Genomic DNA, 72,089 nt, shown 5'->3' with positions numbered 1-72,089 from the left:
CTCATAGAGCGAACTGTACTTTGTATAACAGGCAAGACTATAGTATAGAATGTACATGGATACATGATTGTTACAATAAATAAGACAAGGCATTTAATAAAATGTCCTCATGTCTTGCTTATTTGGGATATCAAAAATAATCAGCGCTATGATTGATAGTTATAATGACAAAAAAAGACAGTACTTAAATAAGTAGGGCTTACATTTGAACGAATGTAAAAGCAATGGTATTTTGGACTAAATTAGCAAAACATTCAGAGTTAATTTTATACCTATGGATATCTATGTCTACCAGTGGACCGTGAAGACAGGATCCTTCCAACATTTCCATATTGTATGGATAAAACATTATTATCTAATGCAAGGAGACATACATTTTCAGGGACCTTAAATAGAAGGCAAATTTGATGGAATGTTATTTCACTCTGTCGATGAAGGCAGACTAGCCAAATGTCATTCGGAGGTGGGCACTCTGCATTATTGAGGGTTGTCTATATGTAACAGTGGCACTTTTACCTCTTGTGTAATACACCCTTACTCTCTAGATTGTAAAATAACCTGTTGTTTCTAATTATTATGTTATGTACTACTTACCACGTCCTGTTTACCTATTGTACAGCTTTGCGGAACATGATGGTGCTATGTAAAACAATAAATATTCCTCATCCTGCAGTAAGTACAAGTAAGGATGAACAAATTGAGAGTAACATTTTATAATGCCAAACCTTAATAATCTTAATAACCCTCAATAATTTGCATGCTGGCATCGGAGCCCTTTTAAGATTATATATAGCAAAAGTAATAGTACAGAAACGTGCATTTTGAGGTTAAATTAATTTTATTTTTTTGTAAAAAGCAGCACACTCTTAATGCAATCCAGCTAATGTATTTTATTTACTGATATGCACATAAAACAAGATAGAGTTTAACCATAATAATATTATCCTTTGTCACAGTACAAAACCAACCTACTGTGCAAGTAAATGCATGTTCATTTACAGAATAATTATGAAACATTGTAAACTATTCTGCAATAATCATTTCATCTGCTTTCCCCTGTAATCTATTTTAGTATTTCAATTCCCAAAAATCTGGTAAAATCCCTTTAGTCAAAATACAATACTCTTTAGTCATTTTTTTATTAAAATGTCAACTTGTACAATACTTTTATTCTCTCTACACAGGCTTAAAACTTATTTTAGCGATGACATTATACTTTAATAATATTGCAAATCCCATGAACAGTGGCTCACATCTGATGTTTAGCCTGGGTGCATAATACTCGAGAATCCACATTGATTCTCTGCATGGCCCAGCTCTACATTCTTAGATTTATGAATATTATGTTCTGCTTGCCCCAAAGCAAAAGTATACTCACCAAGATATTTGCTGAGATCAGGAGTCTTGATTCTTCCTTCAAAAAAAAGCATTAATAAGGTGGCACTGTAAGATGCGTGGCATTCAAACATATGAAGGAATTAGGAACTGTAAAATAAAAATCATTACTAAAAGCACTTCCTAGACACCCACTGCACATCAAATATAACAATGATAACACAATAATAAATCACCATGCAAAATAGTATAATTTCATATAATAGTATCGTAGTAATAGTATAATATAGTATATAATAGGAGTCTATACATTTAGAAATGTCACAGTCAAATGTGACAGTTAAAGGTAAATGTGTATGTTAAAACTATGATACCAAATTGTCTGGAATCATATGCTTTAATTTCTGAAATTATTGTGTCTTGACATTTTTACCCCCCCCCAATGGCAATGGTACTACACCCACTTCTTCCAGAAGTGGATATGATGTCGGTATGGGGCTGGGCCTCTGAATCAATATGTCTAATTATGGCTCAGCAATGTCCTTAATGTGTTTGGGACCATGTGCAATCTATATTAATCCCAACATTTACATGCAAAGCTATTTTTTGTAACAATTGAAATAATAGCAAACTGCATCAATATTTTATTTATGTATTTGTATAGAATGATTGGCCAATGCTGGCTCAGTGTACAATACAACTGGTACCTACATTTCTCCAGAACTGGTTTTTATGTTCCTTACAGCTTTGTAAATATTTTTTGGGTTTGACAATCATCCACCTTAATAAACTGCATATTGATCATCATAGAGAATTTCGCCAAAAAGGGCTACATGACAGCTAAATCAGTACCCCCTCCTTGTTCACAGTTGAAAGATTATGATAAACATGGAATGTCTCCTTCATATGTTAATTTATACCAATGACTCAATGTTAGGAGTTTTTTTTCTTTACACTTTAATGTCAATTGAATTCCTTTATGTGCTGGATCCCTTGCTGTGGAGCTGATTGGTTACCGTATACCAGCCACAATCAACAATGTATTTTCTTTTCCCTTAATAATTGCAATAAAGAAGTCTCCTTCATTATTAGCAAGAGTTCCCGTGGAGAAATGACAACATGCAGATGCCAAACCACAATCCAGCACTGATATGATACTAAGGACATTTGAAACTTACCTCAACAATTGCATTTCTGTTTTTCAACCTAAGTTGAAAGAAATACTTTGGCATTGTAATGTGATTCCTGACAGGGGCAAGGTAAATTCATCATGCTAAATTGAAATGTTTCTGGCAGGTGCCTGCTCTGTAACAATCAAACTGTGTGTATTGTAACATTCAAAAACCAGCGTGCGGCTTCTGCAGATAAAATATGTGTAATGCTTTATTTATTATACATTATAAGTGTTCATGAAATACATGCATGTAGTCTGTGGTTTGATTCCTATTAAAATTAAATAAATGAACCTGGCAACATAATCTGAATTTAAAAAGAAAATCTTAGTGGTTTTTTTTGCCAGTTAATAAATAAAATGTTGAAACATTGTGTACTCTCAGCATCTCATGTCACTACATTTGTGCATTAAACATTAAATGGTAACAATGCTGTGTAATTATAGTAATATAGACATGAGCATTAGATGAATCTGCCTGAAGGATGGAACATACATGTTAGAGTTAATAAGTCACGTGGAATAAAAATCGATGGACATCACTGCCGTCATTGGATTTCAAATTAGTATAACCAATAATGCCTACAAGCTGACTACATGACAAATGGTGAGAATGAGACTACTGGAAGCAGCTGGAATTATGGCCTACTCTCTGCCTAAAGACAAACATTCTATTTTTGCGTTGTAGGATTAATTTAATTAGTAGGCTATACAATTAAATGTTTATATTGATATATCTTTTGGTATAAAAATCGGTACAACCTAATCTACTCTGTACTTGTATGAACAAATGAAGTTCATGTTGGTTTATTATTGTGAGGAAGAATATCATTCTAATTTTGCATTGTACATTGGGTGGACTAGGATTAATTATACTTGTAGGCTATACAATTAATTTTTTTATTTTGATAAATTTTATTTTGGTAGAAAAATTGGTTCAACCTAAATTACCCTGTACTTGTATGAACACATGAAGTTCATGTTGGTTTATCATTATATGAGGAAATGTATTTCTTCTTTACAAGAGTCTTCTACAGATCCTCTGCTGATATTTAGCTGTCTCCCCACTACTACTGTAACGTATATGTTTCTGTAGTCTGACAAACTTGCGTCCTACATGTGTCTCCAATCTCAGTTATCCATAGAGGGAAAGTCTTAAACACTGACTAGTAACACTACATTACAATTCTTATTAAGAAAGTAAATCTAGAATGAAAGAAGGCAGTAACGTACAACAGTACATGATTAATAGGTCATGTGATATACAAAATTCTTGGTAGTAGTGGTAAGAAAGCTAAATATATACCTAGGATATTTAGGATGTTGCATGTCATGTTTATAATCCAATTCTTGTTAGGGAGAAGTTTTCACAGATAATGGCTAAAGTATAGTGATGTTTCCAACCAAACATGGGAAATATAGGAAGGGCAGCTAACATCCCCATGGATGCTCTCACTTCTGATAATACTTTATGGTGGCTCATACACATGTTCAATTTTGAGTATTACATTTCTTTATGTCTTCAGAAACCTGGTTTATTGTTATTTTTGTATCATTGGAATTTGAGACCTTAAGTAAACCTTTTATACTATTGCAGATAACATCTTTCCACATGTAATAAAAGTATTTGCTGCTATAGTTACCGAGAAAATGAATGTTAATGTTATGTTTTTTCCTTAGAAGAATCATAATAATGCTTTTAAATGATCTCATACCAAGATTTCAAACATATGAATAAAATATGTGCTGTTTTGTGCATTTGTACAAATCAACAAAAACAAGGGCAATCCCAGATGAAACTAACAAAAACAAATTGCTAAAGTTCCAAAAGCTCTTTGGATTCATCCATTCTTGGCCACGTGTTGCCACCATTACAAGCCATTCTGGCACTATTACAAGCCGTTTTGTCGCTCGTTGTTGACTGATCAATGAATGATTAACTCATCAAAAGGGGGTGGTCTCATTAATGGCTATGACTGTGATTGATGGGTCCAACAACCTCTGGGAGTTTTTCCTTTTTTCAGTCTGGCCAATCAGCATTTACAAGAGGAAGGGACAAGCATTAGATAAATAGGTGTGCTGACACCATTTTAGCATGTCGGTAGCAGTAGTTACAGAGTGATCAGAGCTGGAGTTTAAGACAGTTACAGTTTGCTTAGCAGGGGCTGAGATTAATGCCCATTGCTCACCTACCATACAGCAAATAATATTAATAAATATTTTATTTTAGTGCAGAATATGTACTGTTGTAAGGTGGATTGGAGAAGCTGTAGTGTATTACATGGATCACATTATTTATAGCAATAAGGAATATGTATTGATGAAGCTGGCTAGAATGATATGGCCAACTAACTGCCTAATAGAAATGCATTTTTTTGTTGTAATACCATATAACATGCCACCATAGTGACTTTGGTGCTTTTTGCTGGTAAAGCCCTATTCACAAGGTATTTTGAGTTCCCAGAAGTGAATACATTGGTTAAATTGTATGCTGTACTATATATTTAAGGATTTTTTTTTAATGATTGCACTGTATGTTTTTTTTTGGGGGGGGGGGTAGGGATTTTCCAGTAGGTTTCTTTCTGATACAAAATGTATGCTCCAGTAATGCAGAGTTTATCATGATAATGGATACTTGTTAGCAGTTAATAGATGTGAAACTCAGGTATAAAGAAAAATAAGAGGAGATAAAAAACAGAAAGAGATATGGGGAATGAAGGAAATAAAAAAAAAAAGAGAACAAATACATAGAGAAACAAAAACAAATGATAGAAATGAAAAAGGGAGAATGAAAACAGAGAAAGAATATTAAATGAGAGAACAAAAAAAGAAAAGAGAAAAATGTGAAAGATTGAGAGAAATAAATAAAAGGAAAGAGAGAAAATGAAAAGACTGAAAATAAAAAACATAAGAAAAAGAGAAAGAAAAAATGAAGCGATAGACAAGAAGGAAAAGGTAAGAAGAAATAAATAAAAAGAGAAGAACAGAAAACATATAGTTGTTAAATAAAGAACAAAGTGTAATGGTTTTACCCAATCACCGTTCAAGTTTTAAAATGTGCTGGTAAGTATAGTGATTTAAGTCATCTGATCAAGATTTATGAGAATAAATGACATTGCAATTGTGCATTACTCATTGTTTAAGCATAAAGGCACATTTACACTATTAGTAGAATGCATGTGATTACATATACAGATGTGTCTGATATGTGGAAACCTCATACAGGAATTGAAAAAGCAGTTTGGCACAATATTTAATATTTTGTCGGCTGAGGAATAGTATTTACACCATATAGAAAGAAACCATGGAAGCCTTGGGTGTTGGCTGTAATTGGAATGTTCAGATTTAGGATAAAATGAGCAAACAGAGTAGCTTGCGTATCATGTATCTTTTCCATAGATTATAGAAAGCTGAAAGAATGGGGGATTTTCATATATTTTCCATATTGTTAAAAGAGCTAAATATAGCTGAAGTAGACTTTCTAATCAGCTCTCACAAGGTTAAATCCCTCCCCTGGGAGAAATTGTTCAGCTAATTGGAACGATACAAGTAGGCTAGAGGCTCCTAAAACTTTAGTGTTGTAGTATGTGAAAGTATTTTCTGTTAAACAGCCAATATAAGAAACTAGCTAACTCTATATATATACTGAGAAAACTGGGCCACCAGAAAAAAAGTAACAATATATCTTGTTCATTGAGACAAAACTTTAGGTTCCTTTTAATCTAAACAAATAAAATGGTATGTATTTCCTGAAATCAGCTGTAGTTCATTGGTAAATAGTTCAGAGCTGATAACATCTTGTGATAATACAGTGCTGTGAAAAAGTACTTGCTCTCTTTCCGAATTCTTCTATTTTTGCTTATTCGCCACATATAAAGTTTCAGATCATCCAACTAATTTTAATATAAGACAAAGCCAACCTTAAACACAAAATGCAGCTTTTAAATGATCTTTTCATTTCTTGAAGGTAAAGAGTAAATCAAAATCTATATCACCTACATGAAAGACTAATTGCCCCTTAACCAAAGAACTGGTTGTGCCACCATTGTCAGCAACAACTGCAATGAAAAGGCTTGTGATAACTGGAAATTAGTCTTTTACATCGCTGTAAAAGGAATATTGACCCACTCTTCAGCTACATTGGAGGGTTTTCAAGCATGAACTGCCTTTTTAAGGTCATGCCACAGCATCTTAATCAGATTCAAGTCAGGACTTTGATCAGGGCATTCTAAAACCTTCATTTTATTTATTTTGAGCCATTTAGAGGTGAACCTGCCAGTGTGCTTTGGATCACTTTCCTGGTCCTTTACGCAACTGTGCTTGAACTTTAAGTCATGAACTGAGACCGGACATTCTCTTTCAGGATTGATGGAGAATTAATGGCTCCATCAATTATGGAATTTTGCCCAGATCCTAAACCAGCAAAGCAGCCACAGGCCATCACACTACCACCACTGTGTTTGACTTTTGATATGATGTTCTATATTGTGGAATGCTGTGTTAGCATTTGACTCAAATAATATTTTTACTTTTGAATATAATTCCAAAAATCTCGAGCGTCATCAAGATGTCAGCAGGGGTTTTCGCCTTGCATATCTCCCATGGAGGCCATGGAATCACGAACACTGACCTTAACTGAGGCAAGTTAGGGCTGCAGTTCTTTACATGTTACTATGGGTTCTTGTGTGACTTCCTGAATGAGTCATGGTGTCCATGTGTTCACCACTGTTCCAAGATTTCTCTATTTGTAGATAATGGCTCTCACCTTGGTTCACTGGTGTGCCAGAGCCTTAGAATGGCTTTGTAACCCTTTCCATATGGAGAGATGTCAATGACTTTGTTTCTCATGTGTTTCTAGATTGTGTCACCATGTGCTCCTTTTTGAGACCTTATAGCCTACTTCACTTTGAAAAGGCTATTTAATTGAATATGGTTTGCAAAAATCATCACTGGCTGTGTCTAGTGAAATGAAACCCAATTATCAATTAAATATGATTAATTGGTCTTTTAGGGGGCAATTGCTTTTTCACAAAGGCCCAGGTAGTGTTAAATAGCTTTTTTTCCCTTCTATACATAAAAAAAAACATATTTAAAAACTGCATTTTGTGTTTACTTTGTAAAATATTAAAAGTAGTTTGATACACTGAAAGATTTAAGCATGATAAATACTTTTTCACAGCACTGCATTTTATGGCACTGTTATTTTTCTGTTCTTTCAACAATTCTGTTAACACTTAGAGGAAAATCTACTTTTAGCATGACAAAAACTAATCCAACACCGTTAGGTGTCAATTCTAGTTTTGTCAAACCCTTTGAATATATGTATGCTGAATACATTGTTGGCGCTATACAAATAAATTATTTTTTAAAAGCATAAATATCAGAATGGCTTAATTGCAAGCATCCAGGATAGTCATGACGGTATGTATCATTTCAATTTAAAAGTTATCCATATGACTATTGAAAGGCTCAAATACGTATGTTATTTATAAAAATGAAAAATGTAAATGTATACATTTCAATGAAGAATTATCATTAACCGTACATACTATTAGTCATACATGAATATTAAGTATCTTCTGCACATCAAGTGAATATTTTGGTATGTCTTTTAGTTTTACAACCATGTAAATGTTGGTTCCTCATACATACTTTTCAGCATTGTTTTGAACCTTTTACTCCTGTCTTGCAACATCAGGCAGCAGTTAATTAAGGAATGTCTTCCTAGTAAAAGAAAACAAAGTACGATACACATGACAATCAAATGTATAGTAAAATGTGTACAAGAGACTTGTTTTGAAAGGAAATTTCATACTCCCAATGTCATTCCCAATTAAGTTCTCCAGGTAATGACCCCATTTGCATAGCGAGCTGTACCCACATGTGGGAATTTTAATGGGCACACCACCTTAGTACATTAATTGAGAGTGACACTACTTGAACTAGTTTTGTGCTTAGCCCACTGAAAATTCTACTCATATTATTTTTAATGTCAAGCCACTAGTCAAATTTCAAGATGATGGATTTGTTCTTTTTTAAGCTCAGAGTCTGAATAAAGGAGTCCTGTTATACACTGCACATCTTCACTTACCAAATGTGTAGTTCTGCTTGCAGCCTCTATTTCTTTATAACAGTAAGAAAGTCATTCTCTCTAAACTTGTTGTGTCTGGTCGTAACTTGCACATAAAGTATAGCCAATTATCTGCTTTGATGGTAAATATAAGTCTTATTCTTCTTCTATGATACGGTCTGTTTATCAGGCACTAACACAGTATAAGAGTACACATTTATTCATCAATTATAACATTTACATTGGTAATACTTCTAAATATATTCTACAAGTAGATGTTTAATATTTTAATAAAATAAATAACAAATGCTCTGAAAAATACCCCTCGTCTTATAATTGGGGTCGTCTTATAATCAGACCTCAAATAGGTCTGACTATGAGACGACTAAGATCCAGATCCCCCGCAGCTGCAGGGGACCTGGATCCTCCTGTCTCCCCCCCCCTGCCCCACTTACCGGTGCTTCTGAGTCCCCGGTGTGTAGCCGGAGCAGTGTGTAGACTTACGCTGCAGCCGGAAGGAGGTGTGGCTAGCAGCAGGGGTTGTCTGAGTCCATCGCGCAAACCTTCCCCGACTGTCAGAGAGAATTCCCCGCACCGGTGCCGGTCACAAATCACGTAGACATCTACACGCTGCCCTGGCTGCATACCAGGGGAGTCAGAAGCACCGGTAAGTTGGGGGGGGGAGTGTTAAATGGGGGGCATAAGGCATTTCTGGAGGCAAAGTGTTCTATGAAATGCCTTTTAACCCCCCTTAATGCCACTCTGCCTCCAGAAATGCCTTTTTAACTCTCTATATGCCACTCTGCCTCCTGAAATGCCTTAAACCTCCCTATATGCCACTCTGCCCCATAATATGCCTTTTAACCCCCTTAATGCCAGAGTGACATAGTAACATAGTAACATAGTTCATAAGGTTGAAAAAAGACCAAAGTCCATCAAGTTCAACCTATATACATATTGTGTCCCTACTGTGTTGACATATAGGGGTATAAGGCATTTCTGGAGGCAGAGTGGCGTATAGAGAGTTAAAAAGGCATTTCTGGAGGCAGATGTGCATAACTGGGGGGGCAGGTAGGAAAATAGAAGGAAATAAAACCAAAATATTTTTCTCAATCATAGCTTTTATTAAAACAAATAGTTTACATGAATTAACATTTACTGGTAAAACTCTTTTCCTATAGGGTCGTCTTATATTCAGGCTTTTTCTTTTTTTCCTAAATTAATATTCAGATTTGTGGGGTCGTCTTATAATCGAGCAAATACGGTAATGGTAGCTAATGAGGAAAATGTATATAGCTATACTGGTGCAAGAGAACATTGGGTCTTTAGTAGAGAGCAATACTTTTCATTGGATCAAGACAGAAGAAAAGTACGACTTTATGTTGGCCCAATAAGGACATGATTGAAACTATAAAACTAAATATTCTGTAGTTGTAGGAGTATTCTGCATTTATAATGCAGAAGCAATTCTTGACTATTTCCAATCAAGGCCAGTTACCAGTTTAGAAACTTCTCTATGCATTATGAATAACCGACTATAATGCTGTTGTCAGGTAGGAGACGGACAAAGACTTGCCATTGTTCTGTAAAATAAGACAGCTTAAGCCAGGCTAAGTCATTGCCTCTGAATCATTCAGTCTCAGGCCCACTTTGAATACAGAATATACTCCTTATAAAATCTTGGAATTACTTACATATACAAATCTGTATAATAATAATACAAATAAAATAATAACAATAATAATAATAGAATTTAATCACCCAGAGGTGGCAGAAAAAAATTATTAAAATTAACTGATTAATATGTGCAACAAACTGTATATCCTCATCTGTTATTATATCCATGTCCATACAGTGCTACGGAATCTGCTGGCACTATATAAATAAATGTAATGTAAATATAATGTAATTATGTCCATAGCAATGATTCATGTCAGCTGGAAAGAGCCAGGAGGGTGTAACAGGAAGACCCACAGAACTACTGTCTGTTCGTGAGAACCATGCACGCAGCAACATACATGTCTACACAAGTACAAAAAAGCACATTTTCAAAATATAAAATCAAGTTCTTTATTTTCAAATACAGTTTAGAATAAGTCCAGTTAACAGAAAATGTAGGAGAAAAAAAAATCCTCAATGTAAGACCTCACTGAATAGTGTCTGGTATTATATAACTGATTGAAACAACAAAAAATAAAAACAATAAGCACTGCTCAGTCAGCAGACCCACTTTAAAATAATACAAAAAAACCCTTTGCTTACTAGAGAGACTTGCAATGCAAATAGCAATAAAGGGTTAATAAACATTTTTCACATTGTCAAACACTAGATCTGCACAAATCTCTAAAATAAGGCGCTTATATGTTTTATTTCAAGCACCTTACTCAGAGGACAAAAAATATATAAATATGTATTTTTCTAACATAAATTTGTATTCTCTGCTACAGAGATAAATATTATACACTTGCTAATAATTCTAGTGCAGAATAAGTAGCATGATATAGTTTATTTGCTAGTAATAGATCACACAGTCCATATTATTTATTACTAGATAACTGTGATAGCTCCCGTCAGAAAGAATGCTGGAGTATACAGTAAATATTGTTAAATAGCATAGCTTAAAAATGCCTTTTTGGGACAAATCACAAGGTATACTATGCTTCCGAACATTTTCATTGTTATCCTTTGGAATGCAAGCTAACTTTTCTAAAGGTCTCGACTGTACCACAATGCGGAAAGTCTGTATGCACTGCTATGGATCTTAAATAAAATCTAGATTATTCCAGCAGAGATATAATTCACAACTTCGTGTGTACTGTTTCATTATTTTCAAAAGGGTGTTTGCTGTAGACAGTATTAAGTACTTTACACAATAAAGTAATACGTATACTGCTTTGAAGTGACTCTATTTTCAAAGAAATTCTTAAATGTAATATTCTCCTTAATAGATACAAAATTAAAGAAAAGAATACAGAAAAAAATGAATATGCGTCTGGCCCCAGTAATGGGTCTGAGATCATGAGGGCATATTTGTTCACAACTGTGGCGACAATAAACAAGTAGTCCACATAATGCAGAACTGCGTTATGAAATCAACACATATCTTTCAAAACCATGATTATATTTCACTAGAACATACAACTGGAAACATAAGGGAATATAAGTTCACACCACAACCTGTAGGGTAAAGGTTTGATATGTTCCTGGAAAGTACAGTACCTTATTTTTCATTCAAGTCTACTGATGCAGATACAATTAAGTAGGATATGTTGAATGAAGAATATGACATATCCCTCACAAATATAGTGCATGTGAAAAGAGATATGAGATAAAACCATAACTGAATCCAATACTGAAAACTATTACATTTCCCATTCATTTTATTGTATGTTCTTTTTTGATCAAGATCATGTGTTTTTTATATGTGCAGCTTCTCTGTAAAGCTATTATCACAAATATCTTTTGTGGCACCCGTTTAAAAGGTGACGGCTGCAGAAAGATGGCAGCTCCCACATACAGTAAATCAGAACTACGATTTCATGCTATTACTTATGTGAAAGGTAAAACAAATGTAGAAAATATATTGTACAAAGGTGTAAGAATTAGGATCTGGAATAATCTGGAATGTGACATTTTACCTTCAAGGTGTAATTCTATTCTAAATCTTTACAAAATAATGATATTGGCATGACTTAACAACAAGAATAAGTAAAGTGAATTTACTCACAAACTTTTGGCTGAGACATTGGTTAGTCACAAATAAAATTCAGACAATCCCATAAAAAGAGACGATCCCTCAACTATTCCTGTCTGTTTTCTTTTTTCCTTATAATATTTTGATTGATGTCCAGTAAAAACAGATAGCAGTGCAAATACAATACAATATATATATATATATATATATATATATATATATATATATATATATTTATAAACAAGTCTTTCCTGTTTCTAAGAAGCACTCCAGTTGGTGGTGGTACAAGCCGCCATGAGGTTTTTATGATGGAAAACAAATTCCACAGCATTCCATGCAAATTTCCAAACAGTCTGAAGATTCACAACAGGCGTCCATAATCCCACAATCCATATCACAAGGGCAGTTACAGTCATCGCCCATTTCCTCTCCACAGCAACAGCAGCAAGCTTCGGAACTACAGATGCCACACGATGCTTGTCCCAGTACAATGTTACAAAGTGTAAGAAACTCACAGAATAAGCAGGCGAGGATACAGTGAACACAGCAATCTTCAGTAATGTTTACAGCATCAAGGTTGGTGTAGAAATCACACATAAAATGGGAAGGAAAAAAAAGTGAAGTTAGATAAATGGAGCTACAAAAAAAACATGCATTTCATCAAATCGTCTATTATAAAGTGATACAATTATATATAATAATTCAAAACAATTTACCGTTAGTACAAAAAAAAGACACAACAATTAATAGCACAAAATATAGTTTGGAAATGTGTTTAGGAAACTGTTTATTATGCATTATTATAAGGCGTATTAATAAACTCAAAATGTGTTTTAGTTACATTACATGCAAAACCAAAAGGTTATGACATAGTAAACAAGCTACAAACCAAAGTTTTGCTCAGCAAACGGTTAATTGTTCTATAGCCAGTGCTGAAGAGTTTATATAATTTATAATAAATTATTATTATAATATTTATTTATATACACACACACTATACCAGTTGTATGTGGGGCAGAGTTATTTTATATTGATAGGTCTATCACAACGGCCTTACATTTTTGTCTATAGACTGTGGGAATTGGAGAAGGAAATAGACATGTTGAGTTTCAGTGATACAGCAGCTGGCTATTTTTTCCTTTCTTGCGTTTTTGAAAGGAAATTGAGGCAGCAGGGAAAATTTCCTGTATGACTATGTCAACAACTGAAACATTTAAAAAAAAAAATCTGAATAGTCACTAATATACATAGATTATCTTTACATGAATACATATTTTAATTATTTAATATTTAAATAAATTCTATGTAATTATTTTGAGCAATATATATATATATATATATATATACACATATATATATATATATATATATATATATTGCACTTGGTTCCTTTGTAAATATGATCACCAAACCTTAGAATTTAAAGGGGGGTTACTCCTATTTTTATTAAAGAGGAAGTCCCCTTTTTGCAGATAAAATAATGTACTATATGCAATTATGTTGATTTTGCACCGACAAAAACTTGGTTTATCTCAATTTACTTTATCTACAGAGCTGGAGGCTGCCATTGAAAGTCATGTGATATTTTGGATATCCTTGCTTACTCACGACACTGAGCTGATTCTTTATGGCAATGCTAATGAAGACTGTTCCTCATAGACTTTCATTAGTCAGAACATACAGCTGTGTGAAGCATTCTATTTTTTACTAAAGAAATAAGTGTGTGTGTCTAGTGTCTGAGATAGCAGAACTAGAACTCATACAAATGGTTATTATGCAGCTGTCTGAAATATTATGCAAAATCTAGAGAGATTTTTTAAAAAAGAAAACAGCACAATAGTTTGGAAAATGTATTTTTAATCCAGTACTAGTAATATAAAAAGTGGATTGGAAATTCCCTTTTAATTTAGTTTACTCTTGTGCATCACCTACTTTATTTCAGAGTCAGTTCTTCAAAGCATTTAAAAATACTTAAAATACTGGGCCAGTGTTGTTACAAGAAAATACTATGCACAAGCTAACTAGTAAACTAACCACAACCGGTTAAGTAGCCTTAGATGTCTATTAACAAGTAAAGCAATATATAGTGTACAGTATGGAAATGGCACGACATCTTGATGTAATTAACATCTGGCTAACACAAAAAACAGACACAGGCTGTACTAGAATATGGGCCATACCTTTAGCATTTGTGTTCTGCCAAATATCTCTGCAGACCGATCAGATTACTATTTATATATGGTATTTTAAATTTTAGCTAAACTTAAAGAAATATTTACACTGTTAAAAAAACCCACAAAATTCTGTCTGTGTGCATACAATTTCAAATAGGAAAACTATGCCATCCACACATACTTAACTATGTGTTCAAATATTAAATTAGAAATTTCTTTATTTGATATACAAAATCCATGTCTGTTAAATCTCAAGTGCATTACACACCTATGTATAATATGCATTCTATATTTAGGGCTAAAGTTGCAGAAAACTTTATATACAGCATAGCTCTTAAGTATTTGGACAGTGACAAGCTTTTTTTTTTATTTTGGCTTTGTACCCCAGAACCATGGATTTGAAACAACACAACCAGTAAGAGGATAAAGAGGATAATGTTGCTCCATTTACCACTTACTTTTGGATTTGTCACAATGTTTTAATAAATATGGGTGGTTTAGTTTCAGTTAAAATTACTGATCTGCAATCCCACAGTATGCATATACTTTGTATTTATTATGATACATTATAGCTCTATTTCTTGGTAACTGTTTCTTTGATTGAATTGGATTGACATAGTTCAATTATGATTTGGACTAAAGTGATACTCATGAGTCCCACGTTCTTTGTGTGAATTTAATCAAACATACCAATAATATGTAAAGTCCAAGTGATGAAGAGAAGAAAATGGTTTAAAGTGAAATAATTAATACAACATTAGTAATAAAAAGACAGAAAGCCATTTTATACTTTGTGTTCTAAAGTTACAAGAACTATGAATAACAATGTACATCATAACACATAGTGTGATGGGATATATATGCAAATATATGAAATAATTAACACTTGATACGGAAAGCTCTTTAAATGTGAGTGTTTTATTTTAATGCTTGTTCTTAATAGCAATGTTGTGTGTTAAACTCATTTATGGAACAGAAGGTAAGAGTCAAAGACAATGGGGACATTTCATAAAACAAGATTTCATTGCACACAGATACACCTTGATGTCTACACTCGTGCTAAGGTTTTTCTAAAATGTAGCTCGCAAATCCGACTGTAAATACGGTTGCCATTGAATATCTAAATTACTTGACATTTTGGTTAAGAATGTACCCCATATTTACCCAATGCTGGTGCAGTTGACTGTGGTATTGCACAGTTGCCTCCAGTGCAAAGCAGCACAATCAATTTCATGAGTTCTTATGAGGAATCACAATACTCCTATATTTTGAATAGCTTATTTTTTTGTAGAAGAATAAAAATCATCACCAGCAGTATAAAAATATGTGCTTTTGGAACGATAGAGAAATTAGAGTTTATTAGTGTAGGTTGCTCTGTTCATCGTAACAAGAACACTGACAAGCACTCCATTCAAAGTACCCTTGACCTTCCAAAGACATGATTTGTTAACGTCATACTGTGCCACAGCTACTATGCCTCATATATTTAACACAAGCTGCAGTAAAGGGATAATGTCCCTTTATTATGCATTTAAGTAGTTATTTTGTGCAAATTATGAACCCTTAAAAAAATTACATTTTAATTTGAAACCCTAAAGCTGTTTTGGCTATGACCTTGAAAATGGTTACATCTGCTGTTTATGAACATTTAAAAATCAAATATTTCTTTCTTCACATTCAGTGGTATTTTCCTTTTTTCGTAGGGAAATGTATACTAGCAGCTAAAATACTGTCATGCTCACTTGAAAAGTGTGTTGTGGCTTTCTTTTAATGGATGGTGGGTTTGTCAAGTTATAAAGATGTAATATGACTGGGACTTAGTACTGTTAGGTTAAGCTTAACTTTGAAGCATGACAAATATTTGCAGCAAAATATAATTGTCAAAGTATATAATGAATAGACAAATGCCATCTTAATTTGTAATATGCCATTCAAAAGACTTTGATTTTCAAGTCTTTCAAAACTGTTGGCGCATGCTCTACGCCAGACCTGGGCAAAGCACGGCCCGCGGGCCACATCCGGCCCGCTGAATAGCTCGGACCGGCCCGCAAAGAGTGTCCTGGTGACTCACCAATGAGTCCGGTGTCCCCCCCCGCCCCGGTCACTTACCTTAAACTCCTGTGTTGGAAGCGTTTGTCTCGGGTGCCGGCGCTTTACGCTGGGCGCCGGCATATGACGTCAGACGCCGGCGATCAGCAGTGAAGCGCCGGCACCCGAGACAAACGCCTCACGCTTCCAACACAGGAGTTTAAGGTAAGTGACCGGGGCGGGGGGGGAGATCCTGAGAAGGGGGGGTTAGGGAGTTAGAGGGGAGATACTGAGAAGGGGGGGTTAGGGAGTTAGAGGGGAGATACTGAGAAGGGGGGTTAGGGAGGGAGGTCTTACTGTGTGTGTGTGTCTTACTGTGTTTGTGTGTGTGTCTTACTGTGTGTGTGTGTATCTTACTGTGTCTGTGTGTGTCTCACTGTGTCTGTGTGTGTCTTACTGTGTCTGTGTGTGCCTCACTGTGTCTGTGTGTGTCTTACTGTGTCTGTGTGTGTCTTACTGTGTCTGTGTGTGTCTCACTGTGTCTGTGTGTGTCTTACTGTGTCTGTGTGTGTCTTACTGTGTCTGTGTGTGTCTCACTGTGTCTGTGTGTGTCTTACTGTGTCTGTGTGTGTCTTACTGTGTCTGTGTGTGTCTCACTGTGTCTGTGTGTATCTTACTGTGTCTGTGTGTGTCTCACTGTGTCTGTGTGTGTCTCACTGTGTCTGTGTGTGTCTTACTGTGTCTGTGTGTGTCTTACTGTGTCTGTGTGTGTCTCACTGTGTCTGTGTGTGTCTTACTGTGTCTGTGTGTGTCTTACTGTGTCTGTGTGTGTCTTACTGTGTCTGTGTGTGTCTTACTGTGTTCATAGCTTATTCAGTTATTGTAATAAATATTTTAGCCCATTTTTTAGCTCAAAATATTTTTTCCTTTTTTTTCTCCTCTAAAATCTAGGTGCGTCTTATCAGCAGGTGCGTCTTATAGAGCGAAAAATACGGTATGCACTCCGAAGCCTTGTTCATTTTGTTCACTTCTGTGCTGTGCTAATAGTTATTCAGGCCTTACTTATTCAAGCACCTCTACCAATGACGTAGGCTTGAATAACTTTATTAAACAGCACATAAGTTAACAAAATGGACAAGGCTTCGGAGTTTGTAGTTTGTAGAGGTCTGGCCCTCTAAAACCATTCCAATTTCTCATGTGGCCCCATGGGAAAATTAATTGCCCACCCCTGCTCTACGCACTTAGCCCATTACGACAAATCAAATGTATGTGCACACATTAAGCTGCATACTGGATAGATTAATATCAATTTTCCTTACTTATTGAGTTAGGCATCGTAGACAAGAAACATGCTACAGTGTTTATGTTTTTGATTAGTTTAGTGAAGGGAGTAGAAATTAATATTTAATTTCCAGTTAGAGATTTCTCCTTCATGGAAGTCTCACAGAGAGTGTAACCGTAAATAAACTCACTTACTGAACATTGACCTTGGTCATCCTTTTTTTAGCTAGCTATATTCACAGAGTTCAGAACACTCAAAGCAGATCTCCAGGCACTCGGCTGTCTCACAGCAAGAATCAAAAAGGGCAAAGTCACAATCAAAGTGGTAGTTGAGGTCCTCAGCAGGAGTTTCCTCAAGGCCCACACAGATACTGGAACAGCAGCCACAGCAGGTGTTACATGCCTCATGCAGACAAGTGGAGCAAGCCTGGTGTGGGCCAAGGATGAACCCAGTGCACTGACAGAAGAGACAGGCCAGAATCAAAGAAGCACAGCAGTCTAATACAAACAAGAAAGAAGGTATACTAAAATGGTGATACGGAGGAGGTGAGGGAAAAAAAAAAGGAAATAAAAATAATAAAATGTCATATTGAAAACAGGATACATATGTTTTATTAAAAAAAAATCAGCAAAGGAAAACAAAAAAAATAATATCATGCAATATAAATATACAGTATATATATGTATAAATATGCATATATATGTATGTTAGCAATCATTTACAGAAGATGAAAATACTGTATCATATATTAAAAGGTTTTCTTATCTGAAAAAAAAATAAAATAAATGGTGACCCACTTTGAAGCAAAGAAAATGTATACATGCATAGATTAGTAATGGTGTGTAAAATATCCAATCATTAATTTTATCTATAGAAAAAAATGTTTTTTTCTAGATAAAAAATGACCTAAAGCATAGTATCATTGTAGTGATGGCTCTGTCAGGCTCCAACGCATGTGGTGGAGTGTTTACATATTTCACATGGTGATCACTAACTACACAAGTTATAAAAAGCTGCATCTCGAGATACATGCAGAGTTATCATGTGATCTTAGTATTACATCAATTTGGTTCAAGGATCTTCATTAGACAGATCATGTCCTTGTATATGGCATATGTGTACAAAAGTCCTGCTGGATCCCACAATATGAGTTGAGTGGCAGAAAGGTGCTGTAAAGTATAGCACAAAACCGAAACAGAATCTTAATATATAATTCACTAAAGTAGTGGCACAGCACTGACTCACTGTGTAGCCATATCCGCTACAAAAAAACCAAGGTCAACAGAGCACCTGCAGGCACTGGTACATGCCTCACCTCCCTACCCAGACCAGGCTCCACATCTATATGGGTGTAGGTTCCTGAGTAGGTGGGCAATGTTCGGCTATGCGTTCAGGAGTGGGACCCCGGGGGACTCCTTGACTTCAGGGAAGGTAAGGGGTAGCTTTGTAGCTGGTGCTGGCAATAGATGGCCACAGATTCCCCTGTATCCACAGAGGAGCACCTCTACATTGTGGGTGGCATTGTTGTCCCCAACCCAGAAGTCATAACATAGTAATTTAAGTTGAAAACAGACAGAAGTCTATTAACATCAACCTTTATGTTAATCCATAAGAATGGAAAAACAAAAAAAACACACACACACTGAAGTGATTTTCAATTTGCTTCTCAGAATAAGGAAAAAAAATTCTCCTTCACGCTAAAATGGATTTTGCACTAATTCAACAAGCTATAACTAATACCATTACATAGAGCCAGAACACTTTACAATAAACCTGAATTTTGGTAACTAAGTAACATAGAAAGAAACTACTGAATAGTTCATAAAATGCCCATTTACTGTATTTGCAGATTATAAAAAGTTTTTTCAGAAAAAAAATCATCTAAAAATGGATCACATCTTATAATCAAGGTAGTCTACCTCAGATCTGTCATTTACACTCTGATTCACACTTTCATTCACATCCTCTCTCAATGTCTCTCTCTTCTTCCTTTTTTATTGATTATTTTATATATAAATATACAAAACTGTACAAAAGGACATATGCATATAGGAGATCGTTGACACAGGGTGCTCTCTTATCACATAAGGTGAGCTAGATTATGGTTTGAGTTAAGGGGCTCCACTAAAACAATTTTTAATTGGCAGGGGCTGAGTCTAAGCAATCACAGGGGAGTTATTTATAGATACTTCTAGTTCTTATAGACGTAATTCCCAGTCGCTCGAAGCTTTATCAACAAAGACATGAAATTTCCCCGTAAGGAGGCCACTCTCCATCTGCAGCTGATATTCAATTTGAGTTTTGAGCTCTATCCAGGTGACAATCTTTTGGCTTTTCCAATGTTTAGCTATTTTCGGTGCAATTAAAACACGTGGAAGTAAATATGTCTTTATTTTATTTAATTTAGTCCAATTTAAATGAAGCAAATACATGTCTCTATCTTTCCTAATACCAACTATTTCCAGTTGCTCTAAGATATTGTTAACCCTGTGCAGCTCCACCAAATGTGGTCATACGTGCCCTTATCTGACATCTCCAACATACACTCTTAAAGTGAGGATATATTTTACTTAATTTATCAGGGACCATAGTACCATCTATGTAGTAATTTGTGTTGAAGTTCCATAATGTTCTGACAATTCATATTTTTACTATTATCCTCTTCCAGACCTCTGGGTTTATCTCTTTACCTAGATCTTTCGCCCACTTTGTCTGTACGTTTAGCTTGGTATTAAGAATATCTTTAATGTCCAAGAGGTGACTTTGACAAATCTGCCTTATATTGGCATCTTCTTCAAAACTCTTATTTATTTCCTCAGTATATATATACTTAGATAGGTAAATACTTCCCGGTAGGGATATCAAATTCTTTTAAATGAATCTTTTATCAATTGTTTATATTTTTTAAGTTCTTGTCTAGCCAAGTTTTTATTGAAAGTTCCTTGGTGTCTCTCTACTTTCTCAGCTGACCTCTTCAATGTCCCTGTCTCCTTCCCACAGCTTGAAATATGTTGACATGATCAATAAAGTTCTACTATGTTATGTAAATTAATTTTAGTTGAGTTGTGTTTTATTATTTACTCAGAATAATTTTATTGTTGCTACAGCGAGAACCAGTAGAATGCAGAAAAGATCAGTGCATACTTTTTTTTGGTCTCAAGAGCTAAGCATTTGCTGAGAAACTAACAATTAGCAGGTTTTGAGTATTTTTTTCCCAATTCTATGTTTTCTAATAAAAAAAAGTGTTATACTCAGTAAGACATGTGAAACAGCATCTTTAAATGCTACATAAAACACGCCATTTAATTAAATATTTATATTAACATATCATTTGCATTTTATACATACATTTAAGCCTGCAAGTTATAAATCCACTTTAACTACCGGTAATTTGTTTTCCAAGAGATGCATGTAAATATTTATCATATAAATGTGTTTAGTAATCAGTTGTCAAACATTTTTGTTCTTGCAAGCCATAGCAAAAGCTTTAAACCACCCAACCAATCAAATGTAGACATCTAAATAAGGAAAGTTTTGCTAATGTGAAATTGATCAAAAACTTGCAAAATTATAAAGTTGATTCTAGTTTTTGGTCAAATCAGTAGACACCAAGGATACTTTGGCATATGTTATTTCCCAGTCTCACTCATGCCTACCACTAATGGTTAAAAAAGTTTGCTCCAATTGTTCCATGGAAATATTTGAGTTTGGAGCAAGAGTTCCTGAACAAAGGCTTAGCAATTGTTAAGCCTCATATAAAAAAGTAATTTTCCTTTTTAAAGTTAGTGTGGCTTCAGAGTACGTTCATGTGTAACAAGATTGAAAAGGCTGCAGGTTTTTGGACATCATAAAGTTTCATTATTGGGTAAGGGAGATTTTGGAGTGATATGTTTTTCATGGGTAATATAATCTTCATTCCTGGCTCCTACAGTTAAATTCTTTCTATGCCGAGCAATTTAATTTTGCTTTCTTATATACACCTTTTGTTTTAACCACTTAAGAAGGGGGAAAGCCAGGCGTGAGTGCATATTTTCATTATATCCTCTTACGTAACAAGCCTCATCCTCTCTCTATCATCTATTCAATTAAATCCATAAACAGGTCAGTTGAGTTTGGATATAATAAAATTTTGTCAAGTTTTATTTAACTGTCTTGTCCTTATAATTACTTTCATGCTGTGGTCCTTGGTAATTTATGAGTTGCTAATATTATGATATTATTGTTTGCCTGTTATGGGTCATCAAACAAGTACTCAGTCTAGAGTTCCTGATAAAATAGACTCCATTTGCAGAGACAATTGTGTTGTGCTTTGCAATCTCTGAAATAAAGCTTTTATCTAATTCTTTCAATACGAAATAGTGAGTCCAGGCCAGTAAGAGGTAGAAAAAAGGGGTGCAAAATGTCTAAAGGGCTTGCTACTACTTCAGTCAAATATCTACTTTACATTGTTTCTTAGGTGTTCTGAAAGTACACCTATTGTTCCTCTAATAACGTCTGGATTGTTTTTAACTTACCAAAACATTACGGTCTCGATTCTCTCTCCGTTACCACATCTTTCCTTTTCAATAAATGCCTGGACAATTTCTCTTCCTGATTTACACTTTTTAGCCAATGAACAACTGACTGCCTCTTGGTCAGTTAACTGGATGCTCTTGTCCTACTGTCCAACACTAGTGGTATATATTGCGCTACTACACAGTTGGCAAACAAAATGGAAGCCTATGGCTTATCTATACTCCTGCACCATCAAAGACAAGGCAAACAAAATGAAAGCCTATGGCTTATCTATACTCCTGCACCATCAAAGACAACCATTTTTACCATAGACATATGGTTATTCTACCATAGAATAAAACAGCAAGTAATAATAATTGAGTCAAATTACATCATCTTTATGATTAACATCCCAGTAAACAAGTTTGTTTTTACTATATAATCAAGACACGTTAAAACTTTTACCTTTTATTAAGATGTTTTAAAAAAATATAATAATAATAATATCAGGGACCCTACATTATACATAGTGGTTTTCTTCACCTGACTGCAATTACAAACCATTGTAGATCGTGTTTTAATAAAAGTGAAAAATAAATAGCTTCATTATGTAATTAGCACATATTTATGTACATAACTTTGTTTAAGATAAGAACATTATATTGCACTAAAACATCTTACCTTCTGGTGAGGAAGATGGTTTTTGAGAATAAGCTGAACTCATTTTGCTTTTTTTGCTTCCATCACTGCTCACAGAGAAGCTGGACTGGATTTTCCTGTGCATTTTTTGAGAAACAGGAGCGGATAACTTTCTATGATCTGAAGCAACATGTTTGACCCCATTGCGGATTCCATTGATATTACTAAGACCTACATGACCATTCTGTAGCTTTCCAGTGTCTTCTTCACTCTGTTGCAGTGCTGAAGTGTTTGGCTGAGGCAAACGCTGAGGCTGGGCTAATAGATAAAGGAAAGAGATGAAGAGATTAAACAGAATTCTATAAAACCACAGCCAGAGGCACTAGAAAGGAGACAAAACAGAAAAAAAGATATTGCATATCTATCTATAATAACATTGTTTCTGAGACAACCATTCTTTATTCCTGTAAGCAGCCAATAAGTGACAGGAAACAACTCCCACTGAAATAAATGAGAGTGATTTCTGACTGTAAGCAGAATATAAGCCAAATAACTGGGGCAGCCTCATGCATTTAGAACGGGCACCATGCAGAAATTTAAAGGGACTACTCATTAAAGTGCATATGATGGCTGGAGTTTTCCATTATGCACAAAAATGGCAACCAACATCTTATTTCAATGCCAGGATGAGGGCAATGAGAAATGCTTCAGCACATCTTGTTGCAAACCGTAATGACTACTAAACTGAAGAATATTTTAGTTTCAGTACAGAATACTGCTTTTCAAAATATAATAATTTTATTACACAAATGCGTTTCATTTATAGGTAAACTAAGTCTTGTAAATTACCAACATAAATACAATATAAAAATTATTTTTCTGTATGGTTAAATGAGATTTTATAAAATATGTGTGCCAAGGTGATGGTCGTATTAAAATAACAGAATTCATCAAATTGCATGTTTCAAAATCCTTTACACTCTTCAATACTAGAAACATCAGGTCATGCATAGAAAAGTCAAGCCTGGCAGAATATTTTTTTTACATGATCACATGGGCATACATTATGTTTCTTCAAATGCACAGCTATATAGAATGGGGAGAAGGACTTGCTACTTGTCATGGTTTTATAACACCTGCCATGGGATTACCACAATTTTAACCTCTCTTCAACCAAAAGACAGGTTCGGACTGGGGATTACAATTGACCCTTGCAATTTAAGATGGCCTCACACTACACTCTTACACTGTTTCAGTGTAGCAGAGTGTTTCAAGTCGGTGGCCCCACATTAGACAATGGAAGCTGCCAGACTGTAATTAGTACGTGGGATGCTTTTGATACACAAATTAGGGTATATAAAATGAAATAAGTTTAGATTGAGCATGACCCTATTTAGATGTACTTAGGATTCACAATGTCCATAATACACAGATTGATATGATGACCAATTCTTACAGTTAACACTTTAATGAAAAAGGTGACACACCTTGTGTCTTTGTGTGTATGTCTTAGACATATCCATATTGGCAGAATGTATTTTATCTCACTTGCTGTGCTCTGAACAGTGGTGGATTTTTGTCCCACCATAAGCATACAGACTCACTGACTATAGAGTAGTTTCTATTCGGCACTAATGACATATAATAAGATGTATGTGGAATGTTCAGCTCTAAGCTGCGCTTAAATGCATTGTCTAAAACAATGTGTCTTAGACATTTCCATATTGCCCTAAGTCTATTTTATTTTGCTATTTAATAACACTGGTGCCTCAAGACCTTCTACCAGTGCCATATTTTAGCACATTCTAAGAAATGCCAATAGCATAGAAGGATCTTTTAGAGACAAAGAGTACACCAATGAACCAGCTGTCAAAATGTGGAAATACAAAATATGTGCTGTGGTGCTAGGGGGCTACTATTTAAGGGTTTCTGCTTAGGGGGGTGCTTTATAGGGTTCATTTCAGTTTTTCAACACTATACCCTTAATTACTATGATATCTGAGAAAAAGGGCTCATGTTTTTCTCTTCAAATGATACATTTTTTTCTGAGCATACTCTGCTAGATGTTGGCTAGAACTGAAAAAATATGTTTGATGTGATGCAATGACAATATCTTTCTAAGGGGACTGTGTTCTATAAACATTTTCACCTGTAAAACTGGACTCCTGAACATAATTTACCTTCTCTCTTCACATACTAGCACTTCTAGAGACTGAAGAAAATTGACTGTTGCAGCTTATCATTTTGTGTTTATTATGTTTTCAGTGCCCTCAAAGGAAACAAATCACTCTACTGTGAAAGGAAGAAAACCAAGATCTATATCTTAACATTACAAATGACCCTGTATGGAGTGGCTTTTTCGAAAAGGGTATAGGTTTAACTGTGACTGTATTTTGCATATGGTAAACAATAACAATTATAAGTAATAGTAATAATTACATTATTATTGCACTAAAAACTAGAAAAAAATTTAGAAGTAGAAAATAATGTTCATGGACAACATAATATTTTGCCACCTTGTTCTAATATTGTTTGATCAAATCATGCAAAAGAAAAGCCTTTCAAACACAATCACATGTGCTATCAAGTTTTCACTCAGATGGTCTTTGGCAAAACGTTTGCACTCCAACGCTCACATTCACAGCTACTGTAGGTACAAACCACAACGTGTATATATTCAAGACATTTAATAAAGGGTTCATTTTCTACTAGATATAGATGCAATGCCACCAGCATGGGCTCAAGGTAAAGCATTGCTTAGTCAATATGGAATAGTGTGAGCCCATGTCAGCTCAATCTCCTCTCTTATGGCCCAACCTAGAGCAGTGTCCTCCATAGCTTCTTTATATTCTGGCGCTCCATCTCTTAACCCCTTAATGACAAAGCCCGTATATGTATGGGCTCAAAATGCATTGTTTTCAATGGGTTTAGGGACCGCCCATTGTCCTTAAGGGGTTAAAGATGTCTGGAGCCAAGTGCATTTTGCATGCTGAGCCAGTTAGGCACAGTCCCTCATGGTGTAGTATGGCCAGTGCAGAAATTAGAAATCTCCCTTGTAACCAACCTCTGAGCAGACATACACAAGGGAGCCATAAGCCTAGGCCAGAATATGCTGTTTTTATGTCACTTATATCACTAATTAGCTTGTTCACCTCTATGTGTAAGTTTTTACTAACAAGAATTTTGGTTTTACAAGGATACCTGTGGGTAATTCCATATATTAAGTATGTTACAACGGTCAGTAAAATAATTTAAATTCACACATAATAACAAACTGGTACAAAAGGAGAAGAGGGCCCTGCTCTTGCAAGCTTACAATTTAATCAGATAAAGAACCTGGCCAGTGACATTTTAATTAGACTCAGCCTTGTAATCTATCTAGGGTTGTCACCCTTAGGTAAAAATTATGTACACTTCCAATTAGCATGGGAATTATAATATGTATATAAGTACCACATAACTTTTATCAGATCCCTTTTTATATGCATAATTGTATGTTATGTAATACATGTCTGTATGAAACTGTATTGCAAATACGTGATCATAAGTCCAACTGCGTATGGTTTGCGTGGCTGACAGTGGTGTGTGTGTGTGTGACGCAGAGTGTGATTTGTCTTGCTTAGAGCGGCTGTAGGTGGAGTGTGTGGTAGTGTTATCTATGTGGTTAAGAGAGATGTCTGTGGTTGAGAGCAGTGTGTGTATGGTAGAATGTGATCTCTGTTTATAAAAGTGCTATGTGTGATGAAGTGTGACCTAAGTAGCTGAATAAGCTTAATAAGCGTGTGTAAATTCACCTACCTTAACACACCAAGTACACAAACAAATACACATCGAACACAAAGTACATACGCATTTTTGTATGTAGCTGCTGGGGAAGCCTGGCTCTATTGTGTAATCAACTGCTCTTACCACACAGATCAGGGAGCTACACGTTCCAGACAGCTCAACCACCTACTAGAGCCTAGTGGGTATCAGGACAGGTGGCATCCCCAACTGCACATCTCTTAATGAGCTTGGACGTACACATACACTTGTAATTTCTTTAACTGTATCCAATAGCCACATATTAACATGAATTAATTACAGCTATTAATCTAAAGAATTTTGTTTCCTAACATATGACATTTTCAGAGCATTAATGAGCGAGCTTTGTGAGGAGAACAATGATTGTTAGCTTGAAGTGCAAAAGGTACAGTGCAATGTAGAACTTATGATTTTGTTTTGAATTATTTATATTTTGCCTGTATATTCAAGATTTTTTTTTACAACCTCTGCATTTTAGGCTACGTAATCATATACATTAGATGTAAAAAGGAATTTTTGACAAACCTTTTCTTTTCTGATTTCTTTTCTGGTAACTTTTAACATTTGCTATATCATTCTTAAGAGACTATTCCCTTGAACAAAAGATTCCATTTTACTATCTTTCATACAAACTAAAATTGTATTTTTTGCTATTCAGCAACAAATCAAATACATGTCAAAATCTTAAATAACAGTCATGAGAACACAGTACATCTGGCACCAAGACTAGCTACACAAATGGTTACCAATAATTCACCACTTTCTGCTTTACACAAGAAAAGATTCTCATTTGATTCACATTGAAACATTGAACTTGACTGAAGTTAAGAACTATTCGGCCCATTAAGTCTGTCCATTCTTTCCTGCTTTAAAAAAAATCAAACCTTAGTTAGTCCTGTTCTTCGCTTAGATTCCGCATAACCATTCCATGTAGGTTTAAATTCCATTTTTGTGTTAATCTCAACCTATTCTGCTAGGAGGCTGTTCCACTTGCTTACCGTACTCTCAGTAAAGTAAAACTTCCTTACATGTGGGGATTGTGCTCTAATTATGATTGTTTTCCAAAGGCAATTTACTAATTAGCTAATACATGTTGTTGTGAGCTATAGAACAGTAGAATAACGTAAGAGAAAGCATATCTCATGTTGTAATATTAGCAGCTAGGATAGTTCAACTCTTCAACTATACATGGGATACAACAATGTGATGATAAAGTAAAACCATGTGGTTGTTTTAGCTTGGAGAAAAATATAAAACTGCACTATCAATAGTTTTCTTATTGGGACGATCTTGACGCAATAATCAGTTAAGAAATATCTTTTATTTATGGGTGAAAAGACTTTTTGGTTGGACCACACTATGCTAGACTACAATCAGCTGCAAATGGTCTGTTCTAAATGAGACACAAATTACATATTTATTATTATGTTATGCATATATTATTTCTGAAAAACATGCCCTAATGAACAATGAGTGGTGGCGTTTAATTTGTGAAAACAGATTTCCAGGTAGTCCGTTAAAAAGATGGTTGGTTTGCCAGACGACAGATGCACAGCTTGCATTTACATACCGCCACATGCCCTCCACAGGCATTCTCAACATTAATTAGACAAATTATGCTCACACCTACAACATCCCAACTGCAAACAGAGATCATACCAGCAGCAGTTGACAAAGTACAACATCTGGGAAATAGGATAAATAAGTCAGGTTATATCAGACAGCTATTATTTTTGTGGCTGATAATGGAATTTATATTGCTGCTTATGAGCTCTGGTGCTACACATGAAACGCGGCAGATGTACACTACAACACGCAAACTATTTAATTGCACAAATATGTTAAATGTCTTAACTAATAAATTGGATCTATTAATTATCAAGAATGATTATTAAGAATGATTACATAACTATCATTGCCATTGTTTCATCCCATTTTAGCAAATCCTTCTACTGTTAGATTAGTGTAAGGGAGTTAATCATGAAACGGAAGTGTTTCAAATGAACATGTGGAAAAAAACTCTACAAGGTGGTCATTTTGCCACCAGAGAAAACAGTCGTCCTTCTTGTACTCCAGGGTTGTTTATTCCTTGACAAATAAATGATACTTGATTCAGAGATTCAGTGCCAAGTGTTATCCACATACCTTGGTGTTGACATATAAGGGTCAGACCTCTGAAACACTGCTCTGTTTTCCAGTCAGGGTTATGGGGTAGAATTTGGCACAGCCTTCCAACAGGTCTGCCCCGCTTTTACCACAAAAGCAAATTTTAAGAGCGAAAAAAAAAAATCTGATTCACTCAATTTCTGGTATCCAAAAAATAAACTAATAATAATGTTATTACTAAAGCTGTTTTTCCCCTATAAATATAGAAAAAAAACACCACCGCTACCACAAAATGAAATGTTTCTGAAGCATCGACAGTACAGTTTTGTCTGTTTTCAACAACTTCAAGCATCACACTTGTGATACAGAATCTTGATGCCATCTTGCATGTACTTCAATGTATTTTACTGGATGCACACAAGATCAGGTTTTTCTTAGTTGCTGGAGTTAAGAAATAAGACTTTAGTCTTATTTAACTATTCCTCGTCTGCCTCTATTGAAACCATGGATGCTACAAAAATATCAGGTTAGGAGAGCCGCTTCTAAAACTACTTCTTGAAAAAGGTTTTACAAGGAACTTAATAAATTACTTGTCGAAATTTACTGAGCCCTGTGAACAACTCAGAAATATGACTAGGGCAACAATTAGGCCCCAAATGATAAAACTAACATTTGAAGTTTGTAAAAGGTAGTTCAGCTCTAAGCTATGCAGTCTCTACTGTCCTTTCATACTCTTCGTGAACGTGCCCCAATTGTCATGGTAATAAGGATATATAGCCAATATATCTATTTTTTATCTTTTTTTATTCTATTGCAATCAAGTAATCTCTGACACTGAATTTAAATATTCAAATTATATATATATACATATATACACGGATCATATATATCTTACGTATACCGATATTTACATATATGGACGATGTATGACAATTGCTGTAATTCTTAATGGTTTGTACAATATTTTTGTTGAACCCCTTGAATCAAAGTTCAAAGTCTGCATTTGAGACACATCTTGGTTGCTTCATTTTTGAAATCCATTGCGGTGAAGTACAGAGCCGAAATTAGGAATATTGTGTCACTTGTATCACTCAAATATTTATAAACTTGACGGTATACATACAGTATACTGTGTACATAATGGACAGTTTGCCTTAAACTAGGCATCTATAAATACTTTAGCTTGTTCTGAAAAATACATATACAGATTTTCCTAAAATGTCAACTGTTTAAAAGCTTCTCTCCTAAACATTACTAAAACAAAACTATTAAAATTGACCTTGACACCTATGGGGAAAAATTATCCAGACCCCCTAACACTGAAAGGGTTATACAATACTAACGGGAGTTTAATATTATCTATGAAAAAGCCAATCATACCTATATATATGAGATTAGTGAAGTGTGAGTGGAGAAAGGCTGCAATTATTTCAATATGAATGTAAAAGGGCAATTTTTACCAAAGTTTTTGACAGATAAATATAATCAGGCTTTGCAAGTGTTAATAAAGACAAATTAACCTTGAAAAAGCATATGAAGGAAAATATAACCTTGCCTACTGATAATAAAGCAACATTCACAAATTACTAGCAATTATGTTAAAAATATGGCTTTACAGATACTGCACATCTTTATTTAGAAGTACAAACTTTAACTGTCTTTCCTATAACCTTTCTTATTTTTTGGTAAGCAAATGCTTAATGCAAATTAATACAACTTAACTGAATGCCTCAAAACATGAGCTGTAGTCTCTTTTTTAATATTTAAAAACAAAAGGCTTAGGGAAATTCCTGACATATTACCCATTTTTCAACTTATCCTTTTGAACTAATACAAAGTTGGCCATTGTATGAGCCTTTAAACTACTTCAATAGGTTGCGCTGCATAGCTTTCTAAAACATTAACATTCAAATTACAAGATGTGCTTCTCAGCCGGCTTGTGAAGTGGCTTTTGTCAGCAATTATTTTTGAATATATTCAATGTAGTAAATAGCATATACTGCATCTTCCATGACACAGAAAGCATACATTAATGTAATAACTAGGCACAGTTCTTTAAGTCAGTTTTCCCACTTACTAAATTTTTTATGCTTTTTTGATCTTAATATGAAAACAAAGCAAGCACTAACATCATCACCCAGAAATACTTTAGAAATCGTTTCAGGTACAACAAAACAGAAATTTGAAAGGACTTACAATTTGTTCCAGATGAAAAAAACAGTGTTTTTTTAATAAGAATACATGAATGTGATTTCCAACAAAGATGCAACTAAACAGTTTCAGCAGAACAAATTCCAAAAAGATGTCAGTAGTTATTCTACCCACACACGACACACAGAAATGTGATTATTTCTTGAAATCAGTTAAATCTTTTTTTAGTTTAAACCCTTAAGCAACATTATCTTAACGGACAGAGATGCATCCTAGGGACCCATGGGCACAAAGACAAATGGTTTTCTAGCCTAGTGTGCTTACAAATAATCTATACTACACAAATAATGAATGAAGAAGATAGTGGGTTTATAGTTTATAGTAGTTTAGGTTGAGAAAAGTCTTGCGTCCATCAATCTCAACCCTTAAAGTGAAGTGAAGCGAAAAATTTCATTATTCCTGACCCCAAAACAGGGGAATAGAAAATCAAGTAAATGGACTATGCGCCAAACAGGGGTATACCCCAGGTCCCTGTAGCCAGTCAATATGAAGGACAGATAGGAAAAGCCATTGATCTGTTCTTCTACCAGGAGGTATCAATCACATAGCTCCTGAACATCTCACTGGATGAGTGCTGGGCAGGGCCGTCTTTAATGTGGAGCAAAAGGGGCGATTGTGACTGGGCCCACCACAGCTTACCTCTGTGTTGCACACACACTGTGGGCACACATCTCATGCAGAGTCATGCTAGGGTCAGAAGAAGGGAAGAAATGCTCTGACTCTGACAGTCTCTCCCTAATCTGCAGAGTCAGTGTGGCAAGTAATTTTGTTTTTTTGTGGGTTATTTTGGTGTTGGAGTGGAGGGTGTGATTGCATGCTAGGGAGCGTGGTAAGGGGGGGGCATGCAAAGAGTCCTAACAAAATTAACAGTAACCCTGGTGCTGAGGTGACATACATCACAATCTCAAATATTGCAAATAATAAATAAAAGGGCTTGTAGAATAGCTTATGTCAGTAGAGGAACAGATCCACTCTACCCTGTTCATCCCTATGCATCTAGTATGAAGTCCCTTCTGCTTAGACAGACTGCAAAACAGTATAGGGCACCCATTTTTTACTCTTCAACCCTATCACTTACCCTCCCCTCCTCCTAATCCCATCTGTCCCCTTAATCCCCTCCTTCTACCCTCTCAGACCAATTCATCCATCTGGTGGTTATAGATGTTTCTGTGTTTATGCCTGGTTCATTTTTAGAAATATTTTTGCAGATGTATTTTTTAATGTTTTTTTGTTTTAAAAATTATTTTTATCGGCTCTGTCTATATGCTGTAAACAAATAGTTTTTGGGCACAGCATATTACCTACCGTATGTTTTACCTGTTTGCTGAATTCGCTTCTTTGTATTATAGTACAGGAGGTTACACTAAGTGCCTTAAATATAACCTGCTGGTGGCATGCATATGTATCTAGAAATGGTGGCTAATGTTTGGATGCAGCTGCAGAAAAACAAATGTGCTGCGTGTTTCAAAGTGAAATGCTTCAGCAAGGATCAGTAAAGAAAAACAGTTTGCTACTGATCCATAAAAAAAAAAAAAAAACATCTGCCCCTTTAACCCCTTCGAGACAAAGGCTGATTTTACTTTTTGTACCCTTTGTGACAATGGCCTTTTTAACATTTCTGCGCTGCTTGTGTTTAGCTGTAATTTTCTTCTTTCCCGTTTACTGAACCCACACACATTAGATATTGTTTTTTTCAGGACAAGAAGGGCTTTCTTTAGATGACATTGTTTTGATTGTATCATATTATTTACTATTAAAAAAATTATAAAATATGGTGAAAAATTTAGAAAAAAATAAAAACTTTTAGTTGAAAAATCTTTTACTCATCTATAAAAGGTAATGAAAAAACCTGCTAAATAGATTCTACTATTTGTCCTGAGTTTAGAAATACCCAATGTTTTTATGTTTTTTTGCTTTTTTCTACCCATTATGGGGCAATAAGTACAGGTAGCGTTTTGCTATTTCAAAGCCATTTTTTCCAAATCTGGTAATTCTTCCCCCCATGTGCCATTTCGGGTATCTTTGAACCCGGCCAATGCAATTTACCCCATCAAGTCATATATTTTTGAAAACTAGACAGCCCAGGGTATTCCAAATGCTAGTATTTTAACTCTTTCCATGCACCATATCTACCACCAGTCTTTGTCAAACTTTATGGTAGTCATTTTTTTGCATTTGTTTTGTCATACACATTTTACTTCAGGTATGAATTAAAATGTTCTAGTTTATGTCACTATCACAAAACACCCCAATATGTGTTCAGCAACATCTCCTGATCGCAGCGATACCCCACATGAATGATTTTGCCTGGCTGTTTGGGGGCAAAAGGGCCACATTTGGGGCATGCGCATTTTTCAATGTTGAACTTTGGCATTTGGGGATCCACTGCCCATGCCCTATTTGGTACATCTTTGAGCCGGGCCATTTCAGTGTGCCCAATAAACCCATATATTTTTGAAAACTAGACACCCCAGGGTATTTCAAATGCTAGTATTTTAACTCTTTCCATGCACCATATCTACCACCAGTCTTTGTCAAACTTTGTGGTAGTCATTTTTTTGCATTTGGTTTTCCACACACATTTGAATTCAGGTATGAATTAAAATGTTCTCGTATATGTCACTATCACAAAACACCCCAATATGTGTTCAGCAACATCTCCTGAGTACAGCGATACCTCACATGAATGATTTTGCCTGGCTGTTTTGGGGCACAAGGGCCACATTTGGGGCATGCGCTTTTTTCAATGTTGAACTTTGGCATTTGGGATCCACTGCCCATGCCCTATTTGGTACATCTTTGAGCCAGGCCATTTCAGTGTGCCCAACAAAACCATATATTTTTCAAAACTAGACACCACAGGGTATTTTAAATGCTGGTATTTTAACTCTTTGCATGCACATATTTTACCACCAGCATTTTTTCAAAGTTTGCAGTAATATTTTTGTGTGTGTATTTTTCCCACACACACCTACTTTATGTATGAATTTACAGCTCCTGGTATATGCCGCTGTCACACGACACCCCATAATGTGTTCAGCAACATCTCCTGAGTACAGTGATACCCCACATGCATGGGTGTGTCATTTTTTGGGGGAACTAAAAGGCCACATTTGGTACGTGTGCATTTTTCTAATTGGAAATTAGATGTGTGGCCATCCTTCCCCCTGTGTTAATTGGGACGTTGTTGAACCTGGCCCATTCAATTTACCCCATCAAATCATACATTTTTTAAAAGTAGACACCCCACGGGCATTTAATATGCCAGTATTTTAACTCTTTCCATGCGAGAATTGTTTTAAGCTAATATGCTAATTTTAGGACTTGCTCACAAAAATATATTTTTTATATATATATATATTTTTTTTTTATTTTTTTTTAAAAAAAATTTAACTTTTTTTCAACTTGGAGGTTCCCCTGATAGTGACATCAGTGGGAAATGATTTTTACATTTTACTGTTTTTTTACTATTTTTTTCTAATTATTATTAATTTTATTTTATTTTTTAATTTATTTTTACTAATCACACTGTGATTAGAAAGCTGGGCTCCATTGACTTGCATGGTGAATGCAGTACCTGTATTCAACCTGCAAGTGGAGCCAAAGTTCTCTAGATGGTCTGGACTATCTAGCGAACTTTTAAAATTTGTGGTTCCTGTTACAGGACGGCGGCCATCTTCCTTGATGGCGAAGATTGCCGGCAGCTGCGGCTGTGACCGCTCTCCGGAGCGGTCACAGCCCATCAAAAGGTTAGTGTTTGGTGTCGCTGGATGCCTCCTGATCGAGGCATTCCAGCGACACCATTTAAGTTTAGGAGGCGATCGTCGATCGCCTCCTAAACGCTTTTAAAACGGGCGTCCGCCGCCATACAAAGTATGGCGGATGTTGACGCCCCGTGGAGGGGCCAGAGATGGCCCCTTCGTGCCGATCGCGGCGTTGCTGAATGCCTCGAGGTCGAGGCATTCAGCAACGCTTTTTGGGTGCAGAAAGCGATAGTAGATCGCTTTCTGCACCCGTTTAAAGACGTGCCGGTCCTGGCACGTCAATTGTCGTAAAGCACATGCTTTTCCGTGCCGTGCCAGGACCGGCAATTGTCATTAAGGGGTTAAGTTTAGTTATTACTTGGCATACTTGGAATGTTATGGTAGCGATTCTCAGAATTTGAAGCTGTAGCAAGAATTAACCTAGTCTGATCAAGTAAAACGAATAGAAGTTGTAGGATAACACACCCAGTTTTGTGAAAGGATAAAAAGAAAAACAAGAGGAGTTTTTGGTACATATTGAAGCGATCATTCCCGGTGTGTTTTTGTAAATTGCTGCACGGAAATATGAAACCCTTCTATGATAGCTCAGAGTAAATGCTGGCACAGAGTGTGTTTTGGGTATTTCTTTTTCTTTCAGAATCTGTGTTAAAATGTTACTCTTTAGCAGCTGTAGAAAAAAAGAGGGACAAACAGCAGCTGGAAACACTTTGAGCATGAAAAGTTAGTTGGTATTACATTGCATACACACAAACCATGCAGGCACAAAGTTGAAAAATCTAATGATTTTTTGTTCTCATAGCTACAATTGCTCTTTTGCAAACTTGATGAAGAACCCACGTATTAAAACAGAATTGATTTCATATCTAATATAAAAAAGAAATATAAGAAAATATCAATCTTTCTAGCCAATTAATACATTTAATTACTATACACTACAGGAAACATTCTGTATTTTGTATGAAATAATATTCGGGAAAATAATGTATGCTATTTTAGGTAGGTTACCTGCACAAACAACATAGAGTTTGAGATCCAAGAGTACATTTCACAATGGGGCGAAGCGCGTCGTGGGTTAATGTGCACTGACACAGGCAAAATGAATCTCAAAGTGAAATACTATTTATTAGTGGGCCCTAGGCAAATGCACGCATTCAACAATAGGTGAGGATGTTTCCTCCCAAAGATGTAAAGAGACAGTTATGCCATCATGTGCACCCTAATGCATATGCTGCTTTAAATTATTTTTTCCCCTTGCAAATCCGTGTGGGGATTGATCACAATCACCTCCACCCCATGCACTTCCCCCAGTTCATTGCTTTCCAATACACATAGATGGTATACTCACTGCCAGACACCTGCAGTGCTGGCTCCAGTGATATATCCAGGGGCCTAACACATGAACAGAAATCACTCCCATTGAGAAGTGTGCGGCTGCCAGCTGGATATGCCCGGCTGCATGATTATAAAAATGTAGCACGTGGCCTCCGGCTTTAAAGTTATGCGTTTACCAAAAACTTACTTTTGACAGTCACATCTTTACTGGTATCTCCCAAAACGTCCCTGTCTTCTAAATCTGTTTGAACAGCTTTGTTTTCAAATTGGTTTGTAGCTTCCGTATCCATATTTTCTTTTTCACATTTTTCTGAGCACAGGAAAAGAATAAATGAGTTAATGATCCAAATCAAGATAACTTAATACAAACATTCAAATCACACTAAAGCTGTGTGTATAGCAAATTCACAGTTTTAATAGGGCAATCAATCAAAATGATATATCGGTATTTCACAACTGTCTTAAAAAGGCACTGTAAATATTTACCACTGGTTTGCAGGGTTCAATGCATATTAGCTTAAAACAACTAATACCTTCATTGTAACACTTATATCATTTGCATATGAACATAACTAAATTAAAATCTAAAGTTAATTACATGGCTATATGTGATTTCAAGAATTCACATGCCTCACATCTCAAATGATATGGATATGTGTTGGTATATCAGAACAATGCAATTTCTCTTCTACATCAGTAGCTCTTCAAATTTAAAGGATGGTTTGCTCTCTCACCGCAAAATTATCACAGGCTGAAAATACCATAGAGATGAACTGATAGTGTCGATGGAGTACACTGCATGAATGTGATGTTAGGACACCTGAGCTGGAGGGGGTGGCTATTAGTGGAAATGGATGGAGAGAGCCGTGGCCACTCGCTAATCTTACCTAAGGAGCCATCTCATAAAACTCTGCTTAATAGCGTTGTGAGGTGGCAGTGTTATACAGCTCCCTGGGCCAGTTGTGGGAAATCTCTCCTTATTTCCCTCTCCTTACACCTGGAATGTTCTTTGTTTGTACTTTAATATCTGTTTAAGGTTTATAACTTAATGTTTGATTTTAACCTCCTACCTGAGCCAAATTTTTTAAATATTTAAAGGAAGGGTTTGAGCATTCAACGGTATATTTCTAAGTCTCTGTTTCTTTAACAAACGTTTTTACTGCATAACTTACAAAAGATCAACATGGCTGTAAACAATCTCCAGTGCTAGAGGCTCATAGATCACTAACTTAAACAAAGCAGGTTCAGCATAGGATAAAGAATATAACTTCCTCCTTCCTACTTGGGTAGAAGTATACCGAAGCAATTGTCATCAAGAGATGATGGAAATGAAAGCAAATTTGCATACAATACCCTGGTAGCAGCTTTTGGTATATGTCAGATCGGGAACATAGATGTATAAGCATAAGTGCTTGGATCTAGATTAATGCTATATAGAAGCCCGAAAAGTATGTGTCTTTATATAATACATAATAGAAGCGCACTATATTAAAAACATGGCTAATCTAGTAAAATATATTTTACTCTGTTGAACACCACATTTAATGTGGTTTTAAAACACTACAAATCAAAGGTCAGGCATCATAAAACAGCACTGGCCTGAATCTTCCTTTTTTTCTAAGTATATACATTTAATATTCACATAGGGTGTGATCGTGAAACTATAGTTAACATTTAAGCAGTCACTGAAAGTTCCAAGAAGGTTTTGCATTTGTAATGAAATGTCAGGAAGATTTGTGTGTGTGCGTGAGTCATAAAGTTGCCACTCTGCAAATCTCAAAGACGGGAAGCTTTGTCGGCAAGCAGTTGTTTTTTTGTTTTTTTTTTCTGAAGCAAATTTTAAATTAAAGGGGCAGTTTACTGTCCCTGAGAGCCCTCATAGAAAAATATATACTTATATTTAATATGAGTTCTTCAGGAACAAAGAAAAAAAAAATACGTACCTGATGTAGAAACTGCAGCTGCTGTCCACCTCTATGGTCTGACAATTCTTGCCACTGATTGAATGCTTGAAGCAGCCAATCAGTGACAGGAAAGCTCTCTCATTGAACAGACCCCTGCCCGCAGGGTTTCCTGAGCAAGCACTGGAGCTGGCTGGAAGTGATTATATTAGGTGCATGGAGTTGTGTTTGGCCTACACATCTCCTCCACAAAATATAGCTGGGGGCAGGGGAATGAAGAACTTCATTTGAAGACCAGCTGAGATTCCATGAATGGTTTAAAGTTTAAATACTTGATCTAACTAGATGTGTTTTATTTTCCATACAAACCCATTTCCAACACATGTTTTATTCTATAATGTTATCGTTTTTAGTCTGGTTACAAAATTCCTTTCAAGAAGACATGATAGCAACTGCTTGGGAGCAAAACTATTCCCAACAGGGCTTCTCATCCTTCAGCAATATCACCTGCAATCATTGAACCCAAAAGGGCTAACATAGAGATGTTACTTATTGGTGTCTGACATTATGGTGGCTACATATATATATATATATATATATATATATATATATATATATAACAATCGCAATAAATAGAGACCCCAAGATATTTTATATGGCTGATACCTATAAACAGTGTATTTCTATCAAATTGATTTTGTCTGGGAAAATAAACTATTTGACCAAATTTACTGAAAATGCCCAAAGGTTCCTATGAATCGGAACATCTAAAAAGGGAGGATGTTCCCATGGGAAAATCAGGAAGATGCCCTCCTGAACTTGTTTATGAGTGCTTGAGAAAATTATTTCCACCACCAGGCTGGCCAGCTGGCATTACTTTTCAGAAATCTGGCAGGCTAATTGTCTGGAAGGATGATAGGATGTTATAGGCTAAAATTAAGAGCACGTTTTATTGCCAAACTGGGATCCATAATTAAAAGGGCTGCAAAGATGTGATATAGTGTATGTTTTGTTGACAAAATCACTTGCAAAAAATGGTTATTTATGTATAGCTGTCCAGCACAATTAGATATATTAGCTGTGCTACACAAAAAAAAAATCGGTCTCACTATTTTCCTCAACACTCTTTATGTCACACATGCCAGGCTCTTAATATAAATGTCCTCTTACTTCCAGTAAAGTGGTATTTTCATCAGACCTGGTAGTTGTATATTTTTTGTACAACAAACTTAACAGGAACAGAAAGTACATACCATAAATAGTCTTGATTTAGTTTGACTATGTGTAAGCATCTATGTGGTGGAACCTTAAAAAAGAAGACTTATTTACTTAATGAAGAAATTACTTGCTTAAATATATAAAGAAGGCAGTAATCATTTATATTCTGCAACATGAATATGGAGAATATAGAGTACCTGCTAAAGATTGATGCTATGGATAGTGGTAGATGGTGGCTCCAAATGTAATTATAGATTATATGTCATTCACTTTACAGGTGCTTCCGAGTGCTATATGGCACTAAAACAATATAACACGTTAAACCATTTGTATCAAAAGCACTTATGAAAGGCAGCTTGCAAGTGCTTCCAAATGCTAGTTCACACAATGTACTCCTCACTTGAGGAATAATCCAGAAAAAAATATGTCCAGGGGGGTCATTATAATGATCTTGCAGTTTAGCATTTAAAAAGTACTGGATGTGTATCAGACTTACTACGTGGCAGATAAACAAGGAACAGTAAGTCTTTATACTAAATAAGTAAATCATATATATAATTTTGTTACATTTTCATAAATTTTGTTCAGTAAATAGCCTATCTTAGAAGCTTGGAACTTCTACAAGTTTGGGTATAAACATCTGCAAAGAGCTCAAAAATGACCAGCTCTATTTGCCCAATATCAGATAGGAAGAACTGCAGCAGGATTTCTCATGGTAACAAAAATGTGTCCGCGATTAAGACCAGGCTTTTTGATATCAACATTTAAGGAGTCTCCAGCAACCAATTCTTCTCATGGATCAGTGAAGCAAGCCATATTAAGTTAATTGTCACTCCCTTCATGAAGATAAGACGATTTTCAAGGCCAGTAGAAGGCTGGTGTTCTAGGTTTACTGATTGAACCCACTAAGTGGCTAAGCTAGTTTGCTTGGTATGTACAAGCAATGCTCAATGAATTAGCCTTGGTGGATCTGAACTGAACAAAACATAGTGGATGAGACATTGATTATATGATTATATGTAAGGAAATACAATTAAAATTCTAATTAGATATGGTTAAGCTCCTTTAAGATGCCAACATGCCAACTCTGTAAAAACAGACATATATATATGTTGGCACGAATATAGGCCGCACTCCCCCCCCCACACTTTAGGTAAGCAGCAGGGTGTTAGGATCCAGATCCCCCACAAGGCTGCAGGGGACCAGGATCATCCTCTCCGGCAGCCATGGACGTCTGCGCTATGCGCTTAGACAACCTCCGTTGCCGATACTTCTGCCGGGGCTTCTATGACCGAGAAGCACCAGTGGAAGTCCTGGCAGCGGAGGTTGTCTACGCGTACCACGCAGACGTTATATATATATGTGTGTGTGTGTGTGTATGTGTGTGTATAGAAGTATATTTTTTTCAAAGAGTAATCATGGGTTGGTTGGCATTTCAAAATAACTAAATGTTATATTCATTTTAGCGAATTTGACTTTTGCCAGACATTGTTGTGTTGAGGAATTTACTAACGCAGCATGAATGCTTTATGTGTCTCACACTTGAAAAGGGAGAAGGCTCTGTCTTCATATTCCAAACTGAAAAAATAAACATGATTGTGGGAACAACTCCCTGTGAGGGGTTTTGTGAGGCATAACCAGTTGAAACGCCTGAAAAAATGTGTGTGGTTTTGATATCCACCCTTTCGTTCTAGAAAACAAAATAACAGAACTTGAAATTAGCAAAAGAATATATTTCTGCAAAATCTGTCCTAAGAGTCAAGTTAAATACTGAATAATATTTATATTAAAATATCCACTTACTGCATTACAAAAATAGTTTTGGGGGGTTCAACACTGCCCAATGTTTTTCTAAAAAAGTACTTTAGGTTAAAGCAAAAAAAAGGGATAACTTTTTCCAGACTATGAAACTTTGTTTCATTTTGAACAATTGCACATTGGAATGTAAAATGTCAAATTGTTGTCACACGCTGCTGACACAGCGATTGCAGCTGAGGTCATGATCGATGAGGGTATGAGAGAACTGAACGTCTTACTGACTGCAGTTCTTATAGAGCAGGGGTGTCCAACATGCGGCCCGCGGGCCGAGACCTCGAGGTGCGGCCCGCGTAAGATCGGCAGCCAGGGCAACCGATCTTACACGGGCCGTACCTCAAGCCCTGCTACAACAAGAGCCCTGCTACTTACCAGTGGGAGGGTCTTTTGTACTGCAAAGAGGCAGCGGAACCCAGCAGAGTTCACCTGACATCACATGATTCTGCTCCAGTACTGCTTCCTCTGTGCAGTACCAGAGAACGCAGAGGGAGGCCGCGCCCCCTGCTGAAGTCTGTGAGCGGCATCGATGAGCTGCAGTGCAGGTAAGGGGGTGGGGAGGGTGTTTGAATGAGTATGCGTGATTGAGGGAATGAATCTGTGAGTATATGAATGAATGAGTGTGTGTGTGATAGCATGAATGTGTAAGTGCTGGAACCTAGGCATGATGGGACTGTGATTGCTGTTAGCAATCACACTCCTATCATGCCAAGTCAGCCAGTACATGCTGAAACCTGGTGTATTGATGCTGCCAGCAGTATGGGGTCTGCACATCACTTACAGCCACCCTGTTCCACCCTTGTGTATTGATGCTGCCAGCAGTATGGGGTCTGCACATCACTTACAGCCACCCTGTTCCAGCATGTACTGGCTGACTTGGCATGATAGGAGTGTGATTGCTAACTGCAATCACAGTCCCATCATGCCTAGGTTACAGCATTTACTGGTTGGATGTGTAAGTGCTGGAACCTAGGCATGATGGGGCTGTGATTGCTGTTAGCAATCACACTCCTATCATGCCAAGTCAGCCAGTACATGCTAAAACCTAGCTAGCTGCCCCCCTTGTGTATTGATGCTGCCAGCAGTATGGGGTCTGCACATCACTTACAGCCACCCTGTACCAGCATGTACTGGCTGACTTGGCATGATAGGAGTGTGATTGCTAACAGCAAGCACAGTCCCATCATGCCTAGGTACCAGCATGTACTGGTTGCCTGGGTATGATAGGAGTGTGATTGCTGTTAGCAATCACACTCCTATCATGCCAAGTCACATTGCTATTTTTTTTTGTCCAATTGTGGTGTGTTACCTACTTTTATTAAAAATGTGAGTTTTTATTATTATTATTTTTAATGGTGGAGGGTCATTTTCGGTTTTGGATAAGTGAATGTTTTGGTCCAGAAGTTTCATTTTGGTGCATCTCTAGAATAAATAGAACTATAATCATCCTGAATTTGTAGTCACAACACTTTCTAGGCCCAGAAATCAGTGAGAGGAAAAGTAAAGGTTTTGTGTCATTTACTTTATTTTAATCTGCATATTTTAAAGGCGATATTTTCTCACGGTGAAAAATGAGTGCGGCCCTTGCACGTATACAATTCTGATGAAGTGGCCCACTGCAGAAAAAACTTGGACACCCCTGTTATAGAGCATTTAATTCATATTAACCAGAATGAGCTATTACGTAACTATTTTCTGATTCCACATTTAAAAGGTGATGTTGACCCTTACTGACAGGGGAGAGTCCAGTCAAAATCTTCCAGCAATCTTATTCTGTAGGCAAGGACAGTCTTCATGGTCAAGTGACAGCAGAATGGATTTATTCAAATACCAGGGATGGGGCCATTTAGGATAATGAAGGGAGAATCGGTTATAATGGTGCAAGGGAGGTAGAATGAGCAGCAGGGGTAAGGCATCGATAGAGGGAGCAGAAGTAATGAAGTTAATCATCAACAATCAAATCGTGCCCAGACTGGCCATCAGACACACCGGGCAAATAGACAGTTTGCTAATGCCCTCCAGTGTATCTATATTCCCATTCTTGCTTCCAATGCCACCTTAAATGTCAGGCTGCCTGATGTATACACATACCTGCATGCTGCAAATGCTTAACAGTGTGGTGTGCAGGCCGTGTATCCAGAAGGTTCCTGCACACATGTAATTTATTGGCTGACGATCTTAAAGACTAAGGGCCAATTTTTAATGTAGGCCAGGACTGATTTTATTCCCTAGTCTGTTCTTTATTCAAATTATAATTTTGTTTTCTATTACTCCATTTCATCTTTCAAAAGTGTAACAATGTAACAAACCACTAAAGACCAACCTAACTTTAATGTAACATTTGATAAAAACAAAATAAAATAAAACCTCACAATGCTTCTTATTTTATTTTATTATCTTTTTTTAAGCCTCATAGCGATTATTGTTATATAACCAAAGCTGAGTGTGGTGAAATCTTTATTAAGATTCCAAACTAGTTTAGGCATTCTTTCAGAAAATGCATGAAAAGACACCTGAACAAGCATGTCCCTCACGGGCATCCTTAATATCTATTATAAAGATCTTTTTTTGTGCTCTTAGATTGAAGAACCAGTCTGAAAGTTTTCTCAGTTGAATGGCGGTATGCTATATTGATAGACATAACAAAAACAATAATTAATAAAAATGACAGTTTATTTGATATGAGCCTTTAGTCACGTTTAATGATATCACTTAAAAAATCACAGTGGATTGTAATTGGATGCCTTTACATTAGACAATACGCATGCCTGCGTTACAGTACACTATAAAATGTGTCACTGAGGCTCCAGTAGCCATAGCAAACATACTGTAAGATTCAGAATTATGTCAGCCTATAATAATGTTTTGTGCTATGCAGTAAATAAAACATGACAGTGAGTAAGCCTAACCATATGACTAGGTGTGGCTTTCCATTAGTGCTTCAAGTGTTGAGTAATTTGAGTAACATTAATTATTGTGTGTCATAGGAAACTGGGTACAATGTTGCTAAATTCATATTCTTCTAGTTTGGTTTGGCAGTTAAAAAATGCTTGCAGAGTTTATTTGCTGTAAAGCAGTAAAAAAATTGCTGTGAAGATTTTTAGTGTAAAGGAAAACGCCAACGATCATATTCACTTTACTTCATATGATACACTGTCTTGAGATAAGTATTTACCCGCATGGCATTTTTTTTTTTTTTTTTTTTGCATTACAACCTGGAATTAAAATGGATTTGTTGGGGGTTTGTATCATTTGATTTAAACCTGCCTACAACTTTGAATATGCAAAATATTTTTTATTGTGACACAAACAAGAAATAAGACAAAGAAAACAGAAAACGTTCACTATTCACCCCCCAAGTCAATACTGCAAGTCTCGTGGGGTGTGTCTATATGAGCAAAACTCCTCCCACTCTGCAGGTGTACAGCAATTTTTAAGTCATACCACAGATTCTCAATTGGATTAAGAGGTGTGGGCTTTGACTAGGTAATTCCATGACATTTTACTTTTGCCCCTTAAACCACTTGAGTCTTGCTTTAGCAGTATGCTTATGGTCATTGTCCTCCTGGAAGGTGAACCTCCATCCCAGTCTCAAATCTCTGGAAGATTGAAACAGGTTTTTCTCAAGAATTTCCATTTATTTAGTGACATCCATCATTCCTTCAATCCTGAACAGTTTCCGAGTCCCTGCCAATGAAAAACATCCCCACAGCATGAAGCTGACACCACCATGCTTCACTGTTGGGATGGTATTCTCTGGGTGATGAGAGGGGATGGGTGTGCTCCAGACATAGCATTTTCCTTGATGGCCAAAAAGCTCAATTTAAATTTCATCTGATCAGAGCACCTTCTTCCATATGTTTGGGGAGTCTCTCACATGGCGCTTTAAGCAATGGCTTTTTTTTCCGGCCACTCTTTTGTAAAGCCCAGCTCTGTGGAGCGTATGGCTTAACCCCTTGATGACAATTGCCGGTCCGGGCACGTCACGGAAATTCATGTCGATAACGACAAATGACGTGCCAGGACCGGCACGTCATTAAACGGGTGCAGAAAGCGATCTATTTTCGCTTTCTGCACCGAAACGGCGTTGCTGTAATGCCTCGACCTCGAGGCATTCAGCAACGCCATTATCGGCACAAAGGGGCCATCTCTGGCCCCTCCCCGGGGCGTCAACATCCGCCATACTTTGTATGGCGGCGGACGCCCGTTTTAAAAGCGTTTAGGAGGCGATCAACGATCGCCTCCTAAACTTAAATGGTGTCGCTGGAATGCCTCGATCAGGAGGCATCCAGCGACACCAAACACTTACCTTTGGATGGGCTGTGACCGCTCGGAGAGCGGTCACAGCCGCAGCTGCCGGTGATCTTCGCCATCTGCAAGATGACGGCGGTCCGGGAAAATTCAATAAAGAAACAATAAAGTCTAAAGAGTTCGCTAGACGGTCTCCAGACCCTCTAGAGAACTCTGGCTCCACTTGCAGGTTGAATATAGGTACTGCATTCAACCATGCAAGTCAATGGAGCTCAGCTTTCTAATCACAGTGTGATTAGAAAAAATAAATTAAAAATAAAATAAAATTAATAATAATTAGAAAAAAAATAGTAAAAAAACAGTAAAATGTAAAAATAATTTCCCACTGATGTCACTATCAGGGGAACCTTCAAGTTGAAAAAAAATGTTAAAAAAATAAAAAAATAAGGCAAAAAAATATATATATATATAAAAAATATATTTTTGTGAGCAAGTCCTAAAATTAGCATATTAGCTTAAAACAATTCTCGCATGGAAAGAGTTAAAATACTGGCATATTAAATGCCCATGGGGTGTCTACTTTTAAAAAATGTATGATTTGATGGGGTAAATTGAATTGGCCGGGTTCAACAAGGTCCCAATTAACACGGGGGGAAGGATGGCCACACATCTAATTTCCAATTAGAAAAATTGGCCTTTTAGTTCCCCCCAAAAATGACAAACCCATGCATGTGGGGTATCACTGTACTCAGGAGATGTTGCTGAACACATATTGGGGTGTCGTGTGACAGCGGCATATACCAGGAGCTGTAAATTCATACATAAAGTAGGTGTGTGCATGCAAAGAGTTAAAATACCAGCATTTAAAATACCCTGGGGTGTCTAGTTTTCAAAAATATATGGTTTTGTTGGGCATACTGAAATGGCCCGGCTCAAAGATGTACCAAATAGGGCACGGGCAGTGGATCCCCAAATGCCAAAGTTCAACATTGAAAAATGTGCATGCCCCAAATGTGGCTCTTTTGCCCCCGAACAGCCAGGCAAAATCATTCATGTGGGGTATCACTGCGCTCAGGAGATGTTGCTGAACACATATTGGGGTGTTTTGTGATAGTGACATATACGAGAACTTTTTAATTCATACCTGAAGTAAAATGTGTGTGACAAAACAAATGGAAAAAAATGACTATCACAAAGTTTGACAAAGACTGGTGGTAGATATGGTGCATGGAAAGAGTTAAAATACTAGCATTTGAAATACCCTGGGGTGTCTAGTTTTCAAAAATATATAGCTTTATTGGGCACACTGAAATGGCCCGGCTCAAAGATGTACCAAATAGGGCATGGGCAGTGGATCCCCAAATGCCAAAGGGCAACATTGAAAAATGTGCATGCCCCAAATGTGGCCCTTTTGCCCCCAAACAGCCAGGCAAAATCATTCATGTGAGGTATCGCTGTACTCAGGAGATGTTGCTAAACACATATTGGGGTGTTTTTTGATAGTGACATATACCAGAACCTGTTTATTTATACCTAAAGTAAAATGTGTGTGAAAAAACAAATGCAAAAAAATTACTACCATAAATTTTGACAAAGGCTGATGGTAGAATAAGTGCTTGGAAAGGGTTAAAATACCAGCATTTGGAATACCCTGGGCTGTCTAGTTTTCAAAAATATATGACTTGATGGGGTAAATTGCATTGGCCGGCTTCAAAGATACCCGAAATGGCACATGGGGGGAAGAATTACCAGATTTGGAAAAAATGGCTTTGAAATAGCAAAACGGTACCTGTACTTATTGCTCCATAACGTGCAGAAAAAAGCAAAAAAACATAAAAACATTGGGTATTTCTAAACTCAGGACAAATAGTAGAATCTATTTAGCAGGTTTTTTTATTACCTTTTATAGATGAGTAAAAGATTTTTCAACTAAAAGTTAGAAACAGTCATTTTTTTCTAAATTTTTCACCATATTTTATACTTTTTTTAATAGTAAATAATACGATACAATCAAAACAATGTCATCTAAAGAAAGCCCTTCTTGTCCTGAAAAAAACAATATCTAATGTGTGTGGGTTCAGTAAACGGGAAAGAAGAAAATTACAGCTAAACACGAGCAGCGCAGAAATGTTAAAACGGCCATTGTCACGAAGGGTACAAAAAGTAAAATCAGCCTTTGTCACGAAGGGGTTAAAGTGGTCCAATGGGCAGATACTCCAATCTCCACTGTGGAACTTTCCTGCTAATTCATGAGCTATTATTGGTCTTTTTGTTGACTCTAATTAATGCCCTCCTTGCCTGGTCCTTGAGTTTTGGTGGGAGGTCCTCTCTTGACAGGTTTGTTGTGGTGCCGTATTATTTTAATTTCTTAATAATGAATTTAATGGGGCTCTGTGGGATGTTCAAAGTTTTAGATATTACCCCTTGCTCAGTGGTGTTGCAGACTCTGGGGCCTTTCAGAACAGGTATATATATATATATATATATATATATATATATATATATATATATACTGAAATCATGTGACAGATCATGTGACACTTAGATTGCATACAGGTGGACTTTATTATGTGACCTCTGAAGGTAATTGGTTGCACCAGATATTATTTTAGTGCTTCATAGCAAAGAGGGTGAATACATATGCAAGCACCATTTCATATATTTGAAATAAGCTGTTTTCTTCATTTCACTTCACCAATTGGACTATTTTGTGTATGTTCATTACATGGAATCCAAATAAAAGTTGGATTTGGCAAACACTCTAAGGAGAGCCATGAGTGGAAAGTGCTTCCACTAATGTCAATGGGAACCCTTTCCTGCCACTGATTAGCTGCTTCAAGCAACCAATGGCATGACAACTTATACCACCAAGGGGGTGGGGAGCTAAAGATACTTCCTGAGGTTTTTTGCATGTTATTTGAATGCATATTAAACTAATTACAAAGTACTTTTATGTGCATTTATTGGTCTCCCGGGAACACTGGAGAGTCCTCTTAATTCTTCAGTGAGCATCACCATGTATTTAAAATAACTAAGGAAATAAACTGGTAATATCAATATCAATTAAACAAATGCGCATGGCATCTTCACTGCAAAAACTGAATCATTGTAGATTTTGTTTGCTCTGTTTGTTTGGAAACACTGAGTCACAAAGACACTAAGGTAGCTAATATCATCCTGAATACTTCTGTGCAGCCGCAGGGAATTTTGTTTTGATTAAATGTGTCCCAAAACTAAACTTAGTTTCACTGTAAACAAATTAGTAAAATGTTTCTAAATAAAACCTAGACTTATATCAAGAAAATCTGCAATACACCATAACATTTCAAACAGAGCCCAGCATCAAATTTTATTATCTTTCCCAGAAGTACACATTTGTTTCTTAGTCAGCACATATGGTGATCATGAGTGAGCTATACATATGCAAGGATTGGAAATCTGTGTTTCCATTGCAACTCATATGAATTTACATGCTGTTCCATGTACTGTAAGCATATCTTTATAGCTTCTGTTGATGCGATCTAACATGTCATATTTTGATTAAATAAAAAAAATAAAAAACACTCATATGACAGTTGATGACAACCTCTGTACATGTACATGGTCAGATGCCAGAATATCTACCATTCCAATTCTTGTCCATATAACCAAGTGTAATAAAGGGACACTATAATGTCCCAGACAGCTTCACCAAAAACAGAATGCATACTAAAAGTAAAGATTAAAAAAGTAAAGCACATTTTATTAATTTAGGGAAGACTGAAGCTACCTCCTCTGCTTTCTTTACTGCACTGGAGCTGTACAGTTGTATTTAATTCTATTTGTATTTCACATATGACAGGTTACTTTTAAATACTCATAAGGACAAAATGCCATCACCTGATGTTGGTGGATACCAAAGAATACTATCAGTTCCATAAGTAAACAAACCCTGAGTAGGCAAAATGTTTAATTTCCAGAGACAATCTACTTATAGGCAGTGTATACAAGGTTTACTGACACTAATTGTCTGACACTAACTGACACAACTGAAGTAGATGAAAGGGTGCAAACCTAATGTTATATTTAACTTTTAATTGAAGAGTAAATAGACACAGAAAGTTGTAGAATATTCTACAACCATGTAGCCATGTCATAAAGAATCAAATGCTAATATAAAAGGGTTGGCCTGAATACGGCTTAGAAATAACTACTGGATTACTAGTAAATGTGCAGAGGATTGCCTACATTTTGCACTTAATCCCATAAATGTGTACAAATACAGCCCAATATGGTTTGATATTTTGATATCTAAATATTTTTGAACCCAAGCAATGACAGTCTTGTGGTTTTGCTACTGAAAAACTTGCCATATCAGCCAATGCAACAAATTCTTCATTATAAAATAATATATTTGTTACACACAATGATGTGATCAAATAAACTAAGGTGGAATTCATCACATGATTTTTCTCCTGTTCAGAACTACAGATATTTTACAATTGATGTTACGTTATTAGTATAATAAAGCAGTTTTATTAAACAACTTTAAGTGAATATATTATATTTATCTGCGTTACAGGGCTGCCCTCCAATTCTCTTTCACACTTTTGGTCTCAGGTCTGAAAGAGTAGAGTGCTGGGATGTGACTTCATATGACCATGAGTGTGAAAGAAAAGTAAGCAGCTGTACTCTTAAGTCCAGGGCCCAGGGTCATGCCTTTGCCTAAGGGCAGCTCTGCTGCTTTAGCATACTAAATATACATGAATATCACAAAGCAATGATAGTAGATAGTAAAGCCAGAGGTATATTTTTGTAAATAATATTTGGGGTACAAACTATTTTTACTTGAGTGTACAAAACAACCCTGAGTGAGAGTTTTCACCTTGACTGCCTTTTCAGCTATAGTTCTACAAAAATTGACAACTGTCCTGGACTAAATACGAGTTGGGACAAATACTGTTTTTGCTCGATTATAAGACAAGGTTTTTTTTCAAGAGCAAATGCTCTACGTAATGCACAAAGATGCGTGATGCGCACAGACAACCTCCGCTGCTGCCCGCGTGACATGACCTTCCGGTGCTCCACCATAGAAGGCCCGGCAGAAGTACCGACCAGTAGCAGTGGAGGTTGTCTATGTGCATCGCGCAGACATTCACCGGCTGCCAGAGAGGAGGATCCCCCACAGCACTGCAGGAGACCTGGATCCTCCTCTCTGGCAGCCGGTGAACGTCTGCGCGATGCACGCAGACAACCTCTGCTGCTACCCGACATTTCTACCAGGGCTGACAGAGCACCAGCATGACGTGACCTTCCGGTGCTCAGTCATAAAAGCCCCAGCGGAAGTCTCTGGTAGCAGCGGAGGTTGTCTGCGCGCATCGTGCAGACGTCCACTGGCTGCCCCCGCTTGACACAAGGAAGTAATGCACCGGTAAATCGGGGGGCCATAAGGCATATCAGGAGGCAAATTGGCAAATAGGGGGGAATAAGGCATATCTGGGGGGAAGAGTGGTTAATGGGGGGGTAGATATGTAAAACTGGGGGCAGGTTGGCAAATAAAAGGAAATAAAAATAAAAAATGCATTTTTCTCAATCATAGTTTTTATTAAATATGAAAAAATAGGTTACATGTGAACTAATAAAACATTTATCTTATAGGGTAGTCTTACATTCAGGCTTTTTCTTTTTTTCATTAATGAACATGAGCAAATACGGAATATTCCAACCTTACTTGCTTATTGCAAAACATACTGAAAAAATTGTCTGTTTCAAATTGAAAGGAAAATCACCATCTGAGCCACAGGTTCTGTATCATTTAGATTACCTGTTATTTGCAGCAGTGCACGGTATGTACTTAAGCCTAAAGGGTTAATCATGGTATAAAATTGGCTCAAGAACGTAAGGCAAAATGTCAGTAAATTTGCCCCGAGGGCATGACATTAGTTATCAACTAATTATATTCAACAGTTTATTTTACATTTGCTTTAAAAAATTCTGTTATGAACGTTACTGAGCTCTTCTATTTGAAAACAATGTGATGATATACTGTCAATTAGTTGGTTACCCAAGTCTGTCTTATTATAGAGATAATACTTATTTGTAATGTCTCACCCATAATTCTAGCATGGCAGGATTTACACTAGTGTCTGTTTATATGCTTTATTTGCCACAGCAGTAAATAAAACAATGTACAGATTGTTTAAAAAAGGTCATTTACTGCTTAGTAATGTGCTGCCATGTTGCTGCTAAATTATTGGACAATAATTATCTTAAAAAAAATGTATTTTATGTGGAAAGAAAAAACACATTTCAGCTTCACAGCCATTCTTAAACATCTGGCATTCTAGTACTTTAATCAGCAACTAGAAAAGCCAAGACATTAATTCATGACTTCATACCGTACCTCTGCCGCACCAGAGGGGCCTTCCAAACTGAGGTTTAATTGCAATCTCAGTACTGACTTGCCATATAGCGGCATAGTTTAACAATGTATCCCATTGTGCCACAGATTTATGTAACATATTCTCTGCCAATATGTGTTGAGTATCTCACAGCAAGTTTTAGTTCACTTTTTTCAGTGAGTGGGTCTCAGTTTGCAGGCCCTGTTGCTAAACAGAAATGTTAGAGCTACACAGAAATCTAATATGCAAGACAATATTGCTCTCTTAGTCAGCCTTTGGCAGATATCAAACCGCTGACAGCTTATTATATGACAGCTTATCTAGAAAATAAGATAAGGAGTTATAAGGAGATAATACATTGCCAAACATGTCCAACAAAATGCCTGTGTTTACTTTAATATCTATTCTATATCCTATTAAAATAAACCACTTCTCATTAGCTGCAGCTCCAACCTGATGTGCACTGCACTTTCTGTGGTCCCTTTTTCTAGCCACTGTTGGCTGCCTGAATCACTGGCAGAAAAGCCCTTCATTGAAGCCAATGGAGCGCTTCCTACTCATCCACACAAGGGTCTCAGTAGACCCTTTGGAACCCTAATTTGAGCCTATGCTACACCTGGATGGAGAGAGTACAGCATGCATGTGACTGCACATTTGCAGAAAGCACTTCCATTGACAGTAAAGGGACACTACAGCCATCATATGCACTAGTTTTAGTAGTGTTGCAGAATTCCTGCTGTATTTATTTAACAAGTTCCAAGTATCCTTTTCAGATGAAAGCTCAAATCAGGTTAGGCTCAAGGTCTTTAAGCATCCTAGGCAAACTATGTCTCCAGTTCACCCCAACCACATATTCCTCTGCTCAGTGCCTTGCCTTAGAATGAGAGACTTTTAACCAATCAGAGACGCTCTAAAGTCCACTCACCAGAGGAGATATTAAAGGGGCAGTTTAACGTCCCATGGAGCAATTGCAAAGAATACTGCATATTGAATGGGAGAGTGTTCTTACACCCCTCCAATGTTCCCTGAACCAGCACTGGAGCTCATTGGCTTTAGATGGGGACAGAGAAATTCATGCATTTGTCAGGGGGAACATGAGGAAAATTGAAAGCGATGACATGGCTATCATATGCATTACATTTGATAGCAATATGGGGTAAAGTAAAAGTCAGGGAAGGCAGGTTACAGCAGAGTATCAAGTCATCAGGGCATACCTCCAGCTGATCAGCTTAATTCTGGACAGACAGAGTCATTGTAATTTCAAAAGTACAATGTGTTGCCTGAGAATTCTAACGTAATAAAAAACAATCTCGTGGTCTTACAAAAGAAGTAAATATTATTTTTAAAGTTAAGAAGCTTTATGAAACGTGACTCAACAATTTTGCAGATTTACCTTTTTAAGCAAATTAGCCAGATCATTAAGTTCCTGCTATTTGTACGCCTTGGACCATTCCTTCTTGCACTTTCATGACAGACAGATTAATCGTTAGATCTTTTACCTTTTTACAGAGATACTACCATTTTTCCTTATCTTCTATCTTAAAATCTCAAACTATATACTCCAAATTAAAGCATCCATATAAAAGCATAATTCATGAAACATGATAAATATTCATAAAGAATCTCTTACGTTAACACCATGATATGTGTTAATATTTCTTTAAATACATAGAGGCAGGTGATATGCCTGATCATAGGTTGGAACATTGGTCTTACAACAGCATACCCTAATTCACCATAGAACTTCCAAACCCACACCTAAATACCAGCAGGACTCTACTTCTGGATACATGGGTCCTTGTTTGGTTCCTTTAAGATACACATGAGGACCCAGAGTCCAAGCACATGATGTTTTTTAGCCATGCTGCCTACAACCTCCTCTTCTGATGACCCAGACCTAGAGAGGCAGTGGCCTGAAGCCCGCACCAGCTTGCCCAAGTTGAGCCACAATTAGCTATCAAAAGAATAGGTAAAAGTACTGATAAATAAAATAATAACAATAATACAAACACTGAACGCTACTGTGCTAGCTGCAATATTTCAATAATAAGCAATAGACGAATGCTGGACACAGAACACTGGACGAAGAATGTTTTCATGGCCGCCATTTTAACTACACTAAGAGGAAGAGAATCTCGCCATTTTAATTCATCTTCTTCTACGGGTTTATTTCTTGTTTCCATGGCAACCCGGACGGATTGAATGGGATTTACGAAAACGTTGTAACACTGGATGAATTTCGGCAAATACGAAGAGGACGACGGACAAAGTTCGTTGAATAAGAAGAATTTTTTTCCCCTGAAGACGAAAACGAACACGAACACAAACCTTCCACCGGCACCCAAATCTAGCAAGTAGTATATAGATGTTTTAGCCACAGCTGATGACAGTCCAGCATTTTTCACCTAACCGGGCTTTGCAGATGAGTTAAGGTGAAATGAATCATTTCATCTCACCAACTATGTAATATAAATGGAAAGTTCTCAAGCAAGAACAGCTGATTTGGTTCTGTGTAATGCATAACTAAGTCGCTGACAGAATATAAGTAGAAGACAAAATATAGAAGAGAATCTGAAATCCGAAACTACATTTTTGGTTTCTCACAGGCCTAGTCAGTAAGATACAATAATTCCATACCTGGATCAGTTAACTCTTTGTCGCAGTTCCTAAGATTACGCAAATAACAAAACAATGTGTCACAGATGTTCATCTGATCATTTATACCGTGTACAGCTGTCAAAATAATCTAAAATGATCATTATTGTTTTATAAAGCGCCATCATATTCCGTAGCACTGTAGAATGGTGCCATCACATGCAATGTCCGTCTGTTTTGAGGATTATCTACATCAGGCTAATTATGTCACACCATAAAGAGCCCTGACTTCTCCTCTGTGACGCAATGACCAAGTGGTTATAGCACAGCTTGCATTCTTTATAGGGGCTAATGATTCATATGACACCAATGCTGACTTTTATGGACAGGATCCGATGTACAAATAAACTTTACAATGCCAAAAGGAATCATGCCACAAGGATGAACATTGTTAAAAAAAACTGTATGGCAACTGAAGGCACGCTATGATTTCTTCTGACAACTTTAAGAGTCAATGATCCACACTAGTACCATTTTGATATGGCCAGCTATGCTAGCGTTTACCTTGCATAAAGTAAAGTTACTAAAGTTATTAGATGGGCGATCCAATTATATTACGAGTGGTCAAAATTCAAATCTACAGCTGGAAATTCTTGATGGCTGTGATCATACCAGATGCGGCACTGAGAGGGCAACCTCTATTGTTTTTGCCTTTTTTTGCTAGCCTTTAACCATTTTACACCATGCACATGATTGCGACCACCACTTCCTTTTGAATGCAAGTTCTTGTGGTCAAAGCCCTCCTCTCCATGGTGCTTACGATGTACAATGTTTCATATGCACTGCAGTTAAAAACTATACTTGTATTTGATAAATAAATAAATAAAATGCCAGCAGCTAAAACAAACATCACATAAACAGACAGGATGTGCAGAGAGAAAAACTATTTCTGACACTCACCCTGAGGGGGTGATATCAACAGGCTGCCTTCAGATGCTGCCTCTTCTTGCTCAGGCCCTCCAGGCCCTGGAGGAAAAGTTTCTCCCACTTGGGACATCTGCCAGGTCTCTCAGCAAAAACACGCAAATGTAACCAAATATTAATCTGGGCCAGGTTCTAGAAAAGAAGAAGAAACAGAGTATATATAAATAAAAATAAATAAATGAATATATATATATATATATATATATTAAATGTGCATCCTCTACAGACATAGTAATTCATTTACCCAAACATAAGCCCTGAATATTAAGCATAGAAGGAGGAAGGAGGCTCTGGTGCGTGTGCTCACTTTACAAATCTTCCTTTCAGTGAAGAGTCTATAACCCTTAACGTGCCAGGGAAGATGAGCCAATGTATTTCTAAGCCTTCTTTTTGGGGGGATCTGATGGGTTAGGAGCTGCTCGCCTGCAATGCCTGCAGCAAGGAATAGGTTAAATTAGCCGCTGGTACTAGCTGGCTGTGGCTGCCACCGGTTGCGCTGCGCCCACGGGGAGCGTGGGGTCTGCTAGGTGGTCCCTGCACCTCTGCACGCAGGGAAGAGACAGCAGCTCCCCGCTCCCATCCCGGTCCCGTTAGGGAACCTGACATGCCGTGACATTTGGACACGACGTTAAAGGGAAAGTTGATGCCGTTTAAGTATACTTTCTGTACTTTACCTTGCCCAGAAGAAACTTTTTTTTTCTTTTCTCTTTCACTCACTCTTCTCTCTAGTTTTCAATCGTTCTTTTCATCATTTCCGGAGGCTCCAATCATCCCACTTTGGCAGACAGCCGACCGCCCTAAAAAACAGACAAAGGAGGAGGCTTCTGGGGGGGTGCCGCCTCCTCCTGGTCCTTGAGTCAAAACTTTAACGTAAGAGATGCGGATCTAGCAACAGCGAAAAAAAAAAAAAGTTATCACCGCGGTCACAGTACCGGGAAAACGGGAAGTGGCTGAGTGCATTGCCTCTGCACAGCGGGGAGCATACCGACACACTGCCGGAGCTTGCACAGCGCTCGGGATTCTAACAGTAGCCTGACTGTTTGATACATCGTGTATCACTGCCTGGCATCGCTCCACACCCAAAGCCGCCTGTCCTTACTCAGGAGGCCCGGGACTATGAAGCGTGCATTGTGCACGGTGTGAGTTATATGTGTATTAGTCACGCACGTTCACATACACGTCCTGCGGGTTTTTCTTTGTGTATGTACCTATATTTTTACTTGTTAAGTACTTCTACAGCTTCCGCTATAATAAAGGTGAAGTACAGTAAGTACATAGACCTTATAATCTGAGTACAATGAGACTGAATACATTAGAAAAGGGGGTATCTGCCCCATAGAGCTTACACTTGTAAAAGTCTTATACTTTTATTATTATTTATTGATTTATATAGCATCGCCATATTCCACAGCGCTGTACAATACGACGCTGTCAGAATGAAACATGTGAAAGCGGGATAAGTTTCGTATTTTGGGATGCTTCAGAATATTTGAAGTTTATCATGATCTCACACTAATGACTAGATCTAATAGATCTGCCTGGTCACATTGCTGGGTATAGAGCTAGTAATTTTATTCTGATTTTATATACTTGTACAATGAAACGGCCAACTTTGCGCAAAAGGGTAGCACAACTCTTAATATCACATACTCCTCTGGTCCAAATAAAAAAAAAAGTTTTAACAAGAGCCACGTGAATGCACACGTATGTATGTATGTATACGCGCCTACCTACTCTCTTTCAAAATATGATTCTGTTAAATATTATAGATGTAAACAAAACCTAAGGTCGCAATGAGATCATTCTGTATGTTGTTTGTTAAGTATTGTTTGTAAAAACAAATTAGAGCTTTGCTTACTATTTTGTCTGGCTGTTCTTGTAAGCAAAAAGGGGTTAATGCACATAAGTAATAAATACATGCTCTACTGCGTGCCCAGTTCATCTGAAGATAACAGAATGCATACTCACAGATGGTCTGATGGAAGTCTACCCTCTACAGATATGATCTTTGCAGGAATCTTCTATGTTGTTTTAAAAGACATACGAAACTCCTGTTCCGAGTTCCCTCGAAAACTGGATCTGTTCTTCTCTGTATTACATTGCCTGGCGTGTCCAAACATTTGATTTTAGGGCAATGTCTGCATTACAGTGGTTCTCCCTGCTTTGTAATTCTATTTTCAGCATAATTCAGCTCAAGTAAAACTATAGCTTAGTTTCCAAATACGCTTCTGGACAGTTTGCAGCCATTTCCAGAACTCTTTTCTTAAACCTTACAGTCACACACACTCACTCACACATACCATCACACGCCATCTAGTGCCTAGCAGATTATATATAAAACGTAAAAAAAAAAAAAATCAGTGGTATAACAGACGACAAGAAGCGACAATTTATGACGTGTGGGTTGATAATATTTATAGGAAAAGTAGTAAAATCATTAATTATTAATAGACATCTAGCACAGTCAGTATACTTCGTCCTGAAAAGAAACAAAGTACATGAAACCAGTTTTTCAAGTACTGTTTTACATTAGATACAATCTTCGGTGAAAAATGTGTGTGTTGTACTAAAATAAGGATCTAAGTATAGTAAAGGGAAGCAATATTGTCTTGGCTTCTGTACGGTTGCCTTGACACTGTGTACTTACATACAGCACATCACAATGCATAGGCCAAATAACCTGCTCTTTGCAGCATGCCCAGGGCCAGTACTAGCCCAAATGGCAACCCAGGCAAGAAAGCTGTTAGTTATCCTACACCAGTACACTCCATGTCTTTTTTCTATACGTTTAGAATGCCGATATAGGCATGGTGGTCTTGTGCATGTCGTCCACATATAGTGGAGGCTTCTGTTCCACCTGTGTCAGGTACCAGACAGACTGGGGGCAGTTTCTGGGGTGGCTGTTGCTATTCTGGTTAAGGCACTTCAGACAGATGCCTAACTTGCCAGGCCTTTGTTACACCTATGTGTTGTTTCAAAGCCATTTGGCACAGCAGGATCCTGCTTGCAAGATTAAAGTTGGCCTTTTTTTAATGCTAGGTCGAGCATCTGAATCTGACCGCTTTCTTATTATTTTCATATTACTTTCCTATATATTTTAAATAAAAGTTAAACTTTGGAGCTATGTTTTTGAGTTGTTACTGGAAACAGTGTTTGGTTTTACATTTGTATTTTCATTTGAAATCCAATTTTTAAACAATTCTTAACCTCCATACATTTTTGACATTTTAAACACATTAAGTGAAAATTGCGGAGATATTAAGTTGTGATAACATTGGCATGCCTGTGTTTTGTGATATGCCTTATGGTAACTTTGGGGATTCGTCTAAAACTCCACCTAGTTAAAAAAGTTCCGAAGAATTTTGAAACTTTTTTTTTTTTTAAACCCTGTAGATTGAGCAGCTATCTTTAAAACTGCCGTATGTTGCACTACAAAGCTACAAACAGTTTGAATTGAGACCTAAAACTAAAGACTGTTTATGAAAATACAGTTCAGTTGGCAGACATCACTGCATCTAGTATAATATACCTAATTACCTGAACAAAACTTCAGTGGGTTTACCAACCCCGTGCCATGCCTAGATTTTTATAAAAAGCAGAAATACATTAGCTCAACAAATATAACAATGTATTGTTACTAAGTGAGCATTAAAATTGGGTATAAATACAAATAAAAAGATAAAATAATAGCGTTTGGAGGGATTTTCTCACTGAATATATTTGATCGCATTTTGACGAAGCTGGGAAGGAGCGCAGCTTCAAACAAAATGGGCATTCATTAAACAGTAACTTTGAAGTTTACACCTAAATAACCTATAATTTCCTCTGTTTAGGGAAAGCCAAAGTAAAATTACAGAGGGACTGTATGTGGTTTAAGTAAAAATGCACCAAAATAGAGTTTATTCCTTCGGTATGAAGTGAATACATTTATGAAGAAGAACGTCATCACTTGAATGCTTAGTAGGACCTGACGTGACTAGATAAGCAGCCTGTGGGCAAGGCTTGTATGATAAAAACTGAAACCTTTTTTTTTTTTTAACTCTAAATACAGTCGGAAAGGTTTAAAACTAGTTGAAATGTTATTTCTCATTTATTTACTCACCAAGGTATCTAAGTACCATGAGGAACTGAGTCTGAGTTGCTCTCAAAGGATGCTTTCATGGGGCAGACATCTAGCAGCTGTAGCTCTTGGCTTTAATACAGAGGCATGTTTAATATGGCACTATGCACTCTTCTGTTATGAGTAGCTCTTTAAGGGACGATTTCCAGCTGTAAACCTAAGGGGGATGTTTCTGGTTCAACAGCATAGTGAACTTGTAATGACTTGAAGACATTTCAAGAGTTCTGCAAGTTGTGACCTGGCTATGCATAATGAGCCACACAAACATTCTAACTTTGTTCTTTGAAAATACATTCTGAACTCAGTTTGTCACCCAAAAAAAAGAATGAATGTCACTGCACTGTTCCACTCCAGTAATGCTAGAATACAGTATCACGTCATTTTCTCTCAGTTAGCCACAGACACCGAGCGAGTGTCACAAGGTCTAACATGGAACAGTGCATGTGACACACGTGGAGATTTCACAACGATTGACAGTTTAAGTAGATACCCTTTGTATGCCAGATTGTTGAGTAATACATTGCCGGGCTCACTTTTCCCTTGCAGTCACATTAAAGATAGAGACGTTGACACCAATTACTGAAATTAGTATATATTATATATATATATATATATATATATGCAGGCCCGGACTGGCCATCGGGCACACCCGACTGGCCATCGGGCCACGGCAGGGCCGCATTGACTTAGGGGCTGATGGAGCTGCAGCTCCAGGCCCCTATCCTACCTACGGCCGCATTAACGCAGGGCATAAGGGGCACCTGCCCCTTAAGCCCGCCGCAACTGCGACCGGGTCCGCCACTCTAAGGGGCCGGGAAGTCCCCACCAAGGCCGGCCTTACGGGTCTGCGGCCGCACAGGGTTTAAATTAAAACATCGGGGGTTTTTTTAACTTTATTTAACATCCTCTATGTTAAATAAAGTTTTTTTTAACTTTATTTAACATGGAGGATGTTAAATAAAGTTGAGAAAAAACCCCGATGTTTTAATTTAAACCCTGTGCGGCCGCAAACCCCTAAGGCCGGCCCTGGTGGGGGCTTCCCGGCCCCTTAGAGCAGGACCGGCCTTTGGGGTGTGCGACCGCACAGGGCGTCACACTCTAGGGGGCGGTCCGCACCGGGTGCCGCTCATCAGCGGGTGCCAACTTGCGGCACCCGGCACCCCTCCAGAGACGGACAGTAATGTCCGCCGCTGGAGGAGCAGGCTCGCAAGGGAGCGGTATCGGAGGTCTTTAACAGACCTCCGGTTCCCTTGAGTGATTTTAAGCCGGGTTCAACCCGGCTTAAAATCACTCAAGGGAGCCGGAGGTCTGCTAAAGACCTCCGATACCGCTCCCTTGTGATCCGCGCGGCAACAGCTGCTGTGCGCCGGGGTTTGTTGTTAGATCCCGGCGCACAACACTGAAGCCGCGCCCACCGCTGTCCCTGCCCTCTGAACCGGAAGAAGACAGAGAAGACAGAAGAACTGAAGAAGAGGAGCGAAGAGGAGGAAAAGGAGCTGTAAGGAGAAAAGAGGAAAGGTAGGAAAATATTCAGTGAGAGTGGATTAGTATATATGTGTGGATTGGTATATATGTGTGGATTGGTATATATGTGTGGATTGGTATATATGTGTGGATTGGTGTATGTGTGGATTGGTATATATGTGTGGATTGGTATATATGTGTGGATTGGTATATATGTGTGGATTAGTGTATATGTGTGGATTAGTGTATATGTGTGGATTGGTATATATGTGTGGATTGGTATATATGTGTGGATTGGTATATACGTGTGGATTGGTATATACGTGTGGATTGGTATATACGTGTGGATTGGTGTATGTGTGGATTGGTATATACGTGTGGATTGGTATATACGTGTGGATTGGTATATACGTGTGGATTGGTATATACGTGTGGATTGGTATATACGTGTGGATTGGTATATACGTGTGGATTGGTATATACGTGTGGATTGGTATATACGTGTGGATTGGTATATAGGTGTGGATTGGTATAGGTGTGGATTGGTATATATGTGTGGATTGGTATATATGTGTGGATTGTTAAGTGTGTGAGAGTGATGGGTGTTATGCTGTACCATTTCCAATGTCTTTTTCATGATCTAATTATGCTCTAAAAGTACATCATAACTCCCATCACTCTATACTGTTCCATACAGTGGCAGAGCTGGGAGGCAGAGGCCTTGCACCCTCACCGCAGGACTCCTGAAAGGTAAGTGAACTTCAAAGAGGGAGAGGGTAGATAGTTAGGAGGGGGTAGATAGGGAGAAGGGCGTGAGACGGGGGAAAGGGGGTAGATAGGGGGAAAGGGGGTAGATAGGGGAGAAGGGAGTGAGAAGGGGTAGATGGGGCAGAAGGGAGTTAGAAGGGGTAGATAGGGCAATCATACTCCTATCATGCCAAGTCTGCGAGTACATCCTGGAATCTGGGTATGCCTGGGCATGATAGGAATGTGATTGCTGTTAACAATCATATATATATACATATAATATTGTTTTTTAATTGTTTTGTCCTATTTTGGTGTGTTACTTACTTTAAATAAAAGGGTTTTTTTTATGGTGTGGGGAGGTCATATTCGGTTTCGGACAGGTAAATGCTGCATTTTCGGTTTCAGTCCAGAATTCGTTTCGGTGCATCCCTACTACTAAGCCAGACAATGAAGTGGTAGGCCTACACCACAACAATGTTTGGCGTAGTATATAGTGATTGGGGTTATGCTGCACTATTGTCAATGTCTGGCTCAATGTATAGTGATAGGGATTACGCTGTACCACTGTCAATGTGTGCCTCAGTATATAGTGATAGGTGTTATGCTGTACCACCGTCATTGTCTGCCTCAGTATATAGTGGTAGGTGTTATGCTGTACCACCGTCAATTTCTGCCTCAGTATATAGTGATAAGTATTATGCTGTACCACCGTCAATGTCTGCCTCAGTATATAATAACAGTGAGAAGAGGCAGAGGTGGTAGATAGTGATACAGGGGGATAGATAGTGAGAAAGGGGAGTTTTGTTACAAGTTTTTATTCCTTTCTTTTTTTGGAATGGGGGGGCACCAGAGGAGTAGTCCGCACAGGGCGCCAGAACACCTAAGGCCGGCTCTGCCTTAGAGTGGCGGACCCGGTTGCAGTTGCGGCGGGCTTAAGGGGCTCTGCCTTAATGCGGCCATATAGGCCCAGTCAGTCCGGTCCTGACTGGGCCTATTTTAAGGTAGGAGCCTGGAGCTGCAGCTCCATCAGCCCCTAAGTCAATCCTGCCCTGCCACAGGCGCGGTCGCAGTTGCTGCTTGCTCTGGCAACAAGGTAAATAGGGTGAGGGAAGGGGCTGCAGTGAGAAGGGGCAGAGGGGGGTTAGGTAGTGAGAAAGGGGGAGAGGAGATAGATAGAGGCGGTACATATTGAGAAGTGGGGAAGGGGGTTACATAGTGAAAAGGGGGAACATAGTGAGAAGGGGCAGATAAGATGATGAGAGGGGGTAGTGTGAATGCGTATGAGAATGAATGAATAAATGTGTGGATGAATTGTGTGAATGCGTATGACAATTAATGAATTCATGTGTGGATGAATTGCTTGAATGATTTGTGAGACTGCATTAATGAATGTGTTAATGATTTGTGTGAATGATTAAATGCAAAGATGGTACATGAAGGGTGGGCTTTAACAATAAATAAATAAATATGGGCTGCTCAGGCTTAAATGCCCGGGCCTATTTTTTGTCCCAGTCCGGGCCTGTATATATGTATATATATATGAACCTTATAAATTAGGTTTAGCATGTGTTTCTAAAGCAGTCACTATATCCAAGCTGAAGAAACCGAATTTAGAATTGCAAAATATAAAATTCCTGTGATTTTGTAATTAGATGTTAAAATCCCTAGTAGTTATTACATCCTATCCTGGCGCTCTCAATGTTAAGGCTACTTTGTATGCTATGGAAGCTGTACTGGCTAGGCACAGACCTCTATAATGTAAGTGGTTTCATGGGAGATCTCTGATCGCTCTGTTTGTCCCATTAAGTAACGGATGCACCACGATCTCTGCTGCATGGAAAATCAGGAGAGTCCTGTGAAAACCATGACTGTAAGGAGATATGGAAATTCCAGAGAATTGTGCCCTCCCACCCTTCAGTCTCGTGATCATGATTTACTAATCCACATTCTAAACAAGCTATATTTTTACTGGCGGGCCATTCTGAATGTGTGTTTCTTATCTTAGTGGCGCAGTACACCAAACATGATGCAACCCTACAGGTCTTACAGACCAAAGATAAGCCCTGGAATACATAGTTTTCATTTTTTTGCCTCTAGAAAAATCCAAAACTCTTTATCTGCCCCCTTCCACCATTATAGCAACATGTTGAATATGTTTAGAAGTATATATATTACACTTACAGTGCCGCATACTGAATTCATTTATATTTTACTTTTCTTACACAATTAAAATAAAGAATAGGTATGTGTAAGGGACTTATCAGCTTTAACTTCCTATGCTTGTGTGCAATATGTTTATTTCTCCCATTATATTATTTCTCCTGTTTTTTATATTTACCGTTCCTCTTTGATATAAGGATATGTTAAGTTATGGCAAGTATTTTAAAGGGCATTTAGATTGTTTTTGAATTGGAAACTTGTTATTATGCTAATTTACTGCCAATTTGAAAGTGTTCTTCAAGTAATTTGTTAGCCACCTCTTGTCTTTGAAAACTAAAGAGGTTAAATCATACGTCCAAATATGAGGGGTTCCCCAAATGTTGATACTTTGGATACGACTTACCTGACACAAAAGACAGCAAATGTTATTGGTAACATAAGAAAGAAATTCTAGTTATTTTACAAGAGATAGAACGTTGATAGAAGACTAAGGGATGAAATGCCAGTTGGTGGATGGAGCCTATCATTCAAGTCTTATTTCATTATTTGTATTTGTTAATTCATGATCTAGCACATAGTCTATAAACGAAACACCTGAGTATATAAACTATTTCTTACTTTCTTACGTAGGCACTTATGAGTCACGTCTCCTGTATCAAAACCTACTTCCTAACTATTAAAATAGGATTCATTAAGAAGGATCCACTTATAAACTTTGGTTGAGAACAAATCATCTATCTAATCTACATGGAATATAGGAAAGGCAATAAATAGCTTTTGTTACATCGTTTTTAAAATGTCATTCAAACTAAATGAAAGCAGGTTGGGTTGAAAATATATTGATGTACATATATATATATATATATATATATATATATAACAGCCCCATGATGCTGTTTAGTATTTGACTACGTTCTTCTAGAGTACATGGCAAATCAGTTCATATACTCCGGGGATCTAAATGCCATTTCATTTCTGTACAATCTAGCCCACTTAAACAAATATCTGCTGAAAATATAAACCAGTTTATGCTTGCTATAATTGCTTATTTGAGTGACCTACTAACTAACACATATTTTGCTCATAAGAAAATCCAGTCACACAAGGCATGCTAATGCTGCTTTGGATAAATGCTCTCAGGAAAAAAAAGGTTACAAACATGGTATTTTTACATAAATGTCAATGCACAAATATGTATATATATATCTAAATGTGTTTAAACCCACACAATAGAATTAATGACACCTCTGGGCTGTATTTTGCTCCTCTTTTGCTCCCCTTCTTGTTAACTAGAGCTGGACACAAAGGAATGCTGTCTTGTAGGAGGTAAGGAATTAAACTCATGCTGTACTCAGTAAAGGTCCCAGTGTAGAAGGTTTCATATATGGGTCAGCTATTATATTAGACCCACTAATTTGCTAATTATTGTTGCACATTTAAAGATGGCTCAGACACTTGAAAATTACTCTATCTTATTACATTGACTAAAGGTCTACTGTTTTTTTTCAGCGACATAAGATGTATTGCAGTTAATGTAGTTAAATAGATTTCTTCAGATAACTGATAGCTAGACTTGTATATTTGGATTAGTACAAACTAGTCTTTTAACGCAAATTGCCAGTTTTGTGCTGTTGTACGATTCCCCCGAGAACTAGAGCAATCCTCGATGAAACTGCCAAAAATGAATTGCAAAATTGCCAACATTTCATTAGGATTTCTACTTTTGTTGCCACGTGTAGCCGCCACCATTAAAAGCTGTTTTGGTGCTCCTTGATGAGATTAAGTGGAAAGGGACTGTGTATAGGAGGATACTGTCAGGATTCCACCCTGTTAGCCCGGATTCTACCGTATTTGCTCGATTATAAGACGACCCATGATATGCCTTTTGACCCCCCTATGTGCCACTCCAGAATTGCCTTAGGGGCATTTAGGGGGTTAAAAGGCATATTATGGGGCAGAGTGGCATATAGGAAGGTATAAGGCATTTCAGGAGGCAGAGTGGCGCATAGAGGGTTAAAAGGCCTTTCTGGAGGCAGAGTGGCATTAAGGGGGTTAAAAGGCATTTCACAGAGAACTCTGCCTCCAGAAATGCCTTATGCCCCCCCATTTAACACTCCCTCCCTCCTCCAAACTTACCGGTGCTTCTGAGTCCCCGGTGCTTAGTCCGGGCAGCTTGTAGTGCTCTATGCGCTTGAGCGGAAGTTGTCTACGTGAATCGCATAGAGCTCTATACGCTACCCGGACTAAGCACCGGGGACTCAGAAGCACCGGTAAGTTGGGGGGGGGGAGTAACACAGGAGGATCCAGGTCCCCTGCATCTGAGTCCTCGGTGCTTAGTCCGGGCAGCGTGTAGAGCTCTACGCGAATCGCGTAGAGCTCTACACGCTGCCCAGACTAAGCACCGGGGACTCAGAAGCACTGGTAAGTTGGGGGGGGCATAACACAGGAGGAAGATCCAGGTCCCCTGCATCGCTGCGGGGGATCTGGATCTTAGTCTCATAGTAAGACCTATTTGAGGTCTGATTATAAGATGACTCTGATTATAAGACAAGGGCTTTTTTTCAGAGCATTTGCTCTGGAAAAAACGTCGCCTTATAATCAGGCAAATACGGTATTTATTTAGGTGTCATGTCCGTTGCAGCCTCTAGAGGCCACCTGTCAGATCACAGTACCTTGTATGCTAACCTAGCCCTCCCACTTAAATACCTGTTGATTCCAACATTCCAGGCCTTTCGTGGAATGTGGAATTGTGCTGTTTCTCTGCATCCTGGCCCTGTGCTCTTCCTAGTAGTTCTCTGTTGGATTCTACCCTTTTGACCTGGCTTGTCCTGACAATGATCTTGGCTTCTGATTTGCCTCTTGTTCCTGTGATCTCCTGGCGTTGACTGGCATTGCCGGACTTTTTTTTACTGTGGCCAATCAGCATTTACAAGGGGAAGAGACAAGCATTAGATTGCATCATACATTTTTTTCCCAATTCACTTTAGGACAAAACCTCGTTTTTGGTCAGCACAAAAACATATACTTGTGACTAATTAGGCATTTGACTGTGCTTGCAGTGTGTTTTAGTTGTTTATTACTGTTCTGTTCCTGAGTAGAGTTTATTTAGTTAAGACAGTTGCCTATTAACAATACTAGCCAAACCTCTAATTTGTAGACAGTATTTTGAAAAATGATGTATATTATATTATTATCTTGCTATCTTATCATATATTATTCTTCATCTTCATTGATAAATATTGGTGACAAAACTAGTCATTTCACTGGGCTTGCGCACAGCGTGACTGTCTTTCAGCTGTTTACATTTTAAAACCAGTTCCTGAGTAGTTTAAGACCGTTGTCCATTTACGCTGCCAGCCAAACCTAATTTGTGGACAAGTTACATTTTTGTATTATCTTTTTAACATATACTATACTATTCTTTTTTATTAGGTTTAGTTTTAGGTGAAAGGCGAGTCCACAAGGTGTCAGGGACCTCCTGTCTTTGGGAATGCTCACAAATGTTGTTCCCAAATCAAAAAATGGAAATAATTTCTTCCGAGCAGAACAGTTTCCTGTGTACTCTCATTATTGTAATAACAATCATTCATGACATTTGTGTTTATGATATATTGCAGTTGATATGAGTTTTTAACATTAGATATCCACAACCTGTGTATCTAAAGCTCATATTTCTGTGAATCACAACAACAACAATAAACCTGTCACACGGTTGAGATATGCAGCAGAAATGTCCTCTGATTGTTATACGGTTCACTATTTAGTGCATAGTGGAGCAGAGAGTAATGAAATACAGTTTAATAGTTCATGGAGAAGTCAGGTTCACTGGGTGAACAAGCTATTTATTTCTAGTATACACCGAAACCCATCACCTATTATGAAAAGAACAGCAGAAAAGATACTTGAACCTACACTAAGATAAGCGATATATAAGTCATATTTTGAATTGGAATGCTACCGTTGATTAACCATGTGTACTTATAGCTATATAAAAATAGGTAGGGGTTGTTAAGTACAATTGTCAACAAATAAAAAAATCCACATTTAAAAATGTTTGCCATTTTTAATACATTTAATACATTGGGAAAATGATGTGCCCTCTACAAAAATAAATAAGTAGCTCACACACCATATCTTCCACTCTGCGCTTATGCCTGACTAGAAACAAGGAATGTGAGCCTTTTAGATCAGAGTGATAGAAATACACTTAAATATCAAAACAGCTTGTTTTTCTTATTTGATCCTGAAAATATAGTCCCAAGCAGACACAGTTTGTTCCTTCTTTGTTAATCCACGTTCTCTTGTATCTCATATCATTTATGTCATGAGATCTGCCTGTTTATAAGTCTTATGACTAAAATCTGAAATCCAGAAAATTTATTTTGGTTGATTAACTGGACGATCATGTGTCTGAACGGCCAGCCAAAATAGTCAGTGAATAAAGTAAGTAGCATAAAGGTAGGGCATAAAGTTATCTTCAATAACATAGAATACAGAACATAATAGAAAATACAGAAAAAAACTTAAGTAACCAAAACAAGTTGTGACTTAATGTATAGTAAAAAAATCATGTGATGCTGGGGAAGGTCCATATAAGTCAAGAAGTAAAAGATGTTAGCAGATAAATTAAATCTAATATGATAGTAATACAATCTTCCCTGTTTATGTATCAAGTAGGGATCTGCCATTATCCCAACATGACACGACCTTCAGGTGCTCCATCATAGAAGCACCCGCAGAAGTGCCGGTAGAAGCAGAGGTTGTCTGCATGCATAGCGCAGACATTAACCGGCTCCCAGTGAGGAGGATCCCCCGCAGTGCTGTAAGGGGCCTGGTTCCTCCTTTCTGGCAGCCAGTGAACATGCATGCAGACAACCTTCACTGCTGCCGGCACTTCCGCTTCTATGACCTTCCAGTTCTCAGTCATAGAAGCCCCAGCGGAATCACCGGGTAGCAGCGGAGGTTGTCTACGTGCATCACGCAGATGTCCACCGACTGCCCCCACTAGACACCAGGGTGTCTGAAGCATGGGGGACAAGTCTCAGCATGCACTGGTAGACCTGGGAGGACAGAGTGGCATATCAAGAGGACAGAGTGGCATATCAAGGGGCCAGAGTGGCATATAGGGGGTATAATGCATTTCTGGGGGGCAGAGTGGAATATCAGGGAGGCAGAGTGGCATATAGGGGCATAAGGCATATCTTGGGGCAGAGTGGCATATAGGGGGTTATAGGCATATCTGGGGGGCAGAGTTGCATATAGGGGGTATAAGGCATACCTGGGGTGCAGAGTGGCATATAGGGGGTATAAGTCATATCTGGGGGCCAGAGTGGCATATCATGGAGGTAGAGTGGCTAGGGGGTATAAGGCCTATCTGGGGGGGCAGAGTGGCAAGCCTGGGGGTAGATGTGCATAAGTGGGGGGCAGGTTGGCAAATAATAGTAATTAAAAGCAAAAATTTATTTTTCTCAATCAGTGTTTATTAAATATGAAAAAAATTGTTTACATGTGAATTAATATTTACTAGTAAAACTTTTTTCAATAGGGTAGTCTTATATTCAGGCATTTTCTTCTTTTCCTAAATTAATATTCAAATTTTGGGAGTCGTTTTATAATTCACTCCAGAATATATATCACTCCAGAATATTATAGTGCTGTATAAATCAATAAATGCCATAGCGTTTGCCCATCTAAAACGAAACTCAAGGATAACACTCAAGAAACTGAAAGTGCAAGAGGTAGTCATGCAAATTCAAGTTTTCATGAACGTAACATTACCATAAATTGTGCAAGTAGTGAAATGGTTTTCAATGACATCCCCCCATAAGGTAGTGTGAGAGCCTGTTGAATTCCTTCATATGAAGGAAATGAACAAACCCAATAAATAGGCTTAATAAACTAAGAAAAAAAGTCTCAGTGCTGGAGTACTCTCTTTATGTATCCTAAGTAGAGTAATATCCCACATCCATATAGTGTTTTGGTTTATGAGGGCCAATAATGTCCCTGCTTTTCTTCTTTTCTTTTAACTTTAGGTTGAGGGACAGAATATATATTTCTTTTAAATTATAATTCTAATGTGAGAGGTATGAAGTGATACTTTTTAAGAATACATTCTTCTTTTTGTTTACTTCAGCCTTTTTTTTAGCACTGGTCTTTATCATGAAGGAAAATAATACCCAAATGGGGCACTTTACATGTTATCTGCTAAACTAGATAAAATCAGTAAACTGATAGCTGGCTTTTGCTGACAGATGGAAGATTGGGCTACCATTAGATTATGGCTGTGATTGGTGCTAAAGTGCCTACTTTAACCCATGATTTTCCATGTTTACCTCTGGTTCAATAGGACCAGCTTTTCGTGATGTACTTAGTAGATATCTGCCGTGAAGGGAGAGATGCTATTGGCTTATTTGACATAACAGTTTCTTTACATAACTTGCACCATATATAATACATGGCAACTATGCTTTGTTGTCTATGGTTTGTCTATTTTGATGGATAACATCAATACTTATTTGTTTCTAACTTGGTATTGCTTTCTCTTTTTTAAGTTTAATTGTTTAGATTTTGCCTAGGGGCAAGGAGACTAAATTCAGTCAGATCTCTTGGATTATTTTATATCCACTGTGAAAATAAACTGCATGGTGTAATGTTCTTTAAGCATCAGATAAACATTAGAAATACATTTCATCGTTTATAGCAAATTATTTTTATTCAGTGAACTGAAACACTACTAACATTCATACATCCCAAAAGATTTTACAGTTGAATAATTTACTGTTTATGTATTTTCAGCGAACAATGTAAATCAAAGGAGGATTCTGCCATAGGACTCTATTTATTTTGAAATATGGTTGATATCTGCTGAAAAGACGCCTTGCAGATATATGGGTAACTGTTCATAAATGTATCAGCTGTCTTTTATCTATGTATTATTTAGGGTGACATATTTGCATGTAATCCTTAGTTTACATCACTGTCTGAATAAATAGGACCATTCTTTTCTAATATAATATTTCAGGAAAATAAATATATTTCAGAGAACAGCACAGCTTTAAGCACTTATAACAGTGCATGATTTACATGTCTTGGTTAACTGCCAGTCAGTCTTGGTCATTCATTATAAGTAAGTGTGTTTTACATTTGGCTTAGTGTGAGAGATACCAGACACCAAACCAATAGCGTGGCCTCGGTAAGGATAGTTATTCTTTGTAATATTCACAAAGTGCTAAAGCCAGACTGTACAGCTTGACTTTTAAGATTATTATGCTATTCAACATTTTATTTTGATTTAGGATATGATGTGCATTATATTGGGCCATGATGTGACTTATTTTTGTGCTTTTACTATGGCCTATATATTTTTTTTAATCTCTCAAAACTAATTATAGCAGAATGAACAGTCTTTTTTGTTTAAAAATCCATGTGCTAGACGTGTTGTAACATTCCTAGCCAGCTAAAAGAATACTGACACCTTATCATTTATAAAAACATTTGTTGAATATACACATCCTAGTCAATTTCAGAGCTACATCCAAATGTTATACTGGGCAGCACTTATAATGACCAGTATTTAAGAACAGATAACTAACACTTACTCTAGGCTCAACACTCCAACAGTATACACTGATACACAAACTCACAATAACACCATACACTCACCCATACACACATGCTAACACCAAATAATAACACACACAAACTCATCCTAACACTATACACTACCATACGCCTATACACTCTAACACCATATTGTAACAGACACACACATGCTAACATCATATGCTCACAAACACTAACATGTTACAGTTACACACACCAACACACGCTAACACCTTACTTACTGTAACATAAATATACAAACACACACACATGAATTAACATAATTACACACAGTTTCATACTTACACAGTATCATAATTGCACACATAGTATCATACTTAGACACCCACAGTAACACACTTATGAACACTACCATACTTACACACATACCTACAGACATACAACATACCTTTGTTGGCTCTGGAGGGGTAGGCTTCAGCTTCCTCAAGGTTCTCAGAGGCTATGTCTGGGAACTAGCAAATTATGTCATATCCAGTCACGCAGACTCAGCAAGTTGGGCCTGAGGAAATGCAGCCCATATAACTGGCCTAGCGGTACCCTGTGAGTTTGGGTGGTGAAGCTGGTGTTGGTTGCCTGCACGGGCCTCCTTTTTCCAGTGTCTGTAGTAGTACAGGATGACCTAATTTATGTTATATGATCTAGCTGGGCACTTCAGGTACCAGGTGGTGTTGGTTTCATGACCTTCAGTGCCCTGATAACAGCCCTGTGGCTGAATATTTTTGTGTACCAG

At 37.3% G+C, this 72,089-nt stretch overlaps 1 protein-coding gene across 1 annotated transcript; it reads right to left on the bottom strand.

Moving 5' to 3' along the window:
• Nucleotides 1-12,573: 12,573 nt before the first annotated feature.
• Nucleotides 12,574-66,662, bottom strand: LOC149302793 (myoD family inhibitor domain-containing protein-like). The gene is made up of 4 exons (XM_089481987.1): nt 66,443-66,662; nt 36,292-36,414; nt 22,930-23,205; nt 12,574-12,821 (listed from the first exon to the last, which is right to left on the bottom strand). The coding sequence occupies exons 1-4, from the start codon at nt 66,660-66,662 to the stop codon at nt 12,574-12,576; spliced, it is 867 nt and encodes a 288-aa protein (XP_089338113.1).
• Nucleotides 66,663-72,089: the final 5,427 nt, after the last annotated feature.

This window comes from Sceloporus occidentalis, unplaced genomic scaffold, assembly GCF_023333645.1.
Source record: "Sceloporus occidentalis isolate IW3139 unplaced genomic scaffold, rSceOcc1.0.p SCAF_17, whole genome shotgun sequence".
In the NCBI taxonomy this organism is placed as follows: Eukaryota; Metazoa; Chordata; class Lepidosauria; order Squamata; family Phrynosomatidae; genus Sceloporus; species Sceloporus occidentalis.
Note: the sequence above shows the minus strand (reverse complement) of the source record. Positions and strands in the feature narration are given on the sequence as shown.

Coding starts and splice junctions, on each gene's coding strand:
- LOC149302793 (XM_089481987.1), bottom strand. CDS start 66,662: ATGCTGATTGGCCACAGTAAAAAAAAGTCCGGCAATGCCAGTCAACGC. Junction 36,415..66,442: donor TGGAATGTTGGAATCAACAG/GTATTTAAGTGG, acceptor TCCTGTGCTCAG/AAAAATGTGAAAAAGAAAAT. Junction 12,822..22,929: donor ACCATCTTCCTCACCAGAAG/GTAAGATGTTTT, acceptor ACATTACTGAAG/ATTGCTGTGTTCACTGTATC.